Consider the following 72,089-nt stretch of genomic DNA (forward strand, 5'->3'; position numbering starts at 1 on the left):
TGTTGCTGTGGGCGGTTCGGAACACATTAAGGGCATTTTCATTATTTCTTATGGGAAAAATAGTCTTGACTTACAACCAACTTCAGTTACAACCAGCCCTCGTGAACGAATTGAGTTTGTACGTCAAGGGTCCACTGTATTCAGTAAATATTGCTATATTGCTTTCATTTGCATGAAGACTGAGGCACTAATCAATAACATCACAGAATGCAAATATTTCTATTCCATAATGATATTTTGTATATTGTTCAGTGCAATCATAGTATGGAGTTGTGGAACAACATAGAAACCAACAAGCAAAACAGCTCTCTTGGAAGATAACATTTTCAGTTGGCCATTAAGTACTCTAAGGTCACGTAGGCAGTTTTTTGAGACAATTGCAACATTTGTTCACAATGCATGGTTTATCATGAAACACACACAACCTCTGCAGGTCCATACAGTGGGCAAAAAAAAAAAAAACACAAAAACATTCTGCTGTATTGCAGCGTCTAGTATCTCAGCAATTAGCAGTTTCTGAGAAACAAAAAACACAGCACTTTGTGACATGTTTGTGAAGCCAAGCGTATTCCAAGTCCATTTAATGTGTTATCTAGCGAATGGACACGGGCCAGAAAAATACTGGGCAGAGGATGATGGTGTTAGAATTCTTGTTGGTTCACAAAGCTCAAAATAAGGCTTAGCCCTAGAAGTAGGCCTCAAGGCCCTAGGGAGGCCTACAATCAAAACAGAGCTGTTATGTGTGTCAAGAAAAAGAAGTGCAAATTAGAAAATAATGAAAGTGACCAGCAGTCCTAAACCAAATACCAGAGTTGTAGCCAGGAAAAAGGGTAACACTATAACACTACTAAGAATACTAACAACTACGCTCAGAGATTTCTTTTGATTTATCCACAAACTCCAGGAAGTGCATGGTGCCAACCCGTTATCCCAATGCAGTAATAATGACAACACAGTTCACAGTCAAGAGTTGCTTGCATAGAACAACAAGTAATGCTTAAAATGGTGGTAACCTGGGGAATGTATACAACTTGTTACGTATAGCACTTTCATTTGAGTGTAGGTACACAGCACTATGAAACATTCACAGTTAAAATACATGTAGAGATTATACTAACTGGTACACATATAAATGTAGATTTGGTAAAACTCACAAAAAACAAGGCAGATACTGAATAAACATAAATGGAAACCAATATGTCTATCCTTTATTTAATTGATGAACTGTGTCCAGTTGACAGCGGAAGACATTAAAACTTAAAAGTCCTAGAAACTTCAGCCATCTGACTATCTACACTGTCCTGGGTTTTCTACAGTGGAGTCTAATCTGGCCATCCAATCTGATCAGAGAATCTTTCCATTCAATGATTCCAACACACCTTAAATGTACATTCATCAGAGGCACAGGATTTTCACAGGAATGCCAGCGCATGACAATATAAATAAACCTCACAATATTTCTGACTCTCAACAATATGGCTGAGAATGAATACGAACCATAACGCAGCAAACAGAAGTTCATCCTTCACAATGCAGCAGAGCAGGATCACACTGTCACAAACCAAAACACAGCTTGCATTGAACAAACATATGAAAGGTAGCACCAGCAAGTGCTCGAGCTCATGTACAAAGAAAGCCAACACAACTGCATCGTTTTCGATTCACAACACATGCTTCGAAGTGCGTAAGCAGCAGATTACAGCAAACAGAACTACATGTAAGGTGGCAGCAGAGTTATTTTGCTTTTTCAGTATTTGTTGGGAGCTCATGTTTAAGTGTGTTCTCTTTATTTAACTGGTTCCCAATTGGCACCTGCAGTATCAATAATTTAATGTATTGCATTGTGACATGCCTTCTCTAGCTGCATGTGTGACACTGTTGAGCGAAACTTGACTATAGATATAGTGGTACTGTTAATTGCTACAGCAAGAAAATGGGTTCACACTAAAAATATCAATACAGTGCATCCGGAACGTATTCACAGCACATCACTTTTCCACATTTTGTTATGTTACAGCCTTATTTCAAAATTGATTAAATTCATTTTTTTCCTCAGAATTCTACACACAACACCCCATAATGACGTGAAAAAGTTTGAGGTTTTTGCAAATTTATTAAAAATAAAAAAAACTGAGAAAGCACATGTATATTCACAGCCTTTGCCATGAAGCTCAAAATTGAGCTCAAGTGCATCCTGTTTCCCCTGATCATCCTTGAGATGTGTCTGCAGCTTAATTGGAGTCCACCTGTGGTAAATTCAGTTGATTGGACATGATTTGGAAAGGCACACAACTGTCTATATAAGGTCCCACAGTTGACAGTTCATGTCAGAGCACAAACCAAGCATGAAGTCAAAGGAATTGTCTGTAGATCTCCGAGACAGGATTGTCTCGAGGAACAAATCTGGGAAAGGTAACAGAAAAAATTTCTGCTGCTTTGAAGGTCCCAATGAGCACAGTTGCCTCCATCATCCGTAAGTGGAAGAAGTTCGAAACCACCAGGAATCTTCCTACAGCTGGCCGGCCATTTAAACTGAGTGATCGGGGGAGAAGGGCCTTAGTGAGGGAGGTGACCAAGAACCCGATGGTCACTCTGTCAGAGCTCCAGAGGTCCTCTGTGGAGAGAGGAGAACCTTCCAGAAGGGCAACCATTTCTGCAGCAATCCACCAATCAGGCCTGTATGGTAGAGTGGCCAGACAGAAGCCACTCCTTAGTAAAAGGCACATGGCAGCCCGCCTGGAGTTTGCCAAAAGGCACCTGAAGGACTCAGACTACGAGATGAGACAAAGATTGAACTCTTTGGTGTGAATGCCAGGCGTCACGTTTGGAGGAAACCAGGCACCGCTCATCACCAGGTCAATACCATCCCTACAGTGAAGCATGGTGGTGGCAGCATCATGCTGTGGGGATGTTTTTCAGCGGCAGGAACTGGGAGACTAGTCAGGATAAAGGGAAAGATGACCGCAGCAATGTACAGAGACATCCTGGATGAAAACCTGCTCCAGAGCGCTCTTGACCTCAGACTGGGGCGACGGTTCATCTTTCAGCAGGACAACGACTCTAAGCACACAGCCAAGATATCAAATGAGTGGCTTCAGGACAACCTCTGTGAATGTCCTTGAGTGGCCCAGCCAGAGCCCAGACTTGAATCCGATTGAACATCTCTGGAGAGATCTTAAAATGGCTGCGCACCGACGCTTCCCATCCAACCTGATGGAGCTTGAGAGGTGCTGCAAAGAGGAATGGGCGAAACTGGGCAAGGATAGGTGTGCCAAGCTTGTAGCATATTTAAAAAGTCTTGAGGCTGTAATTGCTGCCAAAGGTACATCGACAAAGTATTGGGCAAAGGCTGTGAATACTTATGTACACACGATTTCTCAGTTTTTGTATTTTTAATAAAATTTGCAAAAACCTCAAGTGAACTTTTTTCACGTTGTCATTATGGGGTGTTGTGTAGAATTCTGAGGAAAAAAAATGAATTTAATCCATTTTGGAATAAGGCTGTAACATAACAAAATGTGGAAAAAGTGATGCGCTGTGAATACTTTCCGGATGCAATGTATACGCACTGTATATGTATGTACCTTGAAGTGAGACACAGAGAGATTGCACAGAGAGGTTAAATGACTGGTAGAAATACAGGATGACTGTAAAAATTACACTTTAGAGGAAATATACTGGAAGGACATCCAGCTCATCAGCCAGATCTTTGATTAAAAAAAAAAAAAGGGAATTAATAAGAAATCTTGAAATACAGATGTTAAAAAAATATCTTCTGGCCACCTACAGAATTTCTCTGTATGTAATCAGCAATTTAGACATCTGTGATGACCACAGGTAGGGGGTCCCATGTTTCAAATCCACTTCTACCACTTTCTTTCACTCCTACTGCACTTGGTGTTACTGGACTTTAATTCTGTCCACTATAATTTTTTTCTATGCCAAAGTTAAAGATACACTGTTATCGATGAAGGTGAGTAATGACAGACACTGGCTGTGTACTGCTTGCCATCTACTTTTCTAAATAACTCAATATTAGAACCATTACATGTGAAATCCCAAGCATATAAAGATTCCATCATGAACTGTAAGTATTCTTCGTTCCATCATTGAATTGCCTGAAATGTTCAATGTCGGTTATGTCTTGATGGAGCTCAAAATTTTATTCCTTTATGTATTCTGCCTGCCCATGGCTGATGCAGTGCATTTGGGTGTTGGGTGGGTTACTGCTCCTCTACTTGTTCTTCTGTTAGGATTTCTAGACTGTAACAGTTTCAGTATGCTGCTGCTTGGCTCAATGCAATGACCACACTAGCCAGGTTTCCAACCAAGGAGTTTTTGCGAAAAAATATTTAGCGCTTCAAATTTTTTACCGATATAGCTGATGGAAATGCTAATTATCGATAAAATGTTGTACATGTCGACATAATATTTTTCCGTTTAACTTTAGCGCATAAATTCCATATCGATACTTCAGATATCGCAAAAACTACATTGGAAACAGTTTTTGTCGGAAAAAAGGGCTTTAACGCAAATAAATGTGTCACATTTTCATCACGTGCAATCAAAACGAGAATGGCGGAGCGGTTCGCATGGTCTGATGAAGAGTTTTTTTTTTGATTAAACGTCGTTATTTTGTATTAATTCAAATTTCAGTTTAAATTAAAAACCTTAAGGGAAGCAGGTTAATTCAGTTGTTATCGCACTGTGAAGGGATGTTGAAAGGTAGGCTCACCTGTACAGATCCGATGCTGCAAACACAGCTGCATCATCGGCACTTCCAGGAGTGCCAACGCAAATGTCTCGTATCATGCACAGCACCTGTCATCAACAAGGGCCTGGAGAACAATAGATGGCCACCCTTTGCGATTAATGTAATCGCGGTAGCCTTCAGTCGGGGGAAGAATAGGCACATGCGTGCCATCCAGCGCACCGTAAATCTGTGGCACAAGATGCACCAAGGAATTGCGGTATGCAATTTCATTGGCCTCCGCTACAGTCGGAAGTCTGATATAACGCCGCATTAATTTTTCTTTAATAGCGGTGCACACAGCATATACACATCGATGGACGGTAGTTTTACTAACCCCGAAAGTTTCTCCAACTACTCTATACTCGGCGCAGGTTGCCAGCTTGTAAAGGGCGATGGCAATCCGCTTTTGGGTTGGAACCGGTGGTCGGTGGCAACCTGTGATGGGCGCAACATCAGGACTGATGAATCCACACAACATCTCAAACGTTGGCCGTGTCATTATAAAATGTTGCAGTCAGAGATTTTCTGTTAAGTGTCTCTCCACCACCTCCTCCCAGAAGGTCTTATTCCGTCGTCTCTCCCATACCCGTGGGTTTCGTCGCACTGGGGTACTTTCTTCGAGCTCTAGGGCAATCAGACAAGCAACTGCTTCATTCTGCTGTCGTCTTCGGATATTATGTACAATTCCAATTATTTGTGAAACTGAAATAACAGTAAGCTGGCAAATTTCAAAAAACTGTCTGAATAATCTCTCCATTTCTTTGTTTCTTTGTTTAGTGGAGGGGGTGTAACGTGGAAAACAAAAGGTAGATAATTTGCGACATACACAAAATTATGTATGGAAACGGCTCAAGGGCAGATTTTTTTCGTGATACAACAAAAGTTATGCGACAGTTCGTTTTGGGGGGGGGATTACGTCATCACGCACACCATTTTATCGATAAAAAGCCAGTTTGATGGAAACAGGCTGGAGACAGCAAATTTCGCACATTTTTTTTACGTATATTCTGTTTGTCGATAACAAAACGTCGCAAAAAACTGGATGGAAACTTAGCTAGTGACAACAAATCAGAGCTCAGCTCCTCACCTACAAAGCTCTTCATTCAAACCACCTAGAATATGAAGGTCCATGTCTTAAAAAACAACATTAATAATAAAAACCTTTTTATTGTGCCTTTTCCCCACATTTAGAAGAAGCTTATTGTGAAGTTACCATGTTTTTTATTTCTATTTTAAAACTATTATTGTCAATCCTTAAACAAATGCAATTACCATTACAGGGTAAACTATACTCCCTTGGTGGCTCAGGTCCTCTAGAACAAGTGGAGCATTTCTGTACAAAATTATCACAGAAGACACTGACACACCAAACAGGACAATTTTTTTTTTATTTTAAAATATTTCCATTAAAATAATTCCCCAAACAAAGGGTGATTACAACTATTTGCATCCACCCAACCACAAACTTTTAGTACAAAGCACCACTGATTATTGCTATTTAAAAACTGGCAAAAACCCTCAAAAATTAAAAGTAAAAAACATATACAAGTCACTACTAGCACTATGTCTTCTAAAATTAACATAGCAGAAGTTAAGAGCAATGAATACTAACCTGATAACACACTCATAATTTATATTCAGGAGGAAAAAAAACAAACCCACCCACACAGCTGCGAACAGGAATCAATGGTAAAATGCCTCCTACAAGCGACTATTGAAACAGAACACATACTGGCATAGTCCACTACCACAGATCTAAAAAAATTAGCATTTACAAAATACTTGATAAAAAATATTCTTCTGTCCAATTGTACAAGAGGTACATAAAATCAACTAAAAGTTCATGTCAGATGCTTCTCTCATTCTTTCTTCTCATTTGGAGACTCAGTTTTCTGTGCCTAGAAAAAGAAAAAGGGTGAGGGGAAAAAGAGAAAACAAAAAGCAAAAAGCAGTTACCCAACAACCTCTAGAAGGCAGAGGTAACAAAGCCCACGCTACACCACTGCAACACACACCAAGGTCAACCAAGCTGCTTTCTAACTATCTACTAGATACTTAGGGAAAAATAAAAGAGGGGTTCTTAAGAGGTGTTCAGAAGCATTCAAAGAAGTATTCCATTTTTTTTTAAGATTCCATTTGATCTTAAATTTTAAAAATGACATAACAAAAAGCCGACCAAAAACTGACACCAATATATATTTTTCCCTGGAATAGTTCATTTTTGTGTTCCAACAGCTATACTTTTTACAAGAAAACACTGCCTTCTCTATCGCACATCCTGAACAATAAATCTGAGCAAACCTAATCTTAAATTCACATTAGGTTAATGTCACTTCCTCTAAACCTATACTTAATGTCAGTTTAAGCAAAGATCAGGATACCTGCACAATCTGAACTTAAAAACACAGCTTTCCAACTACCCCAATACTTTCGCAATCAAACACTTACCAACTAACTGCTGCGTATTCTTCTATAAGCACAATTTTCTATTACCCCGCAAATACTGCTCAAATTACCCTAAATCACACTTTAGAACCCTAACTTTATTTCAGGATTTTGTGCAAAACAAAGCCCAGCAGATTTTGCTAGGCAACTAGTCAGACTGCATGTCTAATATAATGACTGCAGCTGCTGGATCTCGTTACCTTGAATGGTGTCAAACTATACAATGACAAATCACTGGGATGACTGGCTACATAGTTCCCCACAACTTTTCATTACACAATCAAGTTTCCTACTATATCAGAAAAGTAACGGGAGATCACCACATTTCGACAGCCAACTTCTGTAGTTAGGCTAGTAACTGAACCAAGCACTACCATGTATTTTGAGTTTTGCTGTAATCTATGCCCAACATTTTTCTTTTTCTAAATGAATTGACATTTATGCTAGCTACAAAGTTCCATCATTCCAAAACACTCACTGTCTTCTTTTCTTGCAGCCACACTTCTGTTTGTAGGCATAATACAGAACACTTCTGGTTGGTTGCTCATTGGTTGTCACCTCTTGCAAACATAATTATCTAACCCTATGACTGGCAGGTCACAATGATAAAATATAAGTAGTCTGATTTGGTCATAACAAGTGGCTATGACACTTGCTACTGGTTAAGTGTGCATGCTCATACTTTGGCGCTTACAATTTATTTTAATTTTGCTCAATGTTTAATGCCAGGTTTTAGTGTTTGCAAATTATGGTGGGAAGAAGGGTGTTCTTTGTAATTGGGTTTCTTTTCTAATACCGTCTTTTTCCGAAAATAAGACACTGTCTTACTTTCTTTTTTGGTCCAAAATACGCACTAGGGCTTATTTTCGGGGGAGGACAAAAATAAAAAGTATATTTATATATTTTTATTTAATATTTATTTATTTTACACAGAATACAGAAATTAAAATTGATTCAATTACAGTCATGTCATCTTCTTCTGGAACATCGTCATAAATCAAGATTTACACCCCTGGAGTCTTCCACAATTCCCTTTTTGTACTCGACGGAATAGCTCTTTCGTTTTGTACTCATTTTAACTGCGGTTAAAAATTATTCACTTTATAAAAAATAAAATTACGTAGAGGAAATAATCAGACTTACAAGACTGAAATGAACAAACACTGTATCTGCACTGTCGCTCAATGTAGACTGCTGCCTTAACGAACAATATGCATTCCGCATATGCATGCCCCCCTCCACCCCCTCCCCCACCTCATTCGACCATACTCTGCGATACGCGCGACGCAGTACAACACAGCAGAGCAGAGCGGACACAATATTTATGTATTCATGCTGCCTTATGTTGTATTTTTAAGATAAATTCCAAGAATTAATTTGAAACGAACTGTAGAGGTAAACAATGAATTTCTCAGAATATTTTATTTCAAACATTTCTCTGAAATACGAGTATTAGGGAAGCTAAACATACTTAATAAATCAACAGCATTTTTTAACGAATTCTTTTTTTCACATTATTTTAACTAGGGCTTATTTTCGGGGGAGGGCTTATATTACAAAAAGTTCCGAAAATCTCGATAGGGCTTATTTTCGGGGGATGTCTTAATTTCGGAAAAAGACGGTAATAATCACACCAGTTCTTTTGTTCTTTACAAAGAACAAAAAACAAGAGTAAAAAAGCCTGTTAAAATTGCCATGCTTTGCCTGTTGAATACAACATTTGCAACAAACAGTCCCTTAATTACACACGTTTGTTGGCTGATAAAAAAACACAAACAAACAAACAAACAAACAAAAACACCAAAATCTCACTCTCCTTCCTTGCAAAAACAACTTAGAAGCAATCAAACAAAACAAAAGCTTGGTCTAGCCACTGCACACAAAGACACTAGCATACCCTTAACTTTCACTGTTTCAGTTTGCCCTTTTACGGATAACAAGCTGGGAGGAGTACTTCTAGATGTAGACACACTAACAGAGGAGCGAGAAATATGGATCTGCAAGTTCACAGGAATTAAGGGGGAAAAAAAAAAGAACATTATACACATGCAACAGAATCAGGAAAAACTTAGTCAACAAATTGGGTTCTCTACACAAGTTCATGACTAATCTAAAACTAAACTCAGGCAGTGGAGTGGTGAAGGCCAGGTGGTACCTCTTCAGTCTTGGTTTCCCCGTTTTCTGCGGGTGCAGTGCCTTCATCTGGATTTTCGGCTTTTTTCCCTTTACCTACTTTCTTGCCTTTGGCTGTAGCCTTTTCTCCTGCTTGCTTCTGGATGGAAGAATCAAAACAAAGAGAAAAAGAAATTCAAAATACAAAGAAAAAAAAACAACTGAGGAGCTCTATCTTTACTTTTATATCAACACCCAGCACAGCAAATGCCCATGATTAAGTGCAAATTAAAATACTACAAAAGCAAAAAAGCAGTCTATACAAAACACCATATGATGCGATACGGATTGTCATCTCCAGTACTAGCAAACTCACATAAATTAATCATAGCAAAGGCGTCAAAATATTTCCTATTGGGACATTTCACAAAGATTAATTGATAACATCTATTTTTCCTTCCTAATTAAATGATTCTATTGCTAAAGTTGATTCCCTTACCTTTTTCTTCATGATGGAAATTACAAAGAACTGCTCAACACAACACCTTAAATATACACAATTATGACAAGAAACTATAACTTTGTTTCTTAAAAAAATCTCCTCTTTGGGTTTCATAGGACTAGAATTTTTAAATTGTCCTTGTCTTAATTATAAACCCAATCATTCAGTGCTTCTTTTAAAGCTTTGTTGGTACCAAAGCACTGCCCTTAAACTACAAAACTCTCTACTATAATTCTGGGTTTTTAGGAGCCAAGTGCCAATGCTGGCAAACAGCAGTCATCAAACTAAATAGGATGCAAGTCCATCACAGTATGCAGTTGCCATTCACCACAACATGAAGATCTTTGGGATGTGGGCAAAAAATTAAGTACCTGGAGAAAATTTATAAAGGATGCAATATGCACAGACAGTGTCCAGGCCAAGATTTGAATTTAGGACTCTTAACTGTGTGGCACTAGCACTAAACACAGTACTATCATGCCACTCAAAAAAGGTGAATACTTATGAACTGTAACAAAAGCTTTAGAAGGGTGCTTGAATACTTTTAGTCCAAATATATGCAGTTTTTTTGTGCTGTCTGGTGTGTGTGTGGTCTAAAAATGTCAAATTCTTGATTTAGGAATCTAATCCTTTATCAGAGAAAACTAAAATATTTCACAAATTAAAAAAGAAATCTAAAAAGATCTGCTCCTTCACACACTTGTAGTTTGGACAAATTTCTAAATCAATGTTGCCTTTTCAAAGTAGAGCAGCAGCTGAGAACCTAATTTCAAAAGTGACCAACGAAGATAAAACATTAAATTACGCATCCCCCAAATGGTTCTCCAAAGTACTAGTTTTACCTGTATCATTAAACAGGAAATGGTACAATTTGTAGTCTTACTTTCTAAATAATCTATGTTTGTTGAGTACAGTAGATATTTAACATTTTCAAATAAGACTTTTTATATTTTTGCCCTTAGACAGTTCTGCAAAAATGTCCCAAAAAGAAAAATTATCCACACCTTTCCCAAGTGAGTCATCTAGTAGCTTGCATATACTTACATTAAAAATTAGCTTACAGAATTACAGAATATATGCAGTTCGTAAAACAACCAAGCAAAAGTTAAGTTTACTGAACAGACCCAACTTTTCTGATTCAACATGCCCTGAAATGTAAATCAAAAATATGAGTGGCTTGTGGTCTTAAAAAGTGAATTCATTAAATGGTAGGGATGCTCCGAGTGATCCGCCACCGATCACAACTAGCCAATTTTCATTATAAAACAAAACAAAAAAAAAAAAAAACACTTGCTTGGTGATCATTAAAAAAGGCCAGTCAAAAAAGCAATGTTTTCAGCCCCTGCTTTTCTAAGCTGTATGGTAATTTAGTTGTAGTACTCCTTTACACAATGTATTACAGTAATTGAGTTTGCACAGGTCTTTTCTTTTCCTTTTTCTTTTGCAAGAACTCCCTGCAGCGTAAACAAAGAGCAATGAGTGGAAGCTTGCTTTATGAGTGAACATGAGGCAATTGGTATATTAGCCTTCACATTAAAGAAAGTGGCATAATAAACTGAGAAAAAAAAAAAAAAAAAGTAAATCGGAGAAGTTGTCCTGTGCAACTAGATAAACGGCAAGAAAAGCTACTTTATGGAATTCAGACCTTTATTTTGTCCTTTAAATTAAAATAGACACTGCTTGAGTTTGGACAGCATGCTTCTTTAAAATGCAGCAGCTTACACTTTCACTTGGTAAAAGAGAAGAAAGGCAAACTTGAAATTGCTGCTTATTAACAAAATACTTTTTTAAAAAGATCTGTACTGTGTTTATTATTTGTTGCTGTGTCATACAGCACAGGTTTTCTTTCATGCCATATGTATGGATAAGTATTTTTGTACATATTTTATTAGTTAAAGTATGTATTTTATGGAAATCATTTTAGTATTTTATGGTCACTGAACAATAAGCCTATAGAATTTAATTTTTGTTAATAACTTCATTTTTTAATACCTGTCATCTATAGGTTAATTATAAAAATACACTGTAATATAGGACATAAAACTTCAATTTGTCTGGTTATGCAAGAGATTAGTGTAAAAAGGGATAAAGATAAAAAAAACAAAATAACAACAATAAACCAATTATATAACATGAAATCTGTGATCAGTATTGGCTTTAAAAAAACCTGATCGGAGCATCCGTACTAAATGGAAAAAGTAAATTATAGTTATGGTCTCCAAAGACCCATCTGTGAACCCAATATGCATTCTTTAATAGAGGGTCTGTAACATACTGTGAAAGCAATTTATAGCAAATGTTTACACAGCAAATTGGTTCCTTTTTACCTTAATGGCCGGCTTCTTAACTTTAGGTTCTGGCTTCGGCTGAGCAGGTTTCTATAAGTTATGTATGACAAAAAAAGGTGTTGTAAATGTATTTTTTTCATGGCATAAAACACTAATATTTAAAAGGATAAAAAAAATAAATAAAAACTTGCAAACAAAATATTTTAACTTTTCACAAATTAACGCAATGTTAGCCTTTTATTACATAGTTAAGTACATCTTACAAACATTTTTAAATTATATTAAAAGGGTTAATTAATGATTTTTACTGATTAATCTGTATTTACATGCTTTTTAATACCTTAACAGCACAATAAAGCTGGTTCTTCCATTTAGTCACTCATTTGTTACTAAAAGTAACAAAGTATTAACATGTAAATAAGCAATGAGAACAATGAACCCAATCATATTCTGAACAATAAGCAGCAATACTTTAGTAAACAAAAAAGTGTGCTCACTTACAGCAGACAATCTTGCAGATTTTCTTGTTGGCTGAAGAGAAATTAAAGAGGAACAAATATTTAACATTCATAAAGTAAAGTAAAATAAGTAAACCTCATTTTGGCATTTAGCAGCAAATGTTAGCCAAAGTTCCAGTTCTTCAATTCAGTAACGTGCAAAAACGTTTCTTGTTTAAATGATATAATTAATTATACATTCCCTCCTGTCCTTCCAAGGAATAGTATTGCTTCTAACTGTTTCAAGGTTTGTGCTCATTTACAACAAAAAATAACCAAAAAAAAAACAAAAAAACTCAAATTTCAAATTTGTTGCCCAAGTTTGAATATTTTAACAAAAATAGCCATATTAAAACTAATTCCATCCAATGTTAGCAAGTGCAGATGTGAACATCCTATGATAAAGCTCCTGGCTTTATTCCCATTGATGCCAGAGTAGGACAAGCTTTCAAAATATATAACATATTGTATCAGCAAATAAAAATAGTTTACAGATTCCTTGTGATTAAGGAGAAATAAGATAACTGCTCATGCGAAATCTATTTTGATCGCTTTTTGGAATAAGAATGAATTATGGGTACAACTAAATTCTGGTTTTGTATTCCACAATTAACTGTCTTGACACATGGCATGTCAGTAATGTACTGTACAATGTTGAAAGAAAAAAAAAAACACAAACCATACTTAGCTAACAGAACAGTGGACTAAAGTGTAAACATTATCATGTTTTTCTAGGTTTTGGGAGAAATCAATTGTAACTGGTTTCTTGCACTGAATATGAATTTGATTTAGCTTCTGCTGTAAATCAAATCATTACAGTTAATCTATGTAACTTGTATAAGTTTGATTATTTAATCTATATGCTAAAATAAACAAACAAACAAAAACACCAGGTAAGGCAAGTATCCTTTAATTTTTCAGTTTGAAATTCTAATCTAAAAGTGGGATTCTTACTTGTTTATGTTCACAATACTTTGTTAGTTTCAAGGTTTATACAACTTCAATATATTGAGATTTACAAATAACAACCTTAAATCTTTCAGGTTTTTTGTAAGTAATCTAATTAGTACAGTAATGAAAAATCAAGAATTTATACTTTAAAGTATACTGTAAACCATACTGCTTTAAGCATACTCAATAATGTGTATAGTTTTATTATTTATTTAAATTTCACAATAATGTTTTTTTCTAACTATGTGACCAGAGTGACAGGGCAATCATACAAATATTAATTTTTACTTTGTTTTCCTTGGAGTTATTGTTAGTTGGAGTTGTTATTTTGAGACTCAACAGATCAAAAAAACAATGGCTGCATTTAATGGTCAAGAAGTACTGTATATTGCAGCACTAGCTTCTATAGATCTATTCAGCTTCCAGTAGTAATTAACTGTGTTTACACCAAGTAGTACTTAGGCAATAACTTTGTTGGTCTCCGGTGTATTTAATGAACAATCTGTTCTAAAGAATTCTTGATGTTAAAGTCCATCGGTTTTCAAAACCTGCTTATATAGTTCAGTACTAGAGTAAGTCAGTGCCTATCCCAGCAAGAGGGGCACAAGGCGAGAACAAACACTTGGTTGGTTTACAGCTGAAACTTTACCTAACAAGTACATGTTTGCAACATGAAAGGAAAACCAAAGAAGAGTTAAAAAACACAGACAAATTCTCCCCATTCCCTGAAAAATTAAACTTGTTGCTGAAATGGTAAGTAAAATACAGGGGGGTCCTCAGGTTACAACGTCTCAACATACGACGTTTTGGGTTTATAACGCTCACTCCCATATAAAAACTTACAAAAAAAAATTGAGACGCGAGTGTTTCGGCTTACGTCCTTAGCGTCGTACTTACAGACTATTTGGGCGAACTACTGTAGTTTGGTTGCGCAGGGCGGAAGTATGTGGCGTTTGAGTGAGGGAGTTGGCGAACTAGTTTGGTTCCGCGTGTTGCTTTGTTTGGCGACTTTTTGGCCCTTATCATGGCTCCTAAACGAAAGTCAGAGTCTTCAGATGGTAGTGCTTCGAAGAAGAGGAAATCCATCATGATGGAAGTGAAATTAGACATTGTAAAGAGATGAGAAGGAATAATGGTAAGGAATTTTTTTCCCCACTCATTTGTCATTTTTTATGTTACTACAGTGCAGTGTACAGTACCGTACATTTATGTTCTTTTCCTTTATCTGTGGCTTAGTTGTGTTTTTATGTTCTAGATTATGATATTTCAAATGTGTTAGGATAGGTAAGTGACTTAGGCTAGGGTGTGTTTCGACTTACACCAAAATTCGGGTTACATCACTGTTGTAGGAATGGAACTGTGTCGTAACCCGAGGACCCCCTGTACACAAAAAAAGCATCACTTTTGTTTCATTTGAATTTTCACCTTATTTAGGGAAAAATGGTTGTTTGCATACATTTGTGTTAAATATTGCCAAAAGTCCAGTGCATAATAAAAGAAAATCAAAACAACAAAAAAAAACAAAACAAAGAATTCATCTGCCATTAATGAACTAGTTTATTAGGACAACTGGGTGGCACAGTGACCCCACAGCTCCCGGTCACAGTCAGTGTTGACACGGAATTCTCTCTGTGTGTAGGTTTCTACTCACATTTCAGAAAACAGGCTTTTGAGACTGCTGTATGACTTTAAATTGGCCCTGTAAGCACGACTCTATGTGACTGTGTTCCCTATGAGGTGCTGCTGTCCAAGCCCTACACCTAAAGATGCTGAGATGGATGCCGAATTAAAATTATTTGGTTGTAAAAATGAATGGATTGATGGTTGGATTTTCCAAGAACATTACTGTGAGTACTTATTTATATGCATTCCAACAGATGGTCATGATTACTTACCAATGGCAACACTATCAAAACCAATTCTGTGTCTGTGGGGTGTACTGCATTCCTCCATGTAACACTTATTCTTTCTATACTGTATCATTTTCTCTGGGAGATTACCACCTGACCTTCACTGTTTCCTTTAATGTGCTTATGTCACAAAAGTATGTGAATTTCTGAGCTTATGGGGTTGAACTTAATTAAAATGTCAGAAGTAACTTAAGCAATTATAGGCTTGTTTATTTAAAATTATTAAATACCTACCAAAAGCTCTTGTTTTGTAACTTGCTTGTAAAATAAACTGTAGTCAGCAATCATTCACAAATGAATCTTTAAGTATTTATTTAAAAAAAATACAATTTGTTCTGTATCTTTGAATATTTGTAATTATTGTTAAATTTGAATAGAGTCAAAACAAAAAAAAATACAGGCAGACAACAGAAACCATTCCTACACAGAAAATCAGTCTGATACATAGCACACTTACACAGACATTCCCTGGGTGTTGCTGTGGTAAGACACACACTGTTAAAGATTGCCGTAGGCAGAGGTTGAAATAGGCTGTGTAGGGTCAGAAAATGATACTTGACAGCAATTTGCCATACAATGCTCTGGCTGGAGTATGGCAAATATCTAAGTTCCACATGTATGAAGGAAACACAAGGTGATGTGGATTAAGGAACACATACACTGAAAAGCAATTGCCTGATTGAATACATTTCAGTTCCTTCTTATTTATGCTGATGGAAAGACAAGCACCCACAGATCCATTCCTACAGGAGGTTGATATGGGCAATGAAATGGTGAAAAGTATGTTTATACATTAAAAATGTTGGGCAAAGTTTTAATGTTGCAGAATATAAAACCATCAATTCCAATTAAACTCTGCCCTTTGTGGCATTAGAGTACCCATCTGATAATGGCCATTTTCAGCAAGATAATTATTTATCTCTACAAAGACAGGAAAGTCCTGTAATGATTTAACGAACATGAAAGCAAATTCAGCTTAAAGCAATGATCTTCCTAATAATAGTAAGATTTCAAACATTTGTGGTATACAAAAAAATGTATTTCAAGAAGTGGTTCACCTCCCGAAAAAGTTTCAATACCTACAGAATATCAAATAAAACAATGTGTAAATGTTCTCTGCAACAATATTAAACCATATTAAAGCCTCTATCCACAAACAACAGATATTTCTCTAGTTTCAACATATGTAAACTTCAAAAGATATAATGTTTAAATGGACTGACAAACTAAACAATGTAATCTTACAGAAAACCATATATTGCATTCATAACGTGAGGAAAACTGGCACCGTGGATCATGTACTACCCAGGTGTAAGAATGCTGCATATATCCTGGACATAACATTACTGGTGACATGTCAAAAGAATAGTCAGTGCTGTGCATTCCAATACAAATTTTTTTTTTATAATTAGATAGCATTTACAGAACAGGTTCTGAAGCTTTGGTGGTTTGTTTTATCCAGCTATCAGAAATATAACTACTACAATCTTAAAATGAATGCAGAAACTAAAACCTAATGAGGATTAAAAAAATTTAGCCTTTATGAACTTTAAAAATTAACTTTGATTAAGCAGTTTGTGCAGCTGAATATCAGTCTGGTAATATACTTCTTTAATGCGTAAAAAAAAAAAAAAAAGTTATTTTGATCAAAAAAGGCGCAAGAGAAATCTGATTTTAATTGAGTCGTAACATTTCTCCTAAGTGTTATCACGAAGCACAATTATGAAAGCAGAGAAATTATGAAACCTTTTAGACTATCTGTTTGGTGTTCAGCTTCATCCAAACAAGAAGAACTTCTATCTCATCTTAGCAAAGAAACCATTGTGAGTACACCAATAGTAATTCAACATTATGGAACTGCATCTGCACCTGGATCAGCTGTAACTTATACCTGAATTGATGCATTACTTTTCATCTTTTTAATTCAGATAATTTTACTTGTTTATTTTTATACAATCTGTGGTTTAAAATTACATTAAAAGTTTAATTCATTTTTGTATCATAATGTTTTCACAGTAGCACACCAAACCAGGTTTCAAATAACCTTTTTCAACTCAAGTACTATCCTGAATATGCATTTCATTTTAAAATACATTACATATCATGTATGCAGAATTCTCCTGATAAAGAATTAAGATGAGATGCAGAACTACTGGAAATATATTTGCATGTGCCTGTCGTAACTTGTTTGATTTATTGAAAAGTTAGCTGAAAGACACATTTTAATCAAACATGAGTATACCCTAAAATAAAACATCTTCTCAGCTTTTTTTCTTTGACCAACCATGTAATCTTAAAATAGATAAATAAATAAATGACATGATCATTGCTTTACCCAGATCAACCTATACAGGCAAGCATTTTCATACTATGAGGATTTAAAACCCAAGGCGCAGTGCTACTGTGGAAAGGTCTTAAGTAATCAACTACTGAAATTACATTCCTAATATGAAAAAAAGAACTTGTTTAACTGGGTACTGGTTGCCTCATCTTGGTTAAAATATAGTGTAGATGGAAATTGTACACCCCATATAAAAAAGAACTTAATGAAAATTAAAAAAAAAAAAACATAAAATAAACGTTAATTAAACAGACATTTTAAATGTCAAAACTATCTCCAACTAAAACATCAGCTACAGCGTGCATTTAACATTACAGGCACCAGATTCAGATTCCTAAAAATGCTGTGTAAGTGTATACCTTACAATGTGCTAAAGCACCTCCATCACAGCAGCGCCTAAATGTACTTACAAGAACACAGAAACAACTTTCTCTTGAACATGGTGAAGTCTTGTTTAGGACAAAATTCAACCTGTCCCTATATACACTTCTCAAAGTATGGCAAGTAAAATATAGTGAAGGACAGAATCAAAGAAATTTACATGAGTGTGTGAGGCCCTTTTGTGACATATGAAGTGAAGTATAATAGTTTAACTTTGGTTTAACTAATACTTTAATTATAACAAGTTATTACTGGTAAAGATAATGTCAATACCGCATGAATCGCATTATTTATTGATGATAAAATGTCAATTTTATTATGAAAACAAGTAACTTAATTTTAATAATAAGCAAATTGTTTTAAAAATTATGTAGTTACCCGCTTTGATTAAAGGTGAGCCACTTGTTGGAAAAGCAAAGTTAACTATATGTACTTGAATATATTTTGTAAACTGTTTTACCAATTGATCTGCTTAAGCACTGTGAGATGGACATGCTATGTCAAAGCAAATAATGTACCTTATAACAGATGTCTGTTTATCAGCATTTGTCCTATATAAACGTGAAAACAAACCAGGTCACTAAAAAAGGAAAGGGAGTTCTAGATTAAGTGGAATGTTTCTGCATGTCATCATATCTCAATAAAACCGCTTTGTATAATGGATTGGTTTGTTGGGCTTTATGGAACATAATGAATACAAAGACTATTCTAATTTCAGTATTAAAATGATTCTACATTGTTGAAACTTCAAATAGTTTATCTTTTTCCTTGATGCACAAACAACAAGTCTGAGGCCAACAATTTTTATCTCTAGTTAGCTGAAGGCACTGGGATATATGGTCTTTTAAAAGATTCAAAATAATATAAGTATGTTCTGCATTATGTAGTTTTGAATATTAATATTTCTCCCCTTTCCACTTACCTCCTTTGCTACTTTTGTGGATTCTTTGCCTTCAGCACCCTCTGGAGACTACAAAAAATAAATATATATATATTAATAGTGCTTCTGTATTATTTAACAAAAATGACACAGAATGAATTAAGACCAGCAGGTTTAATTTAACTATAAACTAAAATAAGTATATAAAAATGTATAAATACACACTTTCTGTATTATAATGAACACTACAAATGTATAAAATTATTTTCAAGATTATCTATCTGAAAAGAAATGTGTGAGATCTAGGTGGCTAAACCGACATCATGGCAGCTATATACTTGTACCACTTTGTTTCATATAACTGACAGGTTAAATGTTTACTGGTGGCTGCTATTAAGCATCTATCATCTCTCTTCAAAAATATTTCTTCTAACATTTAAAAAGCCCAATAATATTGAGTTAATTCAACTACCCACCTCCATCAGCATGTTCTGCATAAAATGACCGTGTCACGGCCAAAAATCCACTTTCCCACTTCCTCTTTATTACTAATGACTACAGTGAGAGAAGTATTTGTCTTTAAACTTGATCTTTCAATTACACAACGAAGAAGACTAAGTATCTTATGCTGGCCAAATGACAAGCATTTAAATGGTTAGCAAGAGTCTGCATGTGTAAGGAGCTCTACAGCACTGTCTTCTTGGGGAATAATCAAAAAGCACAATATATGGTAGTGCAATAAGCATTTTTGGTGAAATAGGATAAAAAAATAAATAAATAAAAATCATCCAGATGGGTACAAGAAGAGAAATCAAAAACAAAAATGTCAAAACCAACACAAAACTTGAACGATGCATAAAGATTAAAAACAACTGTATGAGTGCAGTTCAACGCAATATTTAAACAGATGGATTACTACAAGTGTATTAAAATGCATGTGGACAACAAATGTCAACCACTTTCTTGACCTTCTCATCCATGTCATGAAAATTTGCATGGATGTGTAATCCTTTTTTTCATTGGGGTTGTCAGATTCCCAATGTGAAATTTCAGATAGTGTAGATTAAAATGTGCACTAAAAAGTTTAATACACAAATATGTATTTAAAGTATTAAAGTCTTTATTCAGTGCTCTGGATGCAAGACTGGACGCTACATAACATTTCTTGATTATTCAGAAGCTCATCTTATATTAGAACATTTCTTTAGTTTGATAGCCTTATTTTCTTATAATATACATGGATGAGATATTTGAACAGTTTAGCTATTGGCCAGTTATGTAGGTTTGACAGAATGATTGGTCTTCTTGTTTGTCAAACTTCTCTACTAGTATCATCAATAAAACACTCTCCTTTTCAAACGCTAAATGGTCAGTGGAGCTTTCCTTTCACCTGGAGGAGCAGGCCCTTGTTGGATTATCAATACCTAAACTCTTGTAAAATGTGCATTTGAAAGCTAATACACTTCAGATAGAAGCCTATCATGGCTATAATGTGTGCAAGGCAGAAATTGTCTACATTTTATATAAACTGGGAAACTCTCAGTCTTCGTGAATTTCATAAACTGAGCAGTTGATGTACTATGTTATTAGAATTCTTACTACAGAATTCAAAACAATATTTTACAGATGCATATAGATTTTCTTTAGTCTACTTGGATAAATGTATTAGGTACAAAAGTTGCACACAATATATAAAATTTTTAAACTGGAAAACAAAAGGTATAGAACTATACTCCAGTTATTCCCAAGTAGATGAATACAAGCACTCTAACAAAATGACAGCAGGCAGACAGCATCAGTATAGCTGTATATTATTAGGGCAGAACAATTCTTAGGCACTCTACAAAAAGATGTTTTCATTTGCCTCTCATCATATTCACACGAGGTCTGCAGTGTGTTTACAACTGACTTTTAAGCAAGAGTGTACAGACTATAATCAATATTTCATCACTGCAATCTCCATCCCAGGACATGCACGTCCATTGCTACCAGCAATAAATCTCTGTATGCATGTGAAAAATATGAGTAACAATTAAAAAAGAAAGAAAAAGTCTTTAAAAAAAGTGGATGGGACAAAGAAGGACATGTTTTTGGTGGAACTTTAACTGGTAATGAGAACCAGTTTAATAAATAGTGTAAATATGTATCTGATGTAGACATCTGAATAATAATAGTGTGGTAGATTACTTTAAAATCAGTGTTTCATGGATTCTGTACAGGAGTACTATCTTTCATTCTTTGTTCAAACCAATTTAATTAGAGGACTTAGTCCTGCATTAAAATAACTCCACAGTTTAACTGAACGTATTTTTTTTATTGTTTATAGATGTAACATGGTCATACAGAAATTCCCAATTAGTTTGCTTTACTTACTTTATCATCAAATTTTGTTTTAATGTCAGAGAGTTATTAGTTTTCCTAAACTTTTTTAGGATCTCTATTTGTTTCTTTTACATAATTTGTAGTAACTACTTTGAGATGGACAATCCAATTTGAATTAACAGCTCTTCTCTAGGACACACAGTTATTAACTCTGGGGTTTGTAAAGGTACTTAAAAAGTAATTTCACCACCAAGGTTGAAAAATACTGCTGGAGCTTTACATTTACTTATGATTATGTGAATTATTCTTTTTAATTGCTTAAGTATAATCAAGCAAAACTACAAAATTCCAGAAAGGAGGTTGAAAACAGTGTGAAAAAAGAATGACCTTTAAAGGGTTGAGGTTAAAAGGTCAACGACCCAAGAAGGAAGATCCACAAGATAGTGAAAAAAATTAAGTGCACTATCATAACTTAGTTATCTGCAGCAGGCCCTCAGATGTCTAGGCTTTGGAAAATAAAGTGAAACGTATGCATTTTTATACTCAGAAAAAAAGGATTGTATTAACAAAAACTGTCAAAATAGATAGACAGAAAAGACAGTTGAGCAGACAGTGGGAAAAGCATGATGCAACTCAATCACTAATGTAAGATGATAGGGCAGAAACAGTATGCCTCGCAAAAAACTTGAATATAGACTTGTGCTGTACACTCACTGTGATTATGCCTTCAAGAAACTGAGCATATATGTCAAATGATCAGTACTAGAAGGCCATCACACCACAAAGAATACACACATGGACCAATGAAAGCCTTTACAAATTGACCAAATGTTGATAAGTAGTAATCCGAATACAAACATTTGTGTCTGTCCAGATAGTATGACCCAATGACTATGACACAAGACTTTCAAGTGTAAGGAAAACTTTTACAACTCCCTTCCCTTCTTCACAGTGTGAATGAACCTCCCTGGATTACAACTATTAAACAAGTACATAGAAAAGTACTTATACTGGATGTTGGGATATTACTAACAACATAAATCAACAGGTAAAAATAACTGTTGCTTGATTTAAGCTTGCAACACAAATTGGTTTTAAAACTAGTATTTGTTTTTGTCTAGTTTATGGGGAAAATTGGTGGAAAGGACAAATTGACACTGCATGCAAACACATACTCAACAGTGACATTTGTTTTTTTTTTTTTTTGCAAAATTAGTTTCTACCAAAAAAGTGTAGAATCCCATCCATTACATTGCATTTTTTGTGTGTGTGGGGGGGGATATTAAAAAAAAAAGGCCAAAACCCAAACCAGGGACAAGCAAACTTAGTCATAGAAGTAAATCTGACAAACATTCTCTACTCTGAGTGTGTGATTGAACATCTTGAACAAATCCTGCTCCATGTATTTAAAAGATAAAGGAGTGAATTTTGAATGTCTCTGAAAAATGACATTTTAAGGTTACTATTATCAGTTGCAGACAACCTACTTAAGTACACTGTCAATAGAAGCAGTGTGAAAGGCAAATACTACACAATACCTGATCATGCACAAAGGCATCTGCTAATCAGTCAATGCAGTATAAAAACCTTTCAGGAAGATTTTAATAGAAACTGGAAAAATTAGGGCCTTATCTCAACAAGTAACATCAAGGCAAACATCTGCTGGACTGGAAAAGGATAATCACATCTGACAAACGGGACGCCTGAGATTTAGCACGTAGATCAAGTGCAACATTAGGGTGTCCAAGATCAATCATACTGGGCACTGTGGACAATACAAGGACCACTGCTCTACTTTAACACGGTTAGAGGAAAGTGAAACCCATCACACAAGGCTGCACGCGTGCTGCTACAAGCTGCACACACCATACCAACACTGAACTCTCTTGAAGAATTTTAAACAAAAGATCCCATCACTTTTAGCCCCAGTCTTGCTGGCCTTGTTCTGGAGGCATTTCATGGCAACAGCAATTCAAATTTCCCTCTGGGAATGGAGGCTGGCAGTTCCTCCAATGGGATATTTATATCTTGTAATCTACATACATCAGGACGTGTATTGAAGGGAGCCGGCCATTGCTTTTCATCGATTCCAGACATTTCTGTTAACCTTGAAGCATATCTCTAGTGCGGAACTTGTAAAACCCCGCCCCTCTCTGTCCACGTCAATCACAATTTAGGCGGGAAACGCGGTTACTCTCGATGACCCGCCTTTTATTCAAATCTTTGCCTAAGGCTGCAAACGTGTAGGCGAAAGATAAAGAGTAACGCGACCGCTGCGGACAATGGAAAGAAACACGGGGAAACCTTTACTAGTCGTTTAAATGGATGAAAGTTCACGAATCACAAAAATAAACGAAAAAATTCGCTTGATAAAAAATGCCAGGAGACGCGCTAACAAAATTAAACACAACGGGGAAGCGATGTGCTCATATCGCTTCTAACTTTGCATCACGTAGGTGCTGCACTTTAAACGGCAGCAGTTATGTAGGGGCATTTAAATGCATAAAATCGAATATCCTTTGGCAATACTTGCAATATCAATATCAATTTCAGTAGCAGATTCAAATAACTTAAAAGCGCATTGCAGATTCGTACCAAATAGCACAAAACCAATACATTTCACGCAAACCACCATCACTGCCTCCCGAAACATCGCGTTCTACAGGATTGTATTTTGCGAAATGGAGCTCCTCTGCCTCCCTGGAGCACGCGACCATCTGAATTTAGTCGCTTTGTCAGCACCTGAACTTTACACCACTTTTCTGTCACATCTAACATGCAGTAAATATATGCAGCTATGTAAGATGAAAAATACTCATTTCTAATCTAGCACCGCTTAAATGATCCGTTGCCCACTTCGGCAAAACTGGTGATGGTGTTCACTCCTGGTGCCGAGCACTGCGCAACCCCTCCCCTCTTCAGCCTATCGGCGCCTTTTCCATTGATTGACAACAGACTTGGTTACATACGGGTCTTTAACCAGAGCGAGGGAAGGAGGAGGACAGCGATGGAGGAGGGTGTCGGTTTAAATATGGCTTTCCCCCCTCTCATCTTTGAGTAAAAATTGAGTCTAAGATTAGTCATATTAAACCCTATCATGACGAGGGTGCGGAAAAGTGGCGGCAGCGAACTCAATAGTTCCTTGCTGCGTCGTTATGTGTGTACAAATAATTTTAAGTGCACTTGGCAGACACCAGTGGGCTACACTGGAAATCACTCTAACGCGGTTAGAGGGAAAAAGAAATGACAGCGCGCAGATGAAACGAGTCATTCACTACGAACATCATGGAGGGCAAGATTATAGTAAAGAGAAAAACATAACCCACCGACAAATAAACCGACTGCCTTAAAATTATTGGCGAAAAATCTAGGGACATTTATAATATTTTCGACATTATTTTTTAAAGTAACATTTTTCCAATAATCCACTAAAAAGACCGAAATGGTGTTTTAGAAAAAAAAAAAAAACCTTACCTTCCTTTTCGGCATGGTGTAGCGAGGATTTTTTAAATTTTTTTGGAATAAAAGGAAAATAACAACTAAGCTAGCTGAACCTCGATCAAGCAAGGCGCGAGTTTCTAACTAACACAGAATACAGGATCAATATCTAAACACCTCCAATAATAACATGTTAATGATATGCAAGCGTCTGAGGTCGCCCCTCATTTTGTCATTGGAGAGTTGACCGAGATGGACTAGCCAACTGTCCACTTACATTGAAGGCTTTGCCCACTATGCAAATTGATGTTTCCGGCCCATTGGCGCGAAGCGCTCCAGAGGCACTATTATTGGCTAATCATGCTAGATAAGCAAATAAAAAACGATACTATTGGCGGTGGAGAGACTGACCGCGAGGGAGACTCGGTAGGCTCCAATCAGGATGCGACAACTCTGACGCGGGCATTCGTCATTGGCTGCCGTGCGACTAGCGAAGCCACATTTTGGGTAATGTAGTGATGAAACGTTGTGTTGTAAAACAAAAGAACGCTACAGAGGGAGCTTAGTTTGCCCTTTGTGAAAAGTGACGGCTGGCATTATTCTTTGTGTGCACCTACGCTCTATACGCAAACAAACAGAGTGTAGCCTTTGTGACATTCTCCGTTCCAGTCTGATCGTGATTTTTACCCCCCCACCACCATCAAGAACAAGGCTCCAGAAGTTTGCCGGCGGACGCTCTTGTCGTGACATTGAATGGCAATTTCTAGGCTCAGTGAAATGGAGTCCTTTGCTGTCGCACTGGCTAATATAAGAAACAAAACACCTTCACGTATGATTTGCTTAAGGGTAAAAAATATATTATTGGCTTCAAAAACAATCCAGCAAAACACGGTGGGAAAGTAAAATATGGATTTCGTGTTGCAGTTGTTTGCTCATATTCAAAAGACAATCATGTTCCATTTATAACTACCCGGCAACCATTGCGTGATACACCATTGGTACAATTGTACTGACTCTACAGGAGCAGGCTTGTGCCTTTGAGCCTTCACGGCCATTGTTCATGATGAAAACCGTGGTCTTATTATCTGGTGGCAGCTAGTTTGTGCTTAATGGGGTATAATTAAGTAAAGAGAGGGCTGCTCCCGCACCCGATTGCATCAAGGAAAGAGCAATCCCTGTAGAGCTACTTAACCACCTTTTTTTTTTATTTCCACACCTGGCCGTCTTATGAGACCATCCATGCAAACATTGTATTCCTTTCGAGACAAAACATGTAGACTCTTACACAGTAAAACAAGCCTCATTTTCAGAGTGTGCTATGCAGCTTCTTCTCCTGCTCAATCTGATAAAAATGAAGCGCTGTTTGGCTCAGATACATTTTATTTTTACTGTAAAAAAGAGAAGAAAGGTTGAAATCTTGCTTTATGAACACTCTTTAAGATACACATTGTAATGTACTAAGTTAAAAATATTTTTTTTTTTTAGAAAAATATAGAAAACATTCTTTTTAATAGTGTTTAATAGTATTGTGCTTCGTGAGAGGTCCGTTTTTTACTGGAAAGGGAATAAAGACGTGCTATAACTCTGTTGCAGCTTGAGTTGCTTCTGTTTCAGTGCAGGGTGCTTCTCAGCTATTTTCTGCAAATACCACATGCCACCCCCAGCCAAAACAACGTTTCTTACAACCCCCTTCCCCTCCCAATAAATTCAACTTAATGAAAAACAGGATTATAATAAAAAAGATTTTAAGGAGTGGCAATCTGCCTTGGGTACCTCCTGGAGTAAAACCAATGTCCTCCAAATAGAGCTTTAAACACATCAAATCTCTTTTGTGCTGAGACCAGGGACATCACTAGCTTCAGCACTTATCAGGGGCCTAGCCCCAGCTCCCTGTTGACCTGGGGGCTGTTCCTCCTTGGAGTTTTCACACTGTCAGAGGTTATTATCCGACCGCTAAACTGGAGAAACCAGGGCTGACCTCTAAAAGACCTGGAGCTATAGGCATATGTGCATTGAACAGGTAGTTGAGGGCAGGGCTCCCAAAGATCAGGAGCTACACGCCTGAGATCAGGGGATAAAGCCTACCTACCAACACTTTCCCCAACAAAAAATGAGGGCACCACAGAAAGTAACGAGGGGACACTATTAGGCAAGGTGATTAAAGGGTAGTTTGTTCTAGCCTTCTCACGAGGTCCTCATATCCCTCATGGTTATCACTTCCAGCTCTTAGCATTTGCAAATCAAACAACTTAGGCCTACAGTTTGAGAATCACTGATCTAGACCAGTGGTTCCCAAAGTAGGGGTCGCGACCCTCTGGGGGGTCGTGAGACATTGGGGGGGGGGGGGGGGTCGCGAGATGATTTCCAACAAATCAAATACTTTTTTAAAACTTTTTAGAAATTAATTAATTTAATTTTTTAGAAGTAACATTTTATCCATAACTAACAAAAGATAAAAACTAGTAGTTAATAGTTACATTTAAAAAAACATGCAAATTAAAAAGCCATCAGCCTTTCAAATTTCTTTCCATTCGATCGCGACCCCTGAGGTGATTACGACAGTTTAACGACACATCAATGGCGTCAGTTGCAGCAGATTATACACAGAGAAGCTCTTGTGAGCAAAACACTTGACCCAGAACTTAAACGTGTTCTTGAGACTTCGATAAAAATGGTCAACAATATAAAAGCGCATCCACTCAATATCAGACTGTTTGCCACTCTCTGTAACGAACTGGGATCAGAGCATGAGTGCTTGCTTTTCCATACAGAAGTCAGGTGGCTTTCGCGAGGGAATGTGCTCTGCCGCCTGTTTGAGCTGCGGGACGAAGTGCGCTTATTTCTGATGGAGCATGGGTCCCAGCTCGCTGATCACCTCACTGATTCTGACTGGTTAACAAGGTTAGCATATTTGGCTTGCATATTTGAAAAACTGAATGGACTTAATATGTCATTTCAAGGTGAGAACACATACATAATTTCGCTAAATGATAAAATCCACGCATTCAAGAGAAAACTTGAGCGCTGGACTGAGCGAGTTGAAATAGGAAGGATTGATATGTTTTCTGAGCTGGATGAATTCATGGAGGAAAACGAACTGAGTGTTAACATAGTGAAGAAGTCTATCACATCCCACCTTCAAGCCCTCCTGGAACACTTTAACAGGTATTTCCCAGAGGAAACAGCTCCAGAACAATATGACTGGATAAGGTCACCATTCACTGTAACGAGGGCAAATCATCTGACATCGGACATGGAGGACACATTGGTTGAACTGTCATGCGACCGAACCTTGAAGACAATGTTTAATTCCAAGACTCTGGATGAGTTTTGGATTTCAGTCGAGAGGGAATACCCACAACTATCCAAGGCCGCTATGGATGTACTGATGCCGTTTTGCACTACCTACTTGTGCGAAAAGACTTTTTTGGCACTCACGTACATTAAAAATAAATACAGGTCACGACTGAACTTGGAGGATGATCTCCGAGTCGCGGTCTCCAAAATTAACCCAAGAATGGACTTGCTGTGCTCCAAGCATTGTGCCCACCCATCTCATTAGGTGAGGTGTTTTGTTGAAATTAAACGAATGAGTAAATAACAATTTTTTAAAAAGTTATATGGTTGTTAGAGCGTTATGTTCTTTTTTGTTGTCATGCTCTTGTTTGGATAGGATATTTTGTTGAAATTAAACAAATGAGTAAATTACTATTAAAAAAAATTCTATGGTTGTTAGACCATTGTGTTCTTTCGTGTTGTCATGCTCATGTTTGGATAGGCCTATTGGCACATGTGCACCGTTGCGCGCAACATTTGTATATTTTAACCACTTCCGAGGATAGTAGGGGTCACGAGTCACTGGCACGGTTATTTTGGGGGTCGTGAGCTGAAAAGTTTGGGAACCCCTGATCTAGACAATAGACAATTAATTATGATATTCAACAGCAAACGGAAATCACTTTCATACTAGTACTCCAATGAGTATAATACAGGCCTGCCAAGCAGAGTCAATGCTCAACTCAGGTGCAGAGCTTTGCACTTCTTTTTACAAAACATGTTTTAAACACTTACTACAAGATTACATCTTGCCTGAAGAAGGGGCCTGAATTTCCTCAAAAGCTTGCATTTTGTGATCTTTGTAGTTAGCCAATAAAATGTGTCATTTTGCTTGACTTCTTACTAAACACTTACAGAAACCTGTATTAGGACACAGCATAGAGTTTAGGGCCCATGAAGAACCCTAACCATTATTGGACCTTTCTATGGTAAAATCTGTCCTAAGATGAGCAACATGTGTATGCTATAACAATGTTTTTGGCGTTTTCAAGAATCTTTGTAAATTTTTTTACAAACATTTATTTTAATTTTTCCTGGTGGACTATCTATTATGTGTCCACTTGTGAATAATTCTTGTTGTATTTTAGATATAATTTGTACAATTACTCTAATATTTGGCTCCATAGACTTTGGGCAGCAATTTAAGTCTTCCCCTTATAATGGTGATCAAGTTTCATTGGAAAGCCAGTAAAAGAGTCCACAGTTTTTTCATAATGGTTTACATTGACAGTCCATCTGCTCACAAAAAAAAAAAATAAGCTACTAGGAGTTGTTTGGATTGCAGAATGGATTGTAGACATGGAAATGCATGAAATGACAAGACAGTGTCATCAAAGACCACACTTACTCAAGTATTATCATTAAAACAACTCATTATGTCCATACTTTCCTTCCATCAGGAGTCACTCATATGTTGTCACTTTTGTCTCTTTCAAACCCCTCAACCTGACAATTTCTCACCAAAAACTCAGTTTATTTTAAATGTTTAAAAGTTAGTTAAGTGAGTGATGCATGCTTCTTTGTTTATTTATTTTATTTATTTATATATATATTCTGAGGTCTGAATCGCAATCTGATTATTTAGGTGGTGTGGCAAGTGGCTGGAGGTGGTACCCAGCCGGGACTCCCGGAAGGACCGGAATAGGGACTATTCCTCCTCCAGACCACGATAGGGCAGCCGCCCTGGATGGTATGGGAACCACGGGAACAGAGCTTGGAAGCTGAACCCTGTAGGGGCCCGTGGTCACCGCCAGGAGGCGCCCAGATGCCTAGGGAGCCCTGGCCCTCAGCACGTGGTGGAAGTGCTGGAGGGAAGAAGACCAGGGACACCCAGACTGCTTCCGGGTGCACAGCCGGTACTTCCGCCACACCGGGGAGTGCCGGCAGTCACTCATTGGGAGGCACCTGGTGGATATAAAGGGGCCGCCTCCCTCCATTTGATGGCTGAAGTCAGGAGTGGAGAAAGACGGAGTCTTGGAGGAGAGGAGAGGAAAGGAGAGGAGGCGGACGCGGACCTGAGGAAGGCAGTGTGAAGGAAGGCCTGGACTTTGGGGAAGTACTGGGGTTGTGTGTGCACTAATTGTAAATAAAGAATGTATAATAAACGTGTGTTGGGTGAACTAGCGGTGTCCACCTGTCTGTGTCCGGGCCATGCTCCACAGTGGTTAAATACCATAATGCTTGTGGTTGGCGAGTCGGCAAACATCCACCACGTCCTCTCAGTTGCGAGAAGCAGATCATAGCTATGTTATAGAATATCTGCCAAATAATGCAAAGAATACACAACATTTTTCACCCTTATTGGGGCTCGTCAGGTATACGCACTTTTGCATCCCCTTAAGGTGATCGAACCTTGGACGTCAGCGCCTGAGGCAAAGCCTCTGATGTTGCACCACATTCTCTTATTTGATATAGCTAGGATCTGCTTCTCGCAACTGAGAGGACATTGCGGATGTTTGCCAAATGGCTGACCAACCACAAGTGTTAGCTTGTAGGTAACCACCTTAATAGTCAGATTGCAATTCAGACCTAAGAATGTAATGCTCCTCTTCATCCTGTCAAATAAGCAGTCAGGGTACCGTTGCCCAGCACATGGAGGTCTGTTCAATTCTCCAAGGTATGCTTCCACCAGACCATCACTGATCCACTGCCAAACTGGACATGCTGGATGATGTTGCAGTCTGCATAAAGTTCACCACAGCGTCTCCAGACTCTTTCACATCTGTCACATGTGCTAAGTGTGAATCTGCTCTCACCTGTAAAGAGGATGGGGTGCTGGTGGTGGAGCTGCCAGTTGTGGCATTCTCCTGCGATTGCCAATCAAGCTACTTGGTTACGGGCTGTGAGCAAAGGTTCCACTAGAAGACGTTGGAGCCTCATGAAACCCTCATGGAGTCTGTTTCTGATAGTTTGGTCAGAAACATGTACACTAGTATCCAGCTGGAGGTCATTCAGTGGTTCACCAAAGAACTAAATAATCTCCGTTAGGTGAAAGAAAAAGAACATAAAACTGGTGATAAGGATACATACAGAGACAGGCCAGGAATATGCTAAACAGTGCAATCAGATATGGTAAATGGAAACACAAAAATAATCTGGAGCTTCAGTTCTCAACGAACAATAACTCCTCTGTATGGAGAAGTCTCCTGTCTGTTACTAATTACAAAAAGCCATCTCCCAATACTTACTCAGATTCATCCCTCCCTGACAAACGTAACAAGTTCTATGACAGATTTGAACAATAAGGTGCTAAATATCTACAATCGCTCTGCTCCTCCAGCTCTGAAGTGATTTTGACACCAGCGACTTCTTCACAAAAGCTTCACCCTTCTTGTTCCTTTTCTATCAAAGAATACGACGTCTAGAAGCTGTTTGTAACACAGAACTGCAGAATGTCAGCCTGTCCGGATTCTGTTTCACCTACAACAATCAAGCACTGTACTAGGCAGCTCGCTCCCCTCTTCACAGACATCTTTATCAGTCTCTAGCACAGTGCACTGTACCTGATTACTTTAAATCTTTTATTATTGTTCCTGTTCCCAAAAGTGATAAAATAAGCTGCCTCAATGATTACAGATCTATTGGTCTTACATCAGTTCTAATGGAAATATTTGAACAGCTTGTTTTAACCGATCTGAAGTCTGTTACTGCTACTGTTCTTGACCCTCTTCAGTTTGCATATCGAGCAAATAGATCTGTGGGCAATGCCATCAACATGAGCCTTCACTTTGTACTGGAGCATCTGGATTATAAAGGATCTTATGCCAGAATGCTGTTTGTAGACTTCAGTTCAGCTTTTAAAACTATTGTCTCTTCTTTCTTCTTCTTCTTTCGGCTGCTCCCGTTAGGGGTGGCCACAGCGGATCGTCTTCTTCCATATCTTTCTGCCCTCTGTATCTTATTCTTTTACACCCATCACCTGCATGTCCTCTCTCACCACATCCATAAACCTTCTTTTAGGCCTTCCTCTTTTTCTCTTGCCTGGCAGCTCTATCCTTAGCATCCTTCTCCCAATATATTCAGCATCTCCCCTCTGCACATGTCCAAACCAACGCAATCTCGCCTCTCTGAATTTGTCTCCCAACCATCCAACTTAAGCTGACTCTCTAATGTACTCATTTCTAATCCTATCCATCCTCGTCACACCCAATGCAAATCTTAGCATCTTTAACTCTGCTACCTCCAGCTCTGTCTCCTGCTTTCTGGTCAGTGCCACCGTCTCCAACCCATATAACATAGCTGGTCTCACTACCATCCTGTAGACCTTCCCTTTCACTCTTGCTGATACCCATTTGTCACAAATCACTCCTGACACTCTTCTCCACCCATTCCACCTTGCCTGCACTCTCGTTTTCACCTCTCTTCCACAATCCCTATTACTCTGTACTGTTGATCCCAAGTATTTAAACTCATCCACCTTCACCAACTCTACTCCTTGCATCCTCACCATTCCACTGACCTCCCTCTCATTTACACACATGTATTTTGTCTTGTTCCTACTGACCTTCATTCCTCTCCTCTTTAGAGCATATCTCCACCTCTCCAGGGTCTCCTCAACCTGCTCCCTACTATCGCTACAGATCACAATGTCATCGGCAAACATCATAATCCACAGGGACTCCTGTCTAATGTCGTCTGTCAACCTGTCCATCACCATTGAAAATAAGAAAGGGCTCAGAGCCGATCCCTGATGTAATCCCACCTCCACCTTGAATGCATCCGTCACTCCTACCGCAGACCTCACCACAGTCACACTTCCCTCGTACATATCCTGTACAACTCTTACGTACTTCTCTGCCACTCCCAACTTCCTCATACAATACCACAACTCCTCTCGAGGCACCTTGTCATATGCTTTCTCCAGGTCCACAAAGACGCAATGCAACTCCTTCTGGCCTTCTCTATACTTCTCCATCAACACCATGTCACTAACCATGTCAAAAAGATCACCACAGAGTCATCTCACCCTGCTAATCACTTATTCCATCAACTCCCCTCTGGTAAATGCTTCAGGTCAATTAAAACTAAAACTAACAGACACCTCAACAGTTTCTTTCCCAGAGCCATAGCCCTCTCAAACCAGTAACCAAGCCTAACTTCTTTGTATATTCATGCATTCCGTCAGATACTGTATGAAAGTGTGTGTGTGTACATTATATGTATATGTATGTGTGTGAATGTGCATACACACTACACACTCACACTTTCACTGCACATCTCCTTTATAAATGTACTATTCTGCAAACTTGTATGAATTTTTTCTTTTTAATTTATGCTATTTATGTTATATGTATGTGATGTGTTCTGTAATAAGTACATTAATTACTGGCGAATAAAAGTGATTCTGATTCTGTAGGGCTCGGGCAATAATCTTCTTGTTCTTCCTTGCCCAGAGGAGCAGATACTGGTCCTGCAGTTGGGTTGATACCCTTCTATGGCCCTGTCCAGCTCTTCTTCTGACAGTTCGTATGGATGTGTCGCCTCATGCTACCAGTAGTCACAAGGACACTGGAAAAACACAAAACAAGAGATGAATCGTCCAGGAAGGATAAGGAGAGAGCAATTGTCTGTGGACAACACCTGCTAAACCATTCCCTTTCCTTGGATTGCTTTACTGTTGTCTCTCCAGTGCATCTGCTGTCACTTTCATTTGCACCAAGGCAGGTGAAGTTGATTCACAATCGCTTATGCTGCCTAACAGGACAGATTGGTGTCCCTGAAGCTTAAATGACTTGGTGTTAGACTGTGATGATTACATATTCCCTTGATTTTTTGAGCAATATATATATATATATATATATATATATATATATAATATACTGTATATTATATATATATATATATAAAATATACTGTATATTATATATATATATATAATATACTGTATATATATATATATATATATATATATATATATATATATATATATATATATATATATATATATATACTAGACAAACAGCCCGTTTCGACAACGTAAGATGAAATGGGCATGAGTTTGTGTCAGCAGTGTATGAAGAACAAATGATAAGTAATGAAAAAGTTGTTTTGTAATGATTGTAGTCTGCTTTACTCATTACTGTACAGGCTTGTACTGTAAGTTGATGAATTTTCCAGGCCTATAGTATAATATTGAATGATGAATGTTCCAGTACAATATGGAATAGTAATAAGTATAAGCACCACAAACCTGATATAGGTGTATTGAATGAATGCATAATTGAATCAGAATGCGTAATTAGGCTTTGAGCTGTAGTCGAAATCGCCTTTCAGGCCTCTAGAGCTTTAATTGAAGTCGCCTTTCTCTTTGAATTTTTGCGGCCGTAAATCCGCCGCCTGCCGCAATGTTGGGGTTGGATGTTGGTCTCATAAGGTTTTTCGGGCAGATGCGCAGAAGGCAACTGCGCATTCGGCTTCGGACGCGCGCAGAAGGTGACTGCGCATTCGGCTTCGGACGGACGTGAGCGAGTGAGTGAGGAGGCAGGCAAATTATGTATTAAGATATATACAGTACTGTGCAAAAGTTTTAGGCAGGTGTGAAAAAATGCTGTAAACAAAGAATGCTTTCAAAAACTGGAAGTGTTAATCATTTATTTTCACCAATCAACAAAATGCAGCGAATGAACAAAAGAGAAATCTAAATCAAATCAATATTTGGTGTGACCACCCTTTGCCTTCAAATTAGCATCAGTTCTTCTAGGTACACTTCACACACTTTTTGAAGGAACTTTGCTGGTAGGTTGTTCCAAACACCTTGGAGAACTAACCACAGATCGTCTGTGGATGTAGGCTTCCTCACATCCTTCTGTCTTTTCATGTAATCCCAGACACACTCGATGATGTTGAGATCAGGGGGCCATACCATCACTTCCAGGACTTCTTGTTCTTCTTTATGCTGAAGATAGTTCTTAATGACTTTGGCTGTATGTTTGGGGTCATTGTCCTGCTGCAGAATAAATTTCGGGCCAATCATATGCCTCCCTGATGGCATTGCATGATGGATAAGTATCTGCCTGTATTTCTCAGCATTGAGAACACCATTAATCCTGACCAAATCTCCAACTCCATTTGCAGAAATGCAGCCCCAAACGTTTAAGAAACCTCCACCATGCTTCACTGTTGCCTGCAGACACTCATTATTGTACCGCTCTCCAGCCCTTCAACGAACAAACTGCCTTCTGCTACAGCCAAATATTTCAAATTTTGACTCATCAGTCCAGAGCACCTGCTGCCATTTTTCTGCTCCCCAGTTCCTATGTTTTCGTGCATACTTGAGTCGCTTGGCCTTGTTTCCACATCGGAGGTATGGCTTTTTGGCTGCAACTCTTCCACGAAGACCACTTCTGGCCAGACTTCTCTGGACAGTAGATGGGTGTACCTGGGTCCCACTGGTTTCTGCCAGTTCTGAGCTGATGGCACTGCTGGACATATTCCGATTTCGAAGGGTAATAAGCTTGATGTGTCTTTCATCTGCTGCACTAAGTTTCCTTGGCTGACTACTGCGTCTATGATCCTCAACGTTGCCCGTTTCTTTGTGCTTCTTCAAAAGAGCTTGAACAGCACATCTTGAAACCCCAGTCTGCTTTGAAATCTTTGTCTGGGAGAGACCTTGCTGATGCAGTATAACCACCTTGTGTCTTGTTGCTGTGCTCAATCTTGCCATGACATGAAACTGTCTTCTACAGCCTCACCTTGGTAGCAGAGTTCCTCACCCAGTTTTAAGCCTCCTACACAGCTGTTTCTGTTTCAGTTAATGACTGTGTTTCAGCCTTCGTGTGACATTGATGATCATTAGCACTTGTTTGGTATAACTGGTTGATCATACACCTGACTATAATCCTACAGAATCCCTGACTTTGTGCAAGTGTACCGATAAGAATTGATGCTGGTTTGAAGGCAAAAGGTAGTAACACCAAATATTGATTTGATTTAGATTTTTCTTTTGTTTGCTCACTTTGCATTTTGTAAATTGATAACAATAAACAATCATTATTTATATTTCTGAAAGCATTCTTTCTTTTTCAGCATTTTTTCACACCTGCCTAATATATATATAAAATCCTAAGCCTAAAAGTGCAACAATTTTTTGTAATGTTTTTATGTCACATTTTTTCTCACGCTTTAAATCGGCCTTATTTTAAAACCTACACATATATGTTTGATATAATTCTTTTCAGAATTTATTGAACTTTAATGTGATGTTGTTAGATTTCCAGATTGTCATTCCATTTTTAAATTATAAACTAAAATACTGTATTAAGAAAGTCACGCATCATGCATAGTGGACCTCAGTTTAACGGGAATACTCCAATCGGTAAGAGAGTAAATATTTTATTATCATCCATCCATCCATTTTCCAACCCGCTGAATCCGAACACAGGGTCATGGGGGTCTGCTGGAGCCAATCCCAGCCAACACAGGGCACAAGGCAGGAACCAATCCCGGGTAGGGTGCCAACCCACCGCAGGACACACACAAACACACCCACACACCAAGCACACACTAGGGCCAATTTAGAATCACCAATCCACCTAACCAGCATATCTTTGGACTGTGGGAGGAAACCAGAGTGCCCGTAGGAAACCCACGCAGACACGGGGAGAACATGCAAACTCCACGCAGGGAGGACCCGGGAAGCGAACCCAGGTCCCCAGGTCTCCTAACTGCAAGGCAGCAGCGCTACCCACTGTGCCACCGTGCCGCCCATTTTATTATCATTTCATGATTTTTATTTTAAATAATAATTAGTTTTTCTTTTACATATTTCTAGAATTTCATGATTTTGACTCCAATAAATAATAATTTTTCTTTTGTACATTTACAGATTTTACTAAAATTCTGGCCGCAACTGGGCGCTGAAGGTGCCAGGTGGGTTGAGCGCTGAAGGCCTCCCTAGTGTATATATATATATATATATATATATATATATATATATATATATATATATATATATATATATAGTTATATAGTTCAAATTAAAGCTGTTATAAGAAATACTAATGCAGTGGATTTAGGGAGGGATGGGTTGAAGAGTTTGGGGAGGCCCAAGAAGGTTCATCTCAAGGCACCAGTTTTGGCTTGGGTGGTACTGAGTACAAGTACCAAATGATAGTATTAAAAGATATCTTAACATCAACATCAAATTCTCAATGCTGAAGTAGTAACACAAATTAATATTCGTAATCCAATTTTTGCTTATTGGGAAAAAACGCTAAATCATATTAAGTAATCGAGGATGAGCAATGATGATGATAATGATGACTACTTGCAAGATGTGCAAGTTCATGCAACTCTGTAAACTGATGTTTGTGTATATTGTTGGTAGTTTGATAATGATTACGATGGCAAAGTTACTTGTGTAATATGATCATGCTGAGCCAAAGGAAGAGGTCTCTTAAACTAGAGTTCCACCAATGGTGTTTAAAGCCAGCATTTTCACCAACTACAGTATATACATGTAAATAGCTTACATTCAATACAATGAGTCCAAGCAGAAAAAAATAATAATTAAAAAAAAAACTTGAATGGTATTGTTTTGTACTTGCTACTTTTCACATCAGGTGAAACAGTGATAGTGATGCAGTGGTTAGCTCTAACACCAGACAGATTCAGTGACTTGAGCTTGAATCCTGATTCAGATCGCTGCTTATATGGAGTCTACAATTTCTCTCTATCTCTGTATAGTTTTTTTCAGCACATACAACCCAAATACATGCTTGTTACATTCACTGGCACCTATAAGTTTACCTGTGTAAATTATGCACAAGTGGGCTTAGCAATGGACTGGCAGTCCATCCAGAGTTCATTCTGGTCTTGCACCTCATACTTACTGGGATAGGCTATGGCCGCCTGAGATTTTGATTTAGATTAAATGATTTGAACATATTACTTTATTTTTTATAGCTTACTGCATTTTTCCAGATTTAACTATTGTTTCTGTTAACAAAAATGACACCAGTAGGCCAAATGAGTAATTGCTTTAAAACATTCTGGATTAGTTGCTTTAATTCTGAACAAAGCTTACTTACAGGTTCTACTAACAAGTTTTACTTTTTACTATTTTTGTATTTAGTGCTTTAATGGTGAATATTTTTCAGTTTACATTGCGATATGTTCTGCATATTTTTGCAATGAGAGTCATAACCTGGCAGTTTTCTAGCCGAAAGATTAATTTTCCCTTTGTGTACCCTGTCCCATTATAAATGGATTCATTCAGCCTGTTTGGAAAGGTAAAACAGCAGAAGCATCATCCACAGGCATGTTGTAATATGTGTTTTAATTACTTTTAAACATTTCAGTTGAAGCATCTGCCCTTTTCTCAGCTTATTGTACACAAAGACTAACTACGCAAATGGCAGGGCAGAGCAGAACAGGTGGATATGAGAAATAATAAAAAACAACACAGTCTCAACTGAGCCACCAAACATTGTTCTTTTTCCTCACAGAGAAGTTATTTATTTTTTGTGAAGTGCACACCCTACCCCGAGGAGGGTATTTATCTATCTATCTATCTATCTAATGTAGACAGATATATTGCCAGTGTTTCTACGCAAATATGTCTTTAGTTTGGCACTTATTTTCTGTATTTTTTCTTTCCTGATGAAAGGCTGGTTTACAATTGTTGAAATGTTAGGCCACTGCTAGAAAAAAAATGTAATAATCCCAGGTCTATAATATCTAATATCTTTCATTTTGTAAAGAAAGTATAAACATGTAATAATTGTGATTCTATGAAATCTAACATTACTTTCATTTTAAAATAATCACTCATTTATGTCTTTTTATCATGAATGTTATGCATCATTAAGCAAAAGCCTTGGTCTGGAGTAGGCTGCAATAGTAGAACAATGTCTACTGTATCAGATGAAAGACTTCTTAACATTTCATATAGCTGGAATCAGGCTGACAATTCATGTCTGGTGGCTAAGGATTCAGATTGGAAACTACTTGCTTCTAGATTCAAACACAACCAGCTACTCACTTTATGACCTAGGGAAATGTCACATGCCTTAGTTTTAATCCATCTTTATTCTGTAAATATGTATCTAATGCCTCTCTGCTGGGCACTGCCTGATTGTATTTTGCATGTTCTTTTCTGTTTATGCTTACAGATAACTTTAAATTGTTCTTATATGAGTGAATGTAGGAGAGTCAGGTGATGGTCTGGCATCTCGTCCAGGGTTGCTTCCTTCCTTGTACTCATTGTTTCCAGGATCTGAACCAGGCCACCCCAAACTTGACAAGCAGTTATATGCATACTTACTCAAACCTGCTGAATCCAATTCAAGGTCACAGGGGACCAGAACGTATCTCAGCAGCATTGGTGCAAGGCACAAAGCAGTCCTGGACATACCCACACTAACTTATACTGGGATCAATTTACTGCTGCCAGTCTACCTAGCACACACATTAGTGGGAGTGTGGTTGGAAAATCAAAGTACCTGAAGGAAAACCCACATGAGAAGAACATGCAGACTCCTCACAGATGAAAGACAGTGGACCCGCGAGATGGCAGTGCTAACCTCTGTGATGCTGTGTTACCCAAAATATTATATTTATTACTATTATATATATTACTGTTATATGTACAGTACTGTGCAAAAGTTTTAGACAGGTGTGAAAAAATGCTATAAACAAAGAATGCTTTCAAAAATGGAAGTGTTAATCATTTATTTTCATAAATCAACAAAATGCAGTGAATGAACAAAAGAGAAATCTAAATCAAATCAATATTTGGTGTGACCACCCTTTGCCTTCAAAACAGCATCAATTCTTCTAGGTACACTTGCACACAGTTTTTGAAGGAACTCGGCTGGTAGGTTGTTCCAAACATCTTGGAGAACTAACCACAGATCTTCTGTGGATGTAGGCTTCCTCACATCCTTCTGTCTCTTCATGTAATCCCAGACACACTCGATGATGTTGAGATCAGGGGGCCATACCATCACTTCCAGGACTTCTTGTTCTTCTTTACGCTGAAGATAGTTCTTAATGACTTTGGCTGTATGTTTGGGGTCGTTGTCCTGCTACAGAATAAATTTGGGGCCAATCATACGCCTCCCTGATGGTATTGCATGATGGATAAGTATCTGCCTGTATTTCTCAGCATTGAGAACACCATTAATCCTGACCAAATCTCCAACTCCAGAAATGCAGCCCCAAACATTCAAGGAACCTCCACCATGCTTCACTGTTGCCTGCAGACACTCATTATTGTACCGCTCTCCAGCCCTTTGATGAACAAACTGCCTTCTGCTACAGCCAAATATTTCAAATTTTGACTCATCAGTCCAGAGCACCTGCTGCCATTTTTCTGCACCCCAGTTCCTATGTTTTCGTGCATACTTGAGTCGCTTGGCCTTGTTTCCACATCGGAGGTATGGCTTTTTGGCTGCAACTCTTCCATGAAGACCACTTCTGGCCAGACTTCTCCAGACAGTAGATGAGTGTACCTGGGTCCCATTGGTTTCTGCCAGTTCTGAGCTGATGGCACTGCTGGACATCTTCTGATTTCGAAGGGTAATAAGCTTGATGTGTCTTTCATCTGCTGCACTAAGTTTCCTTGGCTGACCACTGCATCTACGATCCTCAACGTTGCCCATTTCTTTGTGCTTCTTCAAAAGAGCTTGAACAGCACATCTTGAAACCCCAGTCTGCTTTGAAATCTTTGTCTGGGAGAGACCTTGCTGATGCAGTATAACCACCTTGTGTCTTGTTGCTGTGCTCAATCTTGCCATGACATGAAACTGTCTTCCACAACCTCACCTTGGTAACAGAGTTTGGCTGTTCCTCACCCAGTTTTAAGCCTCCTACACAGCTGTTTCTGTTTCAGTTAATGACTGTGTTTCAACCTACGTGTGACATTGATGATCATTAGCACCTGTTTGATATAATTGGTTGATCATACACCTGACTATAATCCTACAAAATCCCTGACTTTGTGCAAGTGTACCGATAAGAATTGATGCAGGTTTGAAGGCAAAAGGTAGTAACACCAAATATTGATTTGATTTAGATTTTTCTTTTGTTTGCTCACTTTGCATTTTGTAAATTGATAACAATATACAATCATTATTTATATTTCTGAAAGCATTCTTTGTTTACAGCATTTGTTCACACCTGCCTAAAACTTTTGCACAGTACTGTATATTTATATAAATATCATATTTAGAATGTAACAGTGAGGACAAGTTACCCATTAGACACTTTTGGCCTTGTGTTAAATGTCTAATTTTATTTCAGTTAAAAGGTGTTTTTTTTGTTCAAATCTAGTTTTTTAATTAGATTAGCAGAAATTAAAAGTCAAGTATAATAATTTCACACTATCCAAAAGGAAAATATAGGTGAATCTTTACTTTACAGTGTAGGATGAAAAGAAACTTTGAAAGGCAACCTGTTTGAGTTTTAAAAGCCAGCCCTCATGTTTCTGTCTGTTTATTTTTCAGCATGAATTTAACTTTCAATTGTCTTTTTTTCAGGTTTTTGCCAAATTAGCCTTTTTCTAAGCCCCTCTCTATGTTTTGTTAACAATACGGCAATTTCATCAATGCATAATGAAGAAGACTATAGGAACATTTCTTTAGCCTAGCAGGTTAAGTCACTCATTTGTCCACTGCTGTTAACGTGAGATGTGTGTTGGAGTCCTGGAGCTGGACCAGCCTGTGGTGGCTGCTGTTTCTGTCGTATGTATCTAGCCTTTTTTATTACTGCTTTCTGCACCACTTTAGCCTCAAATATCCTCTGACAGCAGAATGGTTTGAATTTCCTGCTGGGATTATTTCCAGGAAAAACCCTGGAATTACTCTACTGGTCCATGCAGTCCTCTTTTGCTAATAACAAATGACACTATAGTTCTCTCTAACAGCCCTCAGTGTATCTGTGTGCCTCCTAGGTGGCTCCCCTGTACCATTTTTTTAAACAAACATCACAGCCTCACTCGTGTAAGTCAGGGACCATCTACTTACTACCCATAGCACCACATTGGAAAAGTACTGGCTATTTCCAGTCCTGCCTAGTCTAACTATTGTAGGGGTGATTTGGCCTCTGCCATCCTAAATAGAGAAACCATGCTGCTAATGACTGGTCTCAAGGCCTCCTGGTCCCCAGGCTGTCTTCCTTGGCCTGTCTCTGACATAAATTTTCAGGACACCACTCCAAATGTTTAGCCCCTATCAGGCCCCATCAAAGTCATTCACTGGAAATGTCTCTCTCTACCTTTACTAGAGGTCTCTTTTATAACTGTTCAGGTGAACAGGCCACTATAATACAGATGTTCACATAGGCACATTGTTATTAGAAGCCAACTGTCATGTCAGTCTCTCTTCATTAAAGTTAAGTGTTTCATGTAATGTGCTAAATGCAGTTCACTTATCTGGCAGTAATTATTATATATGAATATTTTAAACTTTAAGCTGGGCAGATAAATAGTGGGAACCTATTTTTGTTTAATTTTAGTCAGCATAAAGCAGAATGTCACAATGCTACACAGATGGTGTCAACTGGTCAGCATCACAGTGGACTGTCAGCAAATCACATGACTAGCCAGATCTATCAGTGATCAGGTGACTGGTGCTCACATTGCAGTATATCTGCCAATTTTAGATTGCCCTCAGTTTGGTTTAGTTTACCTTTCACAACCTCATTCCTACATGAGGTCTCCATTTGCCAAAACTGTATATTTAAATTTTGCATCTCACCAGTTAACCCAGGTTAGTCCTCAGCATCGCCACAGTATTAAGATGGTGCCAGAAACTGAAGAAAAATATAATTTCTTTTGTCTATAATATTATTCGCTTGAACTGAAAAAGCAGCAATTCACATGAGGTTTTTTCATAATGCCGGAGACTGGGTAAGTAGATTCTCCAGTATACAGTAAGTCACATACTGACTGTCACCCTCAATGTCAACAAAACAAATTTTAATATAACAGAAAAACATCCTGTGTTTTCAGGATTTTATTCCGATCTATATAGTGTAGCACTAAATGGAGTCAAGTCATTGACAACATAAGGCTTGAAATTATGGGAACAATAGATTGACTTCAGAATTGTTTAGAAGAAATGTTTCCCAAAATAAATAATAGTGTTTGTAAAATGGGGAGAAGAAATATATTATTAATTTACAGATGATGTAAAAATATTGAGGAAGAACAGAGTTGTCATTTGTGGTTAGACTGTTCTTAGGCATCGCAAGCTGTTTTGGTTAGTGAGTCTGCTGGATTATTACTGGGGGATTCTCTGCCTTTCTTTGTGTTCCAGCATGCGCCTATTGTTGTGGGATCCTCTTCCATCCCCCCTCTCCTGCCTTATGCTGTGTCTATTATCAAATGCATGAGGGTGTGCGAGTCCGACTGAGGCAGGAAAGACAAGAGGCATGTGATGGAGGGAGAGGCAAGCAGCTGTTTAATGTCTGTATGTATAGAAAAGAAGTGAGACATACATATGGGGTGTACCTCATGGGCAGTATAATTGTACTTGGCATTAGCGGGGGTTATAAAGATGTGGTTGACTTCCTTCCTCATTTACTGTACTCTGAATTTACAAATTTACTTTTAAAACATTACCTTGCATTACATGTGGGGTTGTGGGCTCACATTGCATGGTCCTCTGTTCATCTACCAGCTGAAATTGCAATAATATTGCTGTACATAATAATATAAAGCATGTTCTACATCAAACTACATTCTACTGTGACTTAATTTTTAACATGTCCACCATCATTACTAATAGAGGGTGTTTCATAAAGTACGCAGTTTTTAAAAATGCAATAAACCAGCCAAAATTGAAGCAAAATTCAAAATTTTTATTTAATTTCATTCAATATATACTTCGATTTAATAATGAAAAATGATATCGATCATATGTCCACTTCCACTTTCTCTGCAGGCAGTCATCCGATTGTTGAAATTAACGATAACTCTTTCACAAATGTCACTGTCGATTTCGCTGATTACCCGTTGAATTTCCCTCTTCAGTTCGGCAATCGTTTGAGATTTGTTTACGTAAACTTGTGACTTCACATATCCCCATAAAAAGAAGTCACAAGGTGTGAGGTCACATGACCTCGGAGGCCATTCTTGGTTGCTGCCGTAAAGTGAGATCAGAGGCTCAGGGAATTTTTCACAAAGCAAGGTGATTGTCTCCCGGGATGTATGGCAGGTAGCCCTGTCCTGCTGAAACCACATTTCATCAATTCCGTTATCCTCCATTTCTTCCGGAGCAGGCCACAAAAATTAAGTGATCATGTCCCGATAATGGTTGCCATTTACAGTAACTGAATTTCCATCATCATCTTCAAAAAAGATGGGGCCAATCATGCCTTCTGCCCAAAAACCACACCAAACTGTGGCTCGTAGGGGATGCATTTCGTGCTCTTGGATCACTCTAGGGTTTTCGTCACCCCAAATGCAGTAATTTTGTTTGTTGGCATACCCCGAGAGATGGAAATGTGCCTTGTCACCGAAGATTATTCTTTTTGAAAAATTGTCATCCTCTTGTTCCAAAATTCAATCGGCGAATCTTTGCTGTTTTGCATGATCTGCTGGTTTCAGCTCTTGTGTCAACTGAATCTTGTAGGGGTGCATATGAAGATCTTTTTTCAGTATTCAATACACCAAACATGGTGACATACCCAGCTGTTGTGAATGACGGCAAAGCGACTTTACGGGGCTCACATTCACACTGTCTTGCACTACCGCAATGTTTTATTGCGTTCGAACATTACAGTTTCGACCAGGCAATTTTCTGGTTGCAACTGACCCAGATTCTTCGAATTTCTGTACCAACCTCAAAACTGTTGTTGTGGTAGGGGCATTGTCACGTCCAAAGATCACGCAAAGTTTACGGGCAGTCTCTGCGTAGCACTCCCCATTTTTGTAATGAGTTTTCACAAAAAGAATGCATTGCTCGATACTGAACCGCTCCATGGCTACTAAATGGAAAAACGACAAATGGTCTTCTAATCAGAGTGATAATAGATAACGAAAATGATAGGAACAGTGCTGACAACCTTCAATCAAAAAAATCCAATTCAAAAACTGCGTACTTTATGAAACACCCTTTACAAAGGGTAATACGATTCTGTAGTCCTCAGAAAACATTTTCAAGCTGATTTTCAGTAATACCAGCAATCACATCAGTTATCCTAGCTTACTAGTCTTCAGAAGATCGAGGTTTGGCTGGATAAAAATTACTTTTCACATGTCCCCATAAAAAGAAATCCAATGGAGTCAAATCTGGTGAAAGCAGAAGCCAAGAAAATGGTCCACCTCTTCCAATCCATCTGTTAGGGAATTTCTCCCATAGAAACTGTCTAACATGCAAAACAAAGTGACAAGGAGCACCATCTTCTTGAAACACTGTATTCTCTATCAGTCCTAATTGTTCAAATCGAGGAATAAAGTAATTTTGCAGCATTTCTAAATAGCTATCACCATTAACAACACGCCCTTCAAAAAAGAATGGCCCTATGACTTGATTTTTTCCCAAAGCACACCACACATTAACTTTGGGAGAATCTCTTTCATGTTCAACAGAATCATGTGGATTTTCAGTTCCCCAAATATGGCAAAAATAAAACTTCTAATGACAAACAAAACTAGATACATCAAGCTTTCTAATCCTTTTTACGAATTCTTTCTATCACATATACTTACAAAGTTACAACTATTTTAAATTTCACATGGACTTTATGGACACCCTGTATTATTGTCAGGTTCATTAAAAAAGATGTGGTGAAAACTAAGACAGGTCAAAATCCCAGTTCAGTATTTAGTTAACACCTATTGATTGGATGGCTTTTAATAGTGACATGCATCATTCTTATAATTTATCGACCATTTTTAAGCAAACACAACTATTATACACTTTAGTGTCTCTGCCTGCCTGCACAATTTTCAAGGATCATTTCAAAACAATCAAGTCACAATAGGCATTTTCCCAATGCTGGAACTTTGTTTTCAATAACCAATGAGTTCCTGTACAATGTAGGCGTGGATCATTTGTGGTTTCTTGCCACTTTGTGTGTTGTGTTTCACCGTACAACAGGAACTGTAACCTTTATGTAAAAAATAGGACATGCAAAGAAGAGCAATGCAGTGCAACGTGAGGCACGTTTGGGAGTTCACCTCATTGCTTCAAACCTCTTCTGACTTCACACTGGAGATTATTGTTTCGATGCGGTGTGTATGATGAGGCGCCCCAGGGAGGCGGCTATGAAAGTGATGTGACGCGATCACATTGATCTTCACTGATAACTCTCCATAGTCCAAATTACTAAGAGATTTGTAAGATGGCATCAGTTCTTATGGTTAGCCAATGAACACATCACATGAGCTTCAAGCATGATAGTTCCTGGTTAAATGAAAAATACATACCCTGGAGTAGGAGCTAAAAAAAAAGCACTAGGAACTACAAATAACCTGAGATTCTACAAAGTCTTTGGTTTATTAAAAAAGTATATGTTGTATTTGCATACACAAAAGAAAATATCAAGAGACTATGATGACAGTCGGAGAAACATTGCATTTCTCTGCACTCTGTGCACTGACAATACTTCCCAATGCTCAGACCCCTAGTCAAAATAAAATGTATTATCGATATATTAAATGAGCCACTTTGGAATATCCCGTCACACACATGCGAGTAGGAAGACGTTGTATGGACCAAGCAAAGGTAATTCCACGCCAGGCCAGGGGGTGGTGGGGTGCACTAAACCTTCTCCTGTTATCTCTACAGACCAGCCACGGGAAAACCTGTCTGATTCAGAGCTGATGACATCGCTTCGAGCACTCTGCATGATGTCACTTCCAGTTCCGGTGCCAGGAAGAGTATCACTTCCGGTTCTGGCACCCAGAAGAACGTCACTTCCGGTGCACAGACTGATGTTGGAAAAACATCACTTCCGGTTCCCCCACATCACTTCCGGTCTGATCCTTTAAAGCCGCCATCTTTGCAAACCCTCACCAATTCTGTTTTGGACTCAGTATTGTGAACATCGATGTGCTATTCAAAACCCTTTTGCAGCCAGGAATATTATACGTGTGGCTGCCCGAAACCTTTTTAAGTGTGTCGAGTCTGTTCATTTTCACACTACAAAACACCACTAAGGCAGTGGTATAACTCTGAGAAGATGGTAGCCTTAATCACTTTAAGTCAATGCTTCTACATTCTCTGGGTCTATTCGGAATGGGTAGAAGTTGAAAAAGTCCAGTGGGAAAACAATTATGAAATTTTGTCTGGTTTTATTTAACACAAACAATGATATATTCTTTTAAATCCTAATAGGTTTTGGGACACCAGAAAGTATTAATTTATTTTTTCTTAATTTGGTAAAACTTACAAGGGGTATTCAATAATTTTTCTGTCTGACTATAAAAATAAAACCTGATACTCAAATTCAACTTATTACTTTTCAGTGCAATCTCTATTGACTTCAACACACTTGCTTCACTTTGCCTTCAGAATACAGTAATCCCTCCTCCATCGCGGGGGTTGCATTCCAGAGCCACCCGCGAAATAAGAAAATCCGGGAAGTAGAAACCATATGTTTATATGGTTATTTTTATATATTTTAAGCCCTTACAAACTCTCCCACACTATTATAAACATTTCACGCACAGTTATACAGCATAAACCCTTTGTATTCTCTAAGATTCGTTGAAATTATGTATGTAAACAGTAAAACCTAAATATTATTTTAAAGATATCGAGCGTCTCCGATATCAATACATTACAGCCATTACAACAGACAGGCCACTGGCAATAAATACGTACAATACAAGAAAAATTGTATACAGTAAAATGTGTGTACAGCGACACTAAACTATGTACATGTAATAAGTACTGTACGTAAATAATTAATTATGGTTACTCACCAACAATGACACGACGACTTGTCCGATAACGATGAGTTTAATTTTACTGCACAACAAAGGATAGCGTTACAGCTCTTCTAAAGGAGCCTCTTCAGGCGACTGTTTAGCACCGCCGTTGTTCTTCTTCCATCACTCTTCAATCCAAATCCCTAAAGCAGATTCCATCCATACTACTGCCTTATCATGTCCACTTGCAACTCGTTTTGCGCCCTGATTAAAGGACACTGCGGCTGTAGATCTTATATGCTTTTCCTCCTTTTTAAATAAAAAGAATCGTGGACTCATTGATGCTGTAATTGTGTCCTACAGCGGTGTAGCTGTTCCCTTCCTTCAACATATCCAAAACTTTTACCTTTTCTGCAATCCTGAAGCATTAGCAGTAACGTGCATTAATTCTGAATGAGTGAGATTAGACTTCCTGGTTAATGCAGCACTCCGTTGCTGAGCCAATCAGCAGCACACAGGAACTTAACCGCGTGCTCTGATTGGGTAGCTTCTCAGCCATCCGCAAATAGCATCCCTTGTTTGAATTCAAATGCGTCCCTTGTTTGAATTCAAATGGGCAAATCAATTGAGGAAGCACACGTACTGTAGACCGCAGACATCCGCGAAGCAGTGAAAAATCCGCGATATATATTCACATATGCTTACATTTAAAATCTGCGATGGAGTGAAGCCGCGAAAGACGAAGCGTGATATAGCGAGGGATCACTGTAGAAGGATTCATCTTGGTCCTCCATCCAACCCATTACTGCCTCCTAGAGGTCATTATCATCAGGAAATTGTTGTAAATAATCACTGGTGGCTTTGTCAGGACTGTAAGATAGATAGTTAAGTTCTATGAAGCCACATTCCCTAATAACAGCCTTCGATTTTTGGAATTTGTAAGTAGCAACATACCTGCTGACAGTTTCCTGCAGTATTTCTGCTTAATGGCTCATGTAATGACTTCATTGTGGAAGCAAAACGTTTCTCCAGTAATGGTTGACTTGTGTGCCATAAATTAAAACCGAAGAACACCCTTTGTATCCTTGAAAACTGTCACCATGACTTTTTTGCCAAACTGCTGCACACAGAATTCCTTGGGGGTTGAGCACTTCTTATGTTTCCATTGTATGGACACTTATTTGCTTTCAGAGTCATGGTGGTGAACCCACATTTCATCCTCAAGTCAATGGGATTTTCTTGAAGAAGGTTGTCGGGACTGAATTCCTGGTGATATGCTTTTGGATCTGGTGTCAGCAATCAGGGAACCCATCAGGAACTGACTGTTGAGATCATCCAATGAGTATGAATGACTGTGGGAACTTTGCCAGCTGAAATGCCTGGTTAATGAGCTATAACATTAACCTTAATGCGATAATCTTCCTTAATCATGGCTTCCACTTTTTGGCACATTTAATGGAAAAATGCCTCCACAGGATGTAAGGGTCACCTTCAATTGACTCCTGACTCCATTTAAATTGCATGGCCCAAAACCTCATCATCATCATCACCATACACAGCATTCAACTTCTCGTGGATTTCTTTTGGATTCTTCAACTTCCTTTGTAAGGAATTTAGTGATGGAATGATGCTTCCAATCTTGTCAGTTTCGTTATACACGTACAGGTAGATGTGTTTGCTATCCTCTCTCTCTGAGGGCTTGCTACAAAATGATTTCAAAATGCATGTATGGTATGACAAGACATGTCTTGATCTCCAGTGACAAATTCAGATCTGTATGTGATACCCAGGTAGATAAATTATCGAACACTCTCATACACAACACACACGATAAAACATTATGGAAAATTATTCACAACATAGTGAAATATGGCAGGCAATCCAAAGGACATTAAAAATGTGTTAACCTTTGCTTTCCATTCAGCACCTTTTCTAGTTCATTCCTGTTCAGACTGTAAGAGCTTCTAAGATCCGGTTTGTAAAGATCACTGAGAGAGGATCATTTTTTTATTATTTTTATTCCGTTCTCTGTAATTAATAAAAGGTCTGAGTGATCTATCTTTAATTTCCACAAAGACTGTCCTTAATTGGCCTATTGGATGATCTAACGAACCCATTTACTGCATTTTATTTGTCACAGTTTTCCATGCCTTACCTCTTAGAACATGCTATCTTCTGTTAGTAATTGTAAGGTGAGGCAGACAGAAGTGAACAGGGGCAACCAGGGGGTAGAGGCAGAAAGAAGCAGAGAAACCATAAGAAAGTCAAAATAATGGTCATCAAGAGCTCAGCACACAAAAGACCACAGAACAAGCAAGAGGCTCTAGCACTAAAGCACCTTTTAGCTTCCATTAACATTAACAAGAAAAATGAAAGGTTTGAAAGAAACAGATCCAATACACAGATCCTGGAAGATGTATCCTACAAATACAACACACGACAGGAGTAACAACTGTAAGCAATATGGCTACAGTCATCCAAAGAATGTCCTAAAATGACAACAACAATCCAAAAAAGAGAACACAAAATAACATCACCAGAACACCAATATAATAATTCATTAATGTTCAATAACAAATTCTATGCACATTAAAGACAGAAAAATGAGTACTAGAAGTTCAAAACTCGGATTATAATATCTGCATAGTTGATATTGTTTATTTGGTGGGAAGTCCAGGGTCTTTTCTTACTGAAAACATCTACGATTTTAACAAGAAAGTAAGAAGTCTGACTGCAGTGTGCCGCTTTAGAATTCATGGTCTGGAGGTACTGTTGATCTGTTCCACTAAGAATTCAGGTTGAAATTAAACTGAGAATGATAATTTCCAGGGATTAAAGGATGAAGAATCAGGGGATTTTGTACCAAATTGTACCAAAAGAGGATGGCCACTGTTTAAAGGAAGAGAGAAAAAGAGCAGAGAAGTCCAGGAGAAAGAAAGTAATATCAGGAGAGAAGACAGATGACAGAAAATCAGATACAATCAGCCAAAAGAGCATACCAGGAAGCTACACTTCCTTCAGTCCACCACCCAAAAAACCCACCATCTACCAGCAAATTTCAAACCCATGCCACGGGTTATGGATTTTCTAAATTGGTCCTCATAATTAAGGAATTGTAACATTCAGTGAGCTGGTTGAGACACATCCTGATAAGACTAGAGAATCTTGTGGCATCCCTGAATGAGCAGCAAGAAGCTGTGCAAGAAAAGAAAAACAGCTGGCCACAGACTATTCTCAAATTTCATAGAATTGCCACTCTCAGTGTTCTCTTTCAGGCATGTAATGCAAAGGTGTTTCTTTGATTTCTGTCTCAGTTAACACTGCATTCAGGGATACTATATGGATTTGCTTTGGTTGACCAAAGTGTTCAACCTTCTATACTTCTGTGAAAGTCTTTCATTCTTCTTCTTCTCCACCTCTATAAGGTTCTGCTTAAGAAAGCCAAGTCCATCTTTTAAATGTTGCTGGATGGAGTCACGGATAGTGAAAAGCTATTCAAACAATGAACAACTATCTTTTCCAACGCATCCATAATGGCTGCACTAGCACCTTCAGAAGCTGCAGTCTCCATAATGAGGACATACTTTACCAAACTGGATGTTTCAGAGTACGTTTTGCAGAATTCAGGTAACTTATTCTAATTGAGGGAGTCTGGAGGTTGTTTGGAATTTGAAATAATGAGGATTTGGGGGTTAGAGACATAAAAACAGAAAAAAAGCAGATGGCACTGGGGAGCTAACCCCATCACGTCTTCTACTCATTTTAACATTTTTTTAATTAACTCATTAAAGTCTACAATTAAGATGTCCAGTAAGCCACAGCAGTTCTCAGTAACTGCTAATGTTGACACAGTTTTGAAAACACTAGCATATGGCATCAGTCACAACACTGGTGTTGGCTGCATTCACAGTTATAGTTGTAGTTTTTAATTAAAAGAAACCCTTGAAAGATTCGATGCAAATAAATTAGCAACAAGGTCTTCTTCATCGCCCCATGATGACACAGCTGACATTTTCAGAAATAGTAATACGATCTCAATAATTGTAGCGATGTGTTACAAGAGCCCTCATGAAGGCCTGGTAGTCTCTGCTTCAAAAGTGCATCCTATACATCATAAAGTGTTGTGTCTTGTTATTTTGTCTGTTTTAGAAAAGTGAGGATTTAGTTTCAACTCAACAGAAGAAAACAGATCCAATTTTTTTTTACAGGTCTCCTGGCTGAATTGTCTATCTAACATAACCCTTATATGTTGCTCTTCAGCATCTTGATCAAAGGCATCTGACATTTTAAGAGCTTCAACGCAGATTTATTAAAGTCACTTTTTGTCAATTGGGCTATTTTGATTTTTTTTTTGTTATTAGGTTTACATTTTTGAGGTTTCATTTTCAATTTGTTTTAAAAATGTTTAATTTTTTCCTCATCTTATTTTTTATTGTGACCGTGATTGTTGCATTTCTCATGGAAGTGATGTTATACATATGATGATGGTTACAATGTAAGTTATCCACTGGTGGATAAAGATAGCCTTGAAAAATCTCCAGCAGTTAGTTTAAAAGCAAAGCAGATCCTAGCATCAGTTTTTATGTTTTGCTTTTAACTTTCCTTTTACTTTTGGCTTTAGATTCTTGATTTGCCCTCATAATTCCTGGCTCCCTGGTTTTTCGGTTCTGACCACTTGGCTCTCCTGACTTCAATTAAGTCTGCTTGTCAGCTATTTCCCATTTCTCACAATAATCTTTTGCACTTGAACTTTGGGTTAGAATTTAGGTTTCTATGCATATTTGTTTTTACACATCCCTCCATGCATAACTCTGGCCTGTCCTAAAATCCCAGTCCTCCCATTCCCTAGTTTAAACAATCTTTGACTAACCTACTCATATGCATCCTCAATATGCTGGTGTCCCTCCGGTCCTTCAGAACTCATTTATTCTAAAAGGAGTCCAAATGTCCCATAAACCTAAACTCCCCTCTCCTACACCAAAATTAGTTAGATGTTGACACACACATGATCTTGGGCGTCAACTGAAGGGACCAGAAAATGCCAATCCCACACCAGGCCGGGGAGTGGCGGGTTGCGCTAAACCTCTCTATTTTCTCTCAGCAGACCAAATACGAGAAATCCTTCCTATCCCGGCCCCGATGACGTCACTTCCTGGGAACAGACTATAAAAACCCGTCATCCTTCATATTTAATCAGTTCTACTTTGGACTCAAATCTGTACACATTGTACCCAACTAAAAGCCTTTTGTAGCTAGGGAAACTATACGGGTGGCTGCCCCAAACCTTTTTTGTGTGTCCAGTCGTTTATTTTACAGTGTCTTTTAACAAATTCTCGGTGAAGCACGTACTAAGATTTTGCGCATGTGTAGTGGATACAAATGCAAGGAACAGTTGCCCAGAATTACTGAACAAAGCAACTACTTTAATTCAAGAAGTGCTGAATTCATCATCAGGAATCTGAATCTGAAGTACTTACTGTAAATGTGGCCATTGGCCAATCAAAACACAGTACTTGCTAAAGCCCGACGAGTTTTCATTTCAAGATGTTATTTCATGCTGCCTTTGGTGTCAACAGAATAAGTAAATGAAGAAACAAATAAGTAAGCAACAAAAACCTATTGCATGACACATTTAATTTTTATGCTCACATATCATTGTGTTTTTATTTATTTACTAGCCGCAGTACCTGCTGAAGACAGATAATAAAATCATATTTAAAAATCTCTGACCCTATGTGTTCTTTCAGCGACATTCCTCTGTATTTGCGCGTGTGTGAATGTCCCTCTCTCGAGTGCGTTCCCATAAAGCCTGCTTCTCAGACTCTGTCATTATTTTCGAGGTCACCTTTCTCACCTCTTTTCTGCGCCTCTCTCAGCATGCGCCTTTACTTCTCCTTTTGCCACATCACAAAAACCAAACTGACCTATCGGATTGCTCTGAAGGACTGGACACACAGACTTTAGTGTTTTGTTATAGAGCAGACTGTCACATTACTTGTTTAGTTTTGTATAAAATATTCCTTCACAGGGCCACATTTGAAAAATATATAGTCCTTATTTATTTATGTGCTGTCCGTGTTTGGTCTCCTGAGCTGCACTTGTGTGACTCTGAAATGTATTAAGTGGATTCGAAGATAAAAGAATGAATGGATGCTTGTACCACGTGAACTTTCACATGTGCAGAGAAGCCTGGGTCATTTCTTTCAGGACCACACACCCCTAGTGGCAGAAAATGAAGAATGAATATCAAAGGCTAATGATGCATCCAGAGTAAAGCTGCCTCTGCTGAAAGCTGTCATCATTTCTGGCTAAAGATCGTGCTTTTTTGGCATAAAAGCACACCAGTGAGAATGAACAAACCCTACAGGTTTCGTTTTTTAAAGACTTTTCTACCTTTTCAAGAAGACACAAAACAATAGTCACATGTTAAAAGGCTTCATTCCAACACACAATAACAATTGGAAATCTCACAACAAAGGACTGTGCAACCAAAGTGTAGGCCAGCTTCTCCCTATAGTCCATGGACAATTGAACAGGTACTTTAAAAGTAAAAATGCTGACATTTTGTTTTCCTTATCAGAGTGACATAAAGGTAGGTGAACATAATTACATTTCCAGATAACTCTTGTTCACATGCTGCATTTCATAAGTGACATTGCTTACACTGTTAGCTTTTTGTTTCCATTGGAGTGATATTGTAAACTCATATGTGCAGAATACAAAGATGATAAAAAAAGATATTTCCTCCAGACCTACAATGTACAATACAGTGGAGGATAACAGGAGTGTTTTACTGTAAGGAAAATTAAAAAGGAAACTTAGAAATTGGCAGGAGCATTCAAATGTATGATCGTTTTCAGTTTTTATAAGCTGCCACCTTTGAAAAAGCCAGTGAAATCTAAAGGAGCTTGACTGGGACATTTTTTTTTTTTACATCCATCCATCCATCCATTTTCCAACCCGCTGAATCCGAACACAGGGGTCTGCTGGAGCCAATCCCAGCCAACACAGGGCACAAGGCAGGAACCAATCCCGGGCAGGGTGCCAACCCACCGCAGTTTTTTTTTTAACATTCACTTTTAATTGGTCTATGATGAGAGAAAATTGCACAAACCTGTTAGTACTGAACTAAATAAAAATGTCCTTACTTTGTGGAAGGCACTTCTCAGGAATAGATAGATAGATAGATAGATAGATAACCAAAGGGAAAAGAAACGAAAGGACAAAAATAAAGGCTAACCAAAAACAATTGGCATCCATCAATTCTCTGAACTGACATATTTCAGTGCACTCTACCTGGAATTTATGATGGCACCACTCAGCACAAGGCAGGAACCAAAGTTAGATGCGATGCCAGTACACTGTGCGGCACATTCACTCACCCATCAAACTTGGCCATTTCAAAGTCAGCAGTCACTCTGACACCAGATTTCATCCTGAAGACGTCTAAGTGCATGAGGAACAATCCACACAAGCACGGGGTGAAAATGCAATCTCTCCAGGGCCAAACTTCAAAATCAGTTTCCTAGATTGGTGAGACAGAATTGCTAAACGCTTTGCCATGATGCCACCCTACATTGTGTCTTCATATTGTAAAAGGTGCTTTATAGCGCCCGACCCGGCACAGACTCAGGCAGAGGCACGTACTTCAATAAAGACTCTTTATTATTTCTTCAGCCATGGGGCACGCCTTCCCCGTGTCCCACAGGCCCAACACAGTCCCAAAAGCACTTCTTGAATATATCACAACTAACACACACACACACGTACGCACGCACGCACGCACGCACGCACGCACGCACGCACGCACGCACGCACACACACACACACACACACACACACACACACACACACACTCTCTCTCTCTCTCTCTCTCTCTCTCTCTCTCTCTCTCTCTCTCGAGTGGTGGTGGCTGGCCTTTTTTATACCCCACCCAGAAGTGTTCCAGGTGCTTGATTACCTGGTCCTAATTGACCTTCTGGGTGGGGCTGACGAGTCGACCAGCTGGGCTGGAAAGTCCATGCAGCTCCCCCTGGCGGCCATCCAAGCCCCCAACCAGGCTGTGGAGGACTCCATCTCCCATGGAGCCTTGCGCCAGGTTGGGGAATCGTCGTCCACCAGGGAGGCTGCCACAAAGCGTCCCGGGGGAGGTATTGAGCTGCCCATGGTGGCTCCCCCGGAACAGATGCAGCAGGGGCGTCCTTGCCGGGCATGGGACCCGGCTGTCCTTCACAATATCTTCATTTACTTCATTTAAAGAATGTGGATATGTTAGTTGTGGGTCTCATATTTTGGAATTGCAGCCAACACTTTTTCCTTTCCTTCCTTTATTAATAGCTCCTTACATATTATTTAATCTTCATCTAAATCATAATAATAAGGATTGCGATTAAGCAAATAACCCTAACAAAATTGTACATCCTCATAAATTTATTGAAAATGTTGCTTTAGTATTGGAGGTCAAGGGTGGAAAAAATGTATGAACCTCTAGGAAAGAGGACATACATTCTAGTCAAGGAGATTCGGTTGAGGGTTCCAAGTGCACTACCCTATAAAAATAATCTAACAATGCTGATTCCCTGCACTTTCCTAACTTTTTCTAACAAGCTGTATGCAACACAACTGTATTCATTATGCCCGCTGATGTCACACACCCTCTTAGTTTGGTTAGCAGTGACTAAATCTTCATGCAACTTCCAGCCACTATATTTACTTTACAATCAAAATAGATTTTAGATGATGGGCGCTTACTCTTTGAGCCCATTCTCACAAACGTGAGGTGAAAAGCCTCCTAAGAGAAAAGAGTGTGATAGGCCTATCAAACATCTATGGAAAGAACTGTAACATGCAGTCTGGAGAAGGCACCCTTCAAACCTGACACAGCTGGAGCAGTCTGCACAGGAAGGGTGGGCCAAACTACCTGTCGACAGGTACAGAAGTCTCATTGAGAGCTACAGGAGTTGCTCGTTTTCAGAAATTGCCTCTAAACATTAGGCTAAGGGTCCCATCCTTTTTGTTCAGGCCATTTTCATTTGTGTTATTGTTTGAAATATTCTGTTGAATCAAAACACCAAAGCAAAGTCTGATTTTTGTTAAATATGGAATAAACAATGATGGGTGCCAATTACTTTTGTCATTTTCTAGTTATTTCAGAGACAGTTGTGGGTTCTCTTTTTCATGGAGAGCTACCAACAAATTTGTCTATGGGTGTATCTTATTAATCATAAATGTATACTGTAAATGTGACAAGAGCTATCATAGATTACAGCCATGTATTCCTAAAAGTCTCTGTCACACAAGATTTTTCTAGCAATTTTCAGTCACTGACTTCATGTACATAATCTTACCAATTTGGGGGCAGTCCTGGCACACTCCCATAACTTCCAATGGTGTTCCCTGACATCACCAGCAACTCAGTCTGACCAGACTGTGGCTCACTTGAACAAAATCAAAACGGTTTGACTTTGTCTCAAGTTGTAGGGCAGACCGTGTATGTGAGGGCTGGCATGCCATGTGTGCTTACCCACGCAATGCAGCCGCAGCTAAACTGGGGAAGTGTGTGTTTTGGACCTCACAAAGAGAAGAGAGGATCATCTTTCTGATGTGTTTTGTTTTTATGTACTGCCACAGAATGGAAAAAATGAAAAGAAAAAAAAGGCCAAAGTTGCAGCTGAACTAGTAAATGTTTTGGGGATTTGTTTAGCTGTCAGGAGAGGATATCAGATGTGTAAAAGTGGAAAATACTCACATTGAAAGAAAGTCTCTGAATTTGAACGTGTGAATAGTCAATAATTGAGGTCGCAAAGATTGTTTACCTGTTTTAAGATAGACAATTTCAAAAAATTTGCACGTGCTTTTCAATGGGAGGTTATGAAATGGCATAAATGTGTGCAGCACTCTGTAGTCAAGATATTTCCTAGCAAACATCCTTCATGAATATGCGATTGTTCATTAGCAGCCAAGATGTCTCCTGTGGATGGATAAGCAGACAGACAGACATGTCAACAACAATAACTGCCTTTGCATTTTATGCTAAAAAAGACATAAACCACCATAATAAACACATATTTGAATAGGTAAAATAAAGTCATAGTTATTAGTGATATATGTATTGAATATGTGTCACTAAGAGTCTATCATTGTTGAAATGGTGACACAGTGATTTGTGTCTATTATTTCCGAGCTCCAGGTTTCTAGGTTCGGATTCCACTCTAGATATTTTCAGAGTGGAATTATCACATTTATATTGGTGTGTTCCTTCTCTTTTTATTCCAGTTTTTCTACAAATACGTGTAGGATAGGTTAATTCAGAGATGGTCCTAGGATTTTTGTGGCCCTAGGCGAGCCCCACCACCCCATTCACTTTGAGAGGAATCATCACTCCAGACCTGTACAATGAGACCTGGAGACAAGGCCGAGGAGATCAATGTATTTAGGACCTCAAATCACAATTTGAGAATGTTGAGTTATAGCAACATTCATTTACAGGAACGTTTTAGAAAAATAGGCTCTTGAGGGGTGCCATTTCAGAAAATAAGTAAGAATCGACTACCCTTAGTAGTCATTATTTATTCCTTTTAACATTTGTCTAAAGAGAATTAATAAAGAAACATATAAATTATTGGTAAAACTACAGGCTTGTTTCTATAGTTATCTATTTAAACCACAAGCTTAATGTCTGCCTTTTGATGATGGTGACACTCTCTCTCTATACAGTATACTGTGTATATATATATATATATATATATATATATATTTGTTTAACAAAGATCACTACCGTAACATATATCTGTTGTTTAAATTAATAATAAAAATTTAAAACTTAGTATAATAACAAACATTCACTGAAATTGAGAATATAATGATTATCTTTAAATAGGAATCTTTACCCCCAATTCCTATTTACTGTACGCTTGTGCATGCAATTAATGAATAATGCAATACCAATCCAATAAAACTGCTTTAGCGTGCCCAGAGAGAATCTCACAAAAGGTTGGTAGCAACAGATGGCGATATTTGCTTAGTTTTAATACAAGTTTTAATGTATGTCCATTTTGGAGATGATCATAGTTTGGGTTAAAACAACTTTTAGCAGTTCACTCAGGAGCTACCATCCTGTTTCTGTTTTGATCGTTTAATTTTATTTCGCAATGGTGGTCTCTTCTATGCTACGGTTTAAGGATTATTATTATTGGCATCATCATTATTGCTATTGTTGGACTATTGTGTTATTGTGTAAGTCATCAGACTTTAAGACCGAACATTGCTAGTATGTGAAAGTAATATAAAACAATATAATCAGACATTCACTTTGAGTTCGTAGGTCTGTATTGTTTAAAAAAAAGGCATGTCGCCCTGAGCAACAGATTGTGCTGTGCATATTGCAGACAGTGCAGGTGCTGCTGAGGCACACAACACACACATTTGTTTGTGTTCCAGTCTTATCTGGACAATTTTTTCTAAATAAAATAAAGATAGGAATCTGTACATGGGGCTGCAGTAATGTACCCTGACCACTAGTGGGCGCACTAGGAGCTTGCTTAGCCCATCTATGCCTGGGAATGGCCCTGGGTTAATTAGTGACCCAGTATGAGCAAGTATGGGCGAGATCGCAAATGTGCCCCTTGTTCCTTCCCTGTGCCTGGTTCTGTGTCAATAGACTCAAGCCTCTCATAAACATCGGAAGGAGTGAGTTCAGAAAATGGATGAATTGATATTGCACAAAAACTATAACCATTAAATTTAATTTCAGAAAAGAAGATTTTGAAGAAATGCAACAATAACTTTAAAGAACAGTGTTCTAATGGTGAAGATGATTGAGGGTCAATAGGGCAGACCTAAAGTATGCTTCATATAATTCAGAATAGCTTTACAGAAACAAATCATAAGGCGTATGAAAGACCTTAAGACTATATGAAGGCAACATTTAAAAGGGAAAACAGAAATGTCAAAATTCAATTATGAAAGAATTGTTAAATATTTCATATATGATGGTACAGTTATATAGTGGTTCATACCACTGCTTCACCATTTCAGTACCCTGGGTTTGACAGCTGATTTTCTTGGTCATTGTCTGTGTGGAGTTTGGATGTTCCCACATCAGTATAGGTATTCCTGCATATCCAAAGGCGTGTGGCTTACATTAACTGGCAAGTCTAATTGACTGTCAATGTGGGTTTATGTGTGTGCGAGTCCTGCGATGGCTTTGCGGACCAGGCTGCCAGAACAGGCTCTAGCATGCCCATCACCTAGACTTAGACTAAGCGAGTTTGAGATTGTGTGCAAAAAATAAGACAAAGAGGTTCCACTGGGATTTCATGAGGTTTCGAGAATAGTCAAGGAGCAAGTGAATTGTGTAAGGGTGAAGTAGAATATAAGAAAATATCAAATGCTGTCTAGCCATATATTTCTGTAGATAAGTCAGACACCTTCTGGTAGCTACAGAGGGTATAGGAAACAGAAACTGACACATGGCACCCAGGAATCAGATATCCATTAACAAAACTATACAATATATGCTGGAGGTCTTAACAGTATAATGAGTATGCCTATACATTTTTAAAAATGTACATGTTAATATGAAATAAGCCATAATGTAGCCAGATGATTTGCTATAAATTTTATTGGAAATTGATACCAAGACCTCCATAGTGCTACCTGGAGCACCCACGGTAGTAACAGCCTTGCCTTAAAGGTAAGATACCCAAAACAAAACAGGGGTTGAAACCAAAACAACTGACAGTCACTGCACTAAACTCAACACAAAAACCCAAACTCAAAGTCAAAAATAACACCAAACATGTGGCTACTAAGGCTTTGAATTCTGGCTTACACATGTGAAGATTTCTTTTTGTTGGTCCAGACGAGATCGTGCTTCTCTAATGTTGTAACTTCCAGTTGTCAAATTTTCGCAATGGTAAGCTGTTGCCAATAGAAACGTTCTTAAAATTGGGCATTGCCTGTAAAATAAATATAGCAGCACAACAATGTTATGAAAATAGCAAAAACTAAATAAAGGTTCAAAAATAAAAGAAAAGTAAAAAAGTAAGTGGAAGAACAAGTTTGGCACATCTCATATGCAGAAAACCATATCCTACGGAGCTGTTTTCGCCAAAATCACTGCATACTGGGGAAAGTTCTATAAAGTCTACCAGCTAATAAATATGGTAATACATATGTGGTGTTTGTGTTTGTATCTTTGCTTTCAGTTGTAACCTGTTCTTCATAAATGCGCATATAATTATAGAACCAGTCTGTTATGGGACAGGCCATGCTGAACCAAGGTAATTAAGGAGCAATTTTACAATGTAAATCCATAACATACTTGCTACTTTTTCAAATGCTTACCAAATTGCCTCTTAGTCTACCATTTTATAAAGTGAATATAATGTTCTTCTCTGATTATCCCATCCTGAAGTCACTTTACAAAAAGCATCACAATTCAATTAAAAATCAATCGACTGACAATACATATTATTTGCATACATTTTACTTCCATGTACAGTGAAACCTGTACGTCTCGGTACATGTGCAACCAAAAAAGTTTGCCAAACTTTTGCCTCGGTTCACGACCACACACTCGGTATACGAACAAGCCAGGTTCCCTTTCGGTTTGTACATGTTCAGTCTCTCCCTGTGCATTTCCTGTGCAGCGAGCAAGAGGGAGAGAGCGAGAGAGTGCGACACACACGAGAGACACACGAGAGAGAGACACACACACACGGAGGCAGCGCCGCAGGCATACAGGCAGCGCGAGAGAGAGAGCTGGACGCATAAGGTAGGAAGGCAGTTAAAGAATGCACTGGGCTTGATTTTGTTTTCACATCTGTTTACAGCAATCGGTTCGTAGCCTGCATTGTTGCACTGTTACTTTTCTTGGTGGTTTATTAAATTACGGATTTTTTCAAATGTTCATTTTTTCCCTGTGCTTAAAACTCATTAAAAAAAGTGTTTTTATCCAGCGGTTGGTAGCGCTATAGCGCAAACTATTGCAGTGTTAGTTTTCTCTGTTGTTCAAGGTTTACTCAGTGTTATTCAATGTTTTTACATTTAGTTTACTATTACGCTGTGCATTCTATGGTTTAATTAACTATATTTGTGCTTAACAACTTAAAAAATATATACATTTACATACAGTTCATATGGTCTGGAACGGATTAATTGTATTTATATACAATCCTATGGGGGAAATTGCTTCGGTTCACGACCAAATCAGTTTACGACCAGAGTTTTGGAACGAATTATGGTCGTGAACAGAGGTTCCACTGTAATTGGAAATACTGTCAATGGGGTCAAAATTGCTACTGAGTTAAGCTCAGTTTATGATTCAAAACAACGGGAATAGTGAAATTGGTTTTCACGTCTTAAAATTTATACATATTTTTTGCTTTGTGTAGAGGTCATACTCTACACACTCAGAACCTCTGCGCTTTTCCCAGTTGATTCTGGGGTTCATCAAGGGTGTGTTCTTGCTTCTACTCTGTTCAGTGGTTGCATAGACTGGATGTTGGGCAGGGTCAAGGGGTCCAGGCGGCTGTGGGGCATCTGTTGATGATGAGGTATTCACTGATCTTGACTTTGCTAACGATGCTGTGATCTTCAAGGAGTCAATGGAGGCTCTGATCAGGGCACTTGAGAGACTGAGTGTCTGGGCTTGTGAGTGTCTTGGATAAAAACCAAGATCTAGGCCTTTAATGACCTCTTAGGCAGAGCCATCGGCAGTGTGTCTGTCGGCAGAGAGAGTGTCAACTTCATCGAGAGCTTTACTTACCTCAGAAATACATTCATGTCTCCAGTGACTCTTCCTGTGAAGTCAGTTGATGGATTGGGAGAGCATGGGGGGTCATGAGGTTGCTGGAAAGGGGTGTGTGGCTCTCCTGATATCTTTGCAAAAGGACAAAGGTCCAAGTCTAGTCCTGGTGCTTCCTGTTTTGCTCTATAGTTGTGAAACATGGACACTATCCAGTGACTGGAGACTCCTTTGGCATTGTATCTCTTCCAAGAATACTTGGATAATGTGGGTTTCACTTTGGGTCAAAAAGGAGTCCTGAATGAGGCACGTTAAAAGCATTGTGAGGAAGCATCAGTTATGGTACTACAGCTTACAGGATCCTCATTGTTGAGGACCCAGGCGACTGGACCAGGCCAAGGGGATGCCCACGTAACACCTGCCTGCTGCAGATAGATGGGGACTGGACTGTCTCTGCCTTAGGGGTTGCCAACCGGGTTACTTAGCTGTTTTGTCTTGTGGTAGGTGTGGCAACGTGCTGTACCAGTGCATGCTTCCCATCTGACCTGACCTGATCTGTAGAGTTCCTGTATAACTACATCCTAGAAAAGATACAAAAATTTACAAAAAGCAGCTTCCAAGATATCCGCCCTGAAAGCTGAGACTTACTGTATGTACAACAATAACTTCTGAAAAAATGGATCCTTCTAACTCAAACAAGTTGCATGGTGTTTGCTTTTTAACAGTTCCCAGCCTATTGTTTTTGGTCCAGTATTCATCTCCATATCATTCAAAAGCTGTTTATGACTTATGTCCAATGATGTTTGATGTAGAAATTGTTTAACTGGGATTTTTTTCAGTCTGCTCCATTTAGTCATACACTCAAGCCTACATATTTGAAAAATGTTTGCCAATGTAGTTTTTGAGACACATAATTTATTTAAATATACTGTACACATATGCACACATGGAGGCACATGCAAATGCATGTATTCACACAGGTATACACACACAAAGAAATCAATAAGCCAAGAGCCAGCATCTTGTTTTCCCTGTCAAAGCATATGCTTGATGACAGAGAAAGAAACGAATGCACACAAACACACACCTAGATCTGTAAAGGTTGACGTGGATATTCCACCATACTGGGGGCTCACTAGTGTGCTACACTGCATTGTATTGTTGTTCTGCTGCCATCTGTGGAGATAGTCAAAAGTGTCAACTATCAAGTATAAATCTAAATATTCTAAATTCTCAGAGACCGTGATGATGTCAATGTAATTACTGCTCTTTCTGGTGACCTTGGCCTGGTGGTGGCCAGTTTAGCACTTAGTGGGTGGTTAAAGATTATACAGGACTTGAAAATACTGTTTTATTTACATTGGGTTTATAATGTTCTCAGCACTTGAACAGAATTCATAGGACCATTCAACCATCCAGTCTTGATCAGAAAGAATGTAAAGACACAGGCGAATAAATGAAAGAGACGACATAAATGTCAGTTTAAACAATGGCAAATAAAAATTAAGTCAAGGAATCATTAGGTGAACAAAATTTTATTCTAATTTTTGATTAATCAAAGCAGCCACCATTTGCTGATATAACAGCTAAACACACGTGTCACTCTTTCTATAAAGGAAATCAAACATCTTCCCAACACTGTTGCAGAAGTTCCCACAAATGTGTTGCATGTCTAGGTTGCTTTCCTTTCATCCTTCTGTCCAGTTCATCCCAAACTACCTCAAAGGGGTTTTAGCCTGGAGACTGTGCTGGCCATTCTATGCTTTGAAGTGTACCTTCTTGTTCTTTTAATGTAGTTATGATATAGCCTGGAGGTATATTTTGGGTTATCATCTTGCTATAGGATGAATCCCTGACCTACTACATGCAGACCAGGTCTTGTGTGGTGCTGCAAAACTCTGTGGTAACCCTTTTGATTCAGAAACCAACGATTCCAGCAAAAGAATAGCAGACCATCATACTTCCTGCACCATCCTTTCACCAACTCAAAGGCGTACAAACACCCTGCATGATAAACAGAATTCCAATTTTTAACTCATCGGTCCAGAAAACATTCTTCCAGTCTATAGTAGTCCATAGCCGGTATTTCATGGCCCAAAGAAGCTTCACTTTCTTATTTTATCCTTTAAGGATAATGGCCTTCTTACTGCTGCTTACCCTGTTAACCCTGCAGCACAAAGTCTCCTCATCATAGAAGAAACTGAGACTTGCTTTTTTTTGATCACTGTTAAGTTTTCTTGAAGCTGTTGTGCTGTAAGTCAACTGTCACACAAGCTGATGGCCCTCAGAAACGGGTCTTCTGATTGGAGTTGTGACTTTGGGTCTGCCAGATCTCTTCCTATTCAAGTTTCTTCATTTCCAATTGCCTTTGGATTGTGTAGGACACTGGACTTACTGTTTTTTTTTGCAGTTTCTCTAAATGAAAGGCCTACACTTTTAATGGTAATAATACTCTTATTTTTTGATTGTCGTTTTCTTGCCATTATCACTGGAATTTACAACTTTCTACAGTGTAATATTGTCCAAGTACTACTTCAGAAGGTCTAGTAACACAATCCGTTGCTTTCAAACAGACAGAGGTTTTTTAAGTAATCAACAGAAGTTGGGACACCTGTGCAAATTGTTTACTTCAACTTGCAAGGCTGAATTTACTTGATTTGCTGCAGAACATCTGCAGGATGTAACATACTAGTTGTTGCTCATTTGTAATATTCTAATCTTTCCTTTTTGTTTCAGATTGTGCTAACCTAAAAAGTTTAAATTTAAACCTCTGGCAGTTTACTGTTTAGCTTTTCACCATTTTAGGTCATTCATTTCAATTGATTCAATTTGAAGAAAAAGTGGAAAACTGAGGCGTTCTAATACCTTTCACCGGTAGTATATGTATGTACACATGCACACACACTCATACACTCAACACACTAGCTTGACAGATTGAGGCGTTTATTAAACTAATATTTTCAAAACTGGAATGTAATTCAGTGTCATGGGCAGTCTGGATCCAATGCATTGTGTGCTGGGCAGAAATCAACCCAGAGTAGAGTGCCAAGTCCGTCATTCACACTTATATCCACACTAACAACGGGTCAGTGTAAAACTGCCAATTAACTTAACATGGATGTCTTCCAGATGTCGAAGGAAAGGAGAAAATATGCAAACTCCACACAGCCAACGACGAAGACGTGGGATCCATGAGGCAGCAGTGTTCAACACTGCCACTGTGCTCCCGGACTCATTCACCATTCACTCTTCTTCTCTTTGACCAGCATTAATTTGTACCATGTCCTAAATATTTTATATAATGCAAAAAACTAGTTAAATAGATTTAATTCCATTACACCTTTATGGTATACTAAATGCAGAAGCAAATACAACATCACTTATCAAGTTATCAAAAAAAAAGTAAAGCGATTAATCAGTTAAGAAAATAATTATGAAAGGTGTAATCACAAAGAATTTATTAAAAATCACAAAATTTCATATTAAAATAAATAACAGACAATAAGAACATTGGAATCCACAAAAATATACAAACCATACAAAATTACTTTAATTATCTCCTCATTTTGTTCCCTTGTGTTGATTAGGGCCATGGTGGCATTATACTATGCAGGTCTGCCCACACTTTCCTATCCCCAGCAACACCCTCGGCTCCTCCTGCTTCATGAAAAGCAATATTCCCTTTGGTGTGTCTTGGGTGTACACTGTTCACTTCCTACAGAAAGTACCCTGGGGAACTCTATAAACACGACCTTTCCAAAATGTTGAACTGTGCCCTGAGTTGCAGAGCGTGAGCTCCACAGGACTGGAAGAAATCATGTTTTAGCTAGTGATACCAACGATCTCATTCTTTCAGACACAAATCACAGCATGTAGCCAAAGGTAAGAATGGGAACATAGAAATAGAGTGCTTTAATTATCAGCATCCGAAATAGAACCAAATTTCAATTTCTAGTAATCAGGATTAGCCTTGTCATAAATATGCAAACTTCCTAACATATTTACTTACTTAAACTGTAGCGTGTACTCTTAAGTTTCCAGGAGTGGTACTCTAAGTGACTGGTGTTCAGTCAATTGTTAAGTAACCTTTTACTTTTTTAAGTTTGCTTTGGAAGCTATGATAAGTTGGACCTTTTTTGCAGTTTACTCTTCCGAAGAACAAATAATACTATATATATTATATATATATATATATATATATATATATATATATATATATATATATATATATATATATATATACACATACATACACACACACACACACACACACCTAGTCACAGTGCTTTCATTTTCTTGGTGGTAACCTTTCCTGATCTTGATATTAATATAACAAAAGAAAAAAGTCAGTTAAAAGCAAAGTAGCACATGGCTAAAACATGACTTGTGCCTCAGAGATGTTTTATGGCCACCTTGACCACACATTTTGTTTGGGCCAAACATTCTCCTTAGCAGACAAAAACATCTTTCAGAGTATCCAGTACTGCTGTTAATTTGTGATAATATAAGTAAAGGCTATTTCATTTTAAAGAAAACGTAAATATCATTTAACTCTATTATTAATATCCATTATTGCTTATTTTAAGAGTGCATTATATAGATAGAAAATCAAGATTTTGATCACATGGAACACAATCCCCCCAGTGCCTTCATTGTTGTTATTCTGATACATAAGACCACACACAGTGACTCACAGGTCATTAACCTGGTGTTTATAGCTCAATAAAATTATTTAGAATCACTCATTGATTGCCTGAAATGTTCAGGAGATTCTCAAAATGTGGATACATTCTAAACATCACAGCTTACCTGATTCAAAGGAAAAAACTGCCTATGTGGTATAGTTTCATTAGAAAATTATAAGGCTAAGTTCTGCTTTGTTTTGATTAAATAAGATTAACAGAACTTTCCAGGAGACATTTTACTTGTACTATAAAATGTTAAAAAACTATATATTTGGACTAAAAGAAAGTAAATTCTACATTTACTGGATGGAATTTAAGTTACACTTTAAGCTCATTACCTTCAGTTGAATCCACCTTCAGTGCAAGTAGAAAATTTTATATGGGTTGAATATAATTTAGTCCCAAAACACTACCCAAGTCACATGCTGCTTACTGTGCAAGTGGAAACGTTGGATTTCTTCATAAGATAAAATTGTATGCTGACTAGAGACCTTTGTTTGACATAAAACTAAAACTTACTAGAAAATTTTGGACCAAAGCATCTGAACACAAGACTTTCCTTAAAGTGTAACTTCTTCTATATCATCCTCCAGTGAATTGACTGCCCGTAAGAAAGGCCGGCCTGCTGAGACACGTGAGCGGCTTTTAGCTAAATTGGTTGTTAAGCCATTATTGATAATGACACCGTCCTCATTTTTAGTGCCAAGCCCTTGTTTTTCCCAAACTGAAGTGTTTCCAGGATCTGGTGTGATTTTATTCAGAGTCAAAGGGCTAGACAATTCATTCTTGGTGGAGACATCAGCAGCAACAGTAGTTCCAAACAACTGCTGCATGAGATTTGACTTTTTGTCTTTACCGGAATTTGAATCAGGGCTATAGCTGTGCTTGTCTTCAGCAATTTCACTCTTTTGGTTAGAGAACCCTGTTCTTCCTGTTACTTTTCCAAATGATGGAGAGTAGCTGCCAAAAGTGACAGGCTCACCAGCATTGGCCTTCTTGAGACCTCTACGACCAGAGGCATCAGTTTTGAGAACAGAACCATTACCCGCATGAGAAGGAAAGCCATTGACAACACTCTCTGAGAGCTGGGTGAGCTTCACAGAGTGCTCAGCTGGTCCTGTTGTTTTAGAGTTGGTAAAGCTGGACATTTGGTCAGAACTGTCTTTTTCCAAGTCAATCTCCTTCATCTTAGCAAGGAGCAGTTCCTTTTTTCTTTGCTCTTCCTCCATCCTTTCCATATTCTGTTGTTCTTGCTCCCTTAGATTCTTTTCTCTCTCCTCCCTGTTAAGTCGTTCCTGTTCAAGAGTATTTTCTTTGAGTCTCCTGTCAGCTTCCTCCTTCTCCCAATCTAAAATGTGAGAAAAAAAACACATGAAAATCTCTTCCCAAAAATATATAGTACATGGAGGACTGTGTTAAGATAATAATATAGTAATTTTATAAGTCTTAATAAAGGAGATAATTTTATTAAAAATTCCAATAAATCAATTAGCTAACACAGTGCTGTTTTTAATTATACTTTTCTGTAATATGTACACATTTCAATTAAGTTCTCCCTACTACAATACCAATAAATAGGCTTATCAGCTATGAATTAAAACCATCCCTGAATCCAATGGGACAAGAGCGAACTGTTCGGGAACTGCCTCTCCCCCTCATTCATTGGTCAACAGGCTTCACTTCAATTCAAAAGCTTGTTCCCATGTGAATGTGTTTCTTCTGCATGCACTGTTCTTGTTTTCTGAAAGCATTTTTTATATAAAATTTGAACAAAAAATGCATGCATTTTGCGCCTTGTATGCAGCATGACTACTGTGGGATTTTTTTCAGGGATTCTGTTGACTGGTTGCTTTGGTTCTTCATTGCCCCGTTCTGTCAGAAAGTTTGTTATGAAATCTGCACAAAAACATGAGATTAACATTTTTTTCTTGGCCATCACTACAAATGACATGGAGAAGTAATGTATTAAAAATATACTTTTGGAGTATTCCTTTAAATTACACAATAAATAATTTAACCTAAATGTAAACTGAACTGATCCAGAAGCACGTAGAGTTGGTTGACTTTATTTTTAAGCATGCTACAGTTTTTGGTAATGATACAGTAATTTATTCTGTTGAAAAAAGGCATACTGGATCCATCACTACTTACAATTGTGAGACACATGCTATCTCTGTTCAGGGATTGCTCAGAGTGTCTCATTTCGTGTTTGGCAACTATACTTCCTGAGATGCAACAGACAGTGGGCATTACAAACTGCTGATTCTTCTGCTCAGCTAAACCGCCAGCTGCCAATCGAATTACTTAAGTAATGGAGCTTATTGCCGAGGTGTGCATGCTGTCAGATACATTCAGTGAAATGTATGTAGGATAGCACAAAATGACTGAAAATGGAGACAAAAGTACGTACTGTACTATGTGTCAGTCGGATTGACAACTGCTACGTATTTATCCACATCAAAACCAATTTGCCTTATTTATAAGTAAGAAAATGGAGGCCACTGTCAGATAATTGAAATTACTGTAATAAACCCCTCACCAATACTATCTAAAACTATCAAAAAATCAAAAACTTTACCTATAAATATACACTTATGATTCTAAAAGATTAAACTCAATAGAGTAGCATAGCAACAATTTCTAAAATATTACAGTACCACTAAATAATAATAAATTTCCCTGTATACTTAAATATGCTCTAAAAGGAATATGCATGTGTGTGCATTTATGGCCTGAGACTGGACAAAGCATGGAGTTTTAAGCTTTACAGTAGTTAGAGGAGAAGACTTTTTTGACAGTAAAAACAGCAGACAAAAGTATGAAAGACTAATATAAATTGGTATGTTCACTGAAAGTTGGTTGAAATTTAATAGTGAACAGAATCGCTCATATTTTGGGTTAACTGATAATGCTAAATTGCTTTGTTGAGTGTGTGTGTGTGTGTGTGTGCTAATGTGCCATGTGATGGGCTGGCATTCTGGCTCAGGTTAACTCTTGCTGTGAGAAACTCTGGCTTCCTATAACACTTTAAATAAAAAAGCAGCTACTAGTATAGTGTTTCACATTGTATAAATGTCTGTCAGTGATTTCTCTAAACTGGAATTGTGTTAGTCATCATGAACATAATATTTTATATTATTTATATTGTATGAAAAAAAAAATATTCAAAAAATAAATAGGTATTTCAGTTAAAAATATTTCACAAAAAAGTATGATGACTTAGAGGATGGGAGAGTCACAAAACACTTAACACCTTGGTTTAAAGCACTGAACAGGCTAATTTCAAAGAAAAGTCCTTTCTCTATTTTTTGACATTCACTCAACTAACAAGTCGATTTAAAGTGGAATTAATGTTTGACAAAAGATGAGTTTTAGATAAAAAACATAACCAAACTATGGATTAAGACATGATTGCTATGGTATAGCAATTTGCCACTGGAAATTGTATTTTTAGGCAATATATTTTTTATAAATTTGAAAAAACACAATTGCTACAGGTTGCAATAGGGTCTACAGCGCATTGTTGAAAGGTTTAATATAATTAAACCTTAAAAATGTATCCACTTTGAAGCAGCAAAAGTTTTGATTTCCAAAAACATGCTTTCCATGTTACTGACAACAAAAAAAAATTTTCAGTGATTTTTTCCAAAATGTTTGAAGTGTCAAGGACGCATTCCTATCCTTTTGTCAGCTTCATGTCAGCACTGTGGAGTCTTCATATAAGTAATGATATTAAGTAGCAAGAAACTATGACCATGTTGACCATGTAGTTTCTGAAGATGTTTGGTGTGATGAAAAATAAAGACATATAATATTAGCACTGTAAATTTACTATCAAACTAAATACTGAACAGACGAGTTGTCCTTATATAGGGAGGCACAGCAGCACATTGCTGGTTCATGAGTCGAGGATCCTGGGTTTGAATCTTGTGCCTAGTGCGGAGTTTTCACATTTCTATCAATGAACGTGTAGTTTCCTCTCACACCCAGTAATACATACAGCTTAAGAGAACTGGTGATTCCAAATTATGTGTAAGTGGGAGTGTGGATAGGTGTGTGTAATGAATAGGTAAACAATGACAATTTACTAGTCTAAACCCTGTGAAAAGTCATCTTAACCTTGGAAAACAAAAACCCAATGATAATAAAATAAGAAATAAATGTAACCAAACAAATTCATGAATGACTTTCAATAGCATAGCCTACCACTGCATGCAGCAGACTAAAGTAACATTGCTGATGTGCTATTGGGTTGACACTTATTAACATCAACATTTGTTATAGAAACAATAAAGCTCCACCAAGGCTGATGCTTGATACTACTTGCTTAAAACCACATGTCTTCACAGGCAAATATTTAACTAATGAATTCACCACTGGAATATATACACCAGATAAGTCTGGGAACTTGATCACTGAAATAATCTTGATCAAAACTGCAGTGTTTGTCCAGGAAAATTTTAATTTTTCGTTTTTTGACAAATGGTAAGTTTTATTATGTAAAACACATTAAAACATATATGCAGTATTATACATACAGTATATAAAAAGTACTTGTAAAAGCTGAAAATATGAATACATTTCAAATTACTGAAATAATTTGAGATAAATATGTCAATACTTGATTTACAGTCTCAGTGTGGTGCATTCTCAAGGTATTTAAATATATAGTACGCTTCT

General features: G+C 38.0%; 2 protein-coding genes across 5 annotated transcripts in view; both read right to left on the reverse strand.

Annotated features, from left to right (window-relative positions):
- Positions 1-6,122: 6,122 nt before the first annotated feature.
- hmgn3 (high mobility group nucleosomal binding domain 3) lies at positions 6,123-25,023 on the reverse strand. 4 transcript variants are annotated; one of them, XM_051925576.1, is made up of 7 exons: positions 24,857-25,023; positions 19,103-19,150; positions 12,602-12,631; positions 12,140-12,190; positions 9,354-9,467; positions 9,096-9,195; positions 6,123-6,651 (listed from the first exon to the last, which is right to left on the reverse strand). In XM_051925576.1, exons 1-7 carry the CDS (start codon positions 24,869-24,871, stop codon positions 6,638-6,640), a joined length of 372 nt encoding a protein of 123 aa, XP_051781536.1. In that variant the 5' UTR covers positions 24,872-25,023; the 3' UTR covers positions 6,123-6,637. The 4 variants fall into 4 exon arrangements, with proteins under 4 accessions (XP_051781536.1, XP_028653553.1, XP_051781538.1 ...); XM_028797720.2 differs by having other exon boundaries at positions 9,354-9,470; XM_051925578.1 differs by lacking the exon at positions 9,096-9,195.
- Positions 25,024-66,946: 41,923 nt separating this feature from the next.
- Positions 66,947-72,089, reverse strand: part of lca5 (lebercilin LCA5) — a 109,080-nt gene continuing 103,937 nt past the window's right edge. Inside the window, exon 8 of the mRNA XM_051925575.1 lies at positions 66,947-68,757. Within this exon, the coding sequence (XP_051781535.1) occupies positions 67,970-68,757 (788 nt within the window). The 3' untranslated portion in view covers positions 66,947-67,969. The remainder of the gene's footprint in view (positions 68,758-72,089) is intronic.

Source organism: Erpetoichthys calabaricus, chromosome 3 (assembly GCF_900747795.2).
Source record: "Erpetoichthys calabaricus chromosome 3, fErpCal1.3, whole genome shotgun sequence".
In the NCBI taxonomy this organism is placed as follows: domain Eukaryota; kingdom Metazoa; phylum Chordata; class Cladistia; order Polypteriformes; family Polypteridae; genus Erpetoichthys; species Erpetoichthys calabaricus.

Coding starts and splice junctions, on each gene's coding strand:
- hmgn3 (XM_028797720.2), bottom strand. Junction 12,632..19,102: donor CCACAAAAGTAGCAAAGGAG/GTAAGTGGAAAG, acceptor ATTTCTCTTCAG/CCAACAAGAAAATCTGCAAG. Junction 12,191..12,601: donor AATCTGCAAGATTGTCTGCT/GTAAGTGAGCAC, acceptor CATAACTTATAG/AAACCTGCTCAGCCGAAGCC.